The 72,089-nt window shown below is 29.0% G+C and overlaps 6 protein-coding genes and 1 long non-coding RNA gene across 12 annotated transcripts in view; 4 read left to right on the top strand and 3 right to left on the bottom strand.

Annotated features, from left to right (window-relative positions):
- The window catches only part of LOC127262831 (NF-X1-type zinc finger protein NFXL1), a 4,746-nt gene extending 4,671 nt beyond the window's left edge, over positions 1 to 75 (bottom strand). Inside the window, exon 1 of the mRNA XM_051291663.1 lies at positions 1 to 75. This exon is cut by the window's left edge and continues 157 nt beyond it. The gene's annotated coding sequence lies outside the window, so the exon portion shown is untranslated.
- A 1,382-nt stretch (positions 76 to 1,457) lies between these two features.
- LOC127263060 (uncharacterized) lies at positions 1,458 to 2,649 on the top strand. The gene is made up of 3 exons (XR_007841364.1): positions 1,458 to 1,594; positions 1,703 to 1,769; positions 2,459 to 2,649. It is a non-coding gene; the product is annotated as an uncharacterized LOC127263060 (long non-coding RNA).
- A 3,466-nt stretch (positions 2,650 to 6,115) lies between these two features.
- On the top strand, positions 6,116 to 8,675 carry LOC127263157 (two-component response regulator ARR11-like). 4 transcript variants are annotated; one of them, XR_007841381.1, is made up of 6 exons: positions 6,116 to 6,306; positions 6,744 to 6,861; positions 7,153 to 7,311; positions 7,461 to 7,810; positions 7,901 to 7,962; positions 8,178 to 8,675. XR_007841381.1 is itself a non-coding variant. In XM_051292145.1 (6 exons), exons 2-4 carry the CDS (start codon positions 6,774 to 6,776, stop codon positions 7,634 to 7,636), a joined length of 423 nt encoding a protein of 140 aa, XP_051148102.1. In that variant the 5' UTR covers positions 6,116 to 6,306; positions 6,744 to 6,773; the 3' UTR covers positions 7,637 to 7,640; positions 7,785 to 7,810; positions 7,901 to 8,164. The 4 variants fall into 4 exon arrangements, 1 of the variants encoding a protein (XP_051148102.1); XR_007841380.1 differs by having other exon boundaries at positions 7,901 to 8,034; positions 8,178 to 8,674; XM_051292145.1 differs by lacking the exon at positions 8,178 to 8,675 and having other exon boundaries at positions 7,461 to 7,640; positions 7,785 to 7,810; positions 7,901 to 8,164.
- Positions 8,676 to 14,335: 5,660 nt separating this feature from the next.
- On the bottom strand, positions 14,336 to 27,560 carry LOC127263010 (protein transport protein Sec24-like CEF). Of its 3 annotated transcripts, none has more exons than XM_051291920.1 (26): positions 27,400 to 27,560; positions 27,227 to 27,292; positions 26,220 to 27,146; positions 24,921 to 25,118; positions 24,655 to 24,729; positions 24,427 to 24,525; positions 22,914 to 23,025; positions 22,498 to 22,625; positions 21,636 to 21,755; positions 21,053 to 21,133; positions 20,706 to 20,783; positions 20,383 to 20,475; positions 19,356 to 19,410; positions 18,708 to 18,784; positions 18,462 to 18,533; positions 18,272 to 18,355; positions 17,972 to 18,091; positions 17,806 to 17,874; positions 17,621 to 17,698; positions 17,321 to 17,459; positions 17,064 to 17,231; positions 16,580 to 16,725; positions 16,304 to 16,483; positions 15,488 to 15,576; positions 15,373 to 15,404; positions 14,336 to 14,555 (listed from the first exon to the last, which is right to left on the bottom strand). In XM_051291920.1, exons 3-26 carry the CDS (start codon positions 27,054 to 27,056, stop codon positions 14,449 to 14,451), a joined length of 3,237 nt encoding a protein of 1,078 aa, XP_051147877.1. In that variant the 5' UTR covers positions 27,057 to 27,146; positions 27,227 to 27,292; positions 27,400 to 27,560; the 3' UTR covers positions 14,336 to 14,448. The 3 variants fall into 3 exon arrangements, with proteins under 3 accessions (XP_051147877.1, XP_051147878.1, XP_051147879.1); XM_051291921.1 differs by having other exon boundaries at positions 26,220 to 27,094; XM_051291922.1 differs by having other exon boundaries at positions 26,220 to 27,088.
- Positions 27,561 to 29,368: 1,808 nt separating this feature from the next.
- LOC127263047 (mitochondrial phosphate carrier protein 3, mitochondrial-like) lies at positions 29,369 to 34,044 on the top strand. Its single transcript, XM_051291977.1, has 6 exons — positions 29,369 to 29,981; positions 31,607 to 31,968; positions 32,069 to 32,112; positions 32,343 to 32,557; positions 32,628 to 32,752; positions 33,801 to 34,044. The coding sequence occupies exons 1-6, from the start codon at positions 29,655 to 29,657 to the stop codon at positions 33,841 to 33,843; spliced, it is 1,116 nt and encodes a 371-aa protein (XP_051147934.1). The 5' UTR covers positions 29,369 to 29,654; the 3' UTR covers positions 33,844 to 34,044.
- Positions 34,045 to 35,005: 961 nt separating this feature from the next.
- LOC127263101 (uncharacterized) lies at positions 35,006 to 40,953 on the bottom strand. Its single transcript, XM_051292054.1, has 14 exons — positions 40,787 to 40,953; positions 40,640 to 40,697; positions 40,387 to 40,524; positions 39,764 to 39,861; positions 39,373 to 39,456; positions 38,930 to 39,063; positions 38,675 to 38,747; positions 38,532 to 38,577; positions 38,247 to 38,356; positions 38,047 to 38,154; positions 37,082 to 37,141; positions 36,703 to 36,764; positions 36,296 to 36,608; positions 35,006 to 35,399 (listed from the first exon to the last, which is right to left on the bottom strand). The coding sequence occupies exons 1-14, from the start codon at positions 40,871 to 40,873 to the stop codon at positions 35,184 to 35,186; spliced, it is 1,587 nt and encodes a 528-aa protein (XP_051148011.1). The 5' UTR covers positions 40,874 to 40,953; the 3' UTR covers positions 35,006 to 35,183.
- A 19,006-nt stretch (positions 40,954 to 59,959) lies between these two features.
- LOC127262739 (transcription factor bHLH75-like) lies at positions 59,960 to 65,409 on the top strand. Its single transcript, XM_051291542.1, has 7 exons — positions 59,960 to 60,413; positions 60,991 to 61,155; positions 64,128 to 64,193; positions 64,351 to 64,419; positions 64,529 to 64,615; positions 64,722 to 64,862; positions 65,118 to 65,409. The coding sequence occupies exons 1-7, from the start codon at positions 60,108 to 60,110 to the stop codon at positions 65,208 to 65,210; spliced, it is 927 nt and encodes a 308-aa protein (XP_051147499.1). The 5' UTR covers positions 59,960 to 60,107; the 3' UTR covers positions 65,211 to 65,409.
- The last annotated feature ends 6,680 nt before the right edge of the window (positions 65,410 to 72,089 follow it).

Below are 72,089 nucleotides of genomic sequence, written 5' to 3'. Positions count from 1 at the left end.
CTTTTGTCCCTATACGGAGAGACGAAATTAGGGATGGGGAGGAGTTGCAAATGGGGAAGAACAGCGGTATTTATACTGCAAATGAATGCGTGGTGCCCAAACCACTGCGTGAATTTCTATTCTCCATTCTTGAATTTACGTCAAAAATATCTTCTTCACTATTGGCGGTGTGGATAATTTGGGCTTTTAATATGGGCCGGGCCCGATAAAGAAACAGCTTATGGATAAAAGGGGCATAGGCCTATTTGATTTTTTAAAATCGATTTTAAAGAATAAATTGTTTTTAAGTCTGTAAATGCACATGTGGCAACATTTGTAATTTTATTTTTGTTTTACCTAATATTGGCCAATTTTCAAAATAAATGGTGCGTTTCTTTAGGCTGAATTGGAAAATTTTGGGTTTGGATTTGATTTTTAATTGAATCATGTGGCAATACTTGTAATATTTGTTTTCGTATATGTTTTTTAATTTATAATTATTATAAATATTAAATAAATTATTACTTACACAACCAAAAGCCTGCATGATGAAGATGTTGTTCGCTGGAAAGACGGTGGCGGATAAACGACTGCGTACAGTAAATGCACAGTAAAATTTCTCAAATCATCCACACCCAAAATGACATATATATCGTATATGATTTTTAACCAATAATTATTATCAATATTAAATAAATTATTACTTAAATATTTTAAATTAAAGAAAAATAAGGAAAAAATACAAACAAACACAATTAAAAACCTGCATGATGCAGATGTTGTCAGCTGGGGAGACGGTGGCGAGTAAACGACTGTGGACAGTAAATACATAGTAAAATTTGTTAAACCGTCGACACCCAAAATGACATATATATCTTATATGTTTTTTAACCTATAATTATTAGAAATAAATAAATTATTATTTAAATATTTTACACACAATTGTCACTATTTTTTACACTAATACAATCACAAGGGCAAAAAAGTCTTTTATCCGTACTTTTTACCCGCTTCCAATGTAATCTCAATATTTCTTAAATCTCGTATAAAAAATAACCTAGACTATAATTTTGAGACGAAAGAAGTATTTTTTATTTTAAATTATTTTGTGATACCCGAGTTTCTCACTATTCATTGGCCAATATATATTTTATATTTTAGATGTTGGTATATTACTTATATGTTAAATTGTTTATAATTTGGTATATGCGTTACCTATTTATTAATAATAAAATATTACCATAATTTATATGAGATTCTAATAGGATACAAATAGATTGAGTAAATTATTTGATATTAGTGGTGTAAGTTAAATATAAATCACTTTGAAAATTAATTAGAATAATTAAATAAAAATAAAATAAATATAATAATAATAATAATAATAATAATAATAATAATAATAATAATAAATATGAATAATAATACTAATAATAATAATAATAAATAAATAAATGTAAGGCAGTGGGGGTTGAGGATTATTAGCCCCACCTCATCCATATCAATTCAATTGCATATTCTAAGAGAGGGAAAATGCAGAGGAAAGGAAACGCGAAGAAGAAAAGAAAAAAGGGAAAAAAAAATTTACGCCGAATTCGTTAAAAGCCTAGTTCAGGTATTTTTTGTGTTCACGAATTATAGCTATTTTACTAAATAGAGGAAGTTTTGAGTAGAAATAATTATTTAGTAAATTGAGGTAATATTTGTAATTAATTGTTTTTAGATACGATACTGGAATCGGAAAAAAGGCTTTAAGAGTTAGGATTATTGACGTTTTTGGCGAATTTCAGGTAAGTAGAAACTCATTTGCAACTACAATGCATAAATATATTATTTTGTAAGTTATTTGTGTTCGTTTGATAATATGTGAATATCAGAAAGCTGTGATTAATATTATGTGATTGTGTGGTTTGAGCATGTGAACTCTATATTTGATGTTGAAGGAGTCTGTGAGCTCCAAAATTGATGTGGTTTGAACCAGTGAGTTCAATAATATCTGTATATTGTGAAATATGTTGCATTGCATTTTCATTAAACATGCATATCATGCATTGAAATGAAATAAGATGGATTTACTATGTTCGACCGCTGATTATACACCGAGGGCGGGAGAGGCGACCTGGGAAGAAGCAACTTGGGGAAACCTGGTGTAGGCCACCGTCTATTGTGACTTTGCATACAATGCTTAAACAATGCATTCGGAGGAGGCGACCTGGGAAGAAGCGACCCGGGGAAACCTTACGAGGAAACCCGGTGTAGGCTACCTGGTGTAGGCTACCGTTTGATTTGAATATATGGATATTGAGCTCTTCTGGTGTATAACAGTGTGTCTAGGGGCCCTGGAAAGTATTTCATAAATAAATTGGTGATTTCAAACGAGAACACATTCTGCATAGTGAGAATTTTGAGATAAACTTCACATCATGCATAATTTCTACTTACGGAGATTTATAAATCTCACTCAGTTTATGCATTGTAGGTAATCCTGATGATATATGACTTGTTGGACAGACTGGAGTAGCCATGGCGCTCTTACAGGCATTTTGAGTTACCGTGTACATAGATGACGACCTGCGGGCAGGACCGTGGTTTGTTTTGCTTTCGTTGTGCTATATTACGTCTGTTTTAGAAGTTGTATGGTATTGTTATAAATAGTATGTCGATTGTGTAGTTTTTGATATGGTTTGAGATCCTTTTGGTGAATATTAATAGGTTACTCTTGAGTTATGTTATGTTTTGCTGAAAACAAAAATTTATAACAGGTGAACAGATTGTTATAGATTATAGCATGTTTATCGTTTACAAATAGGTTGAATTGGCATTAGTAGTATAGTGTAAGTGGGGTCGTGTCATATTTTTTATTTCTTATTTGTTCGAAAAAATTATAATGCATCTCACACTCGTATAATATATATTTGATTGTAATATTTATTAAAAAAATTAATATATTTTATTTACTATATTGTATTTTAAATTTTATAAATTTAAAATAATTTCGTTTGATATGTAAATTATTTTATTTATAAAATATATAAATTTATTGAATCAAAATAAAAATACAAATATTAATAATTTACTTTTATATTAAAAATAATAAAATAGAATAAATTTATTATAATTATAAATATAATGAATTAATCAATAATAAATATATATATTATTTTATATTTTACATTATTTTTAATAAACAAATTAATTATAATTTTTATAATAAAATTATAGGTGTGTTTCTCCAGCCCGATCTTTGTATTATTATGCAAACAGTTTGGGAGCAACGTCTATTTTTTTTCTTTTTTTTTTGTTTTTAATAATAAATAAAAAAATTATAAAAAAATATAATTTAATAAAATATATACCATATATTTTATTTTGTAGAGAATATAATTTTTTTTATAATACAAATAAATAAAAATTTAGAAATATATCTGTAGTTATAATATAAATTTATAATAAAATTATAAAAATTAATACACATTCATATTATTATATTTATTATAATCAAATTAGTATACATCAAAACTCTTCAAACTCAACCCAAATCTAAACACAAAAGAAACACTAAATTTAAACTCACATCAAAATTCAAATAAAAACTAAATTCAAATGTAAATTTCTTCAAAACCCCCTAAAGAAACTCACTCTATATTATTTTTTAAAAAAAAATTAAAATCAATAAAAATAATATATTTATAATATTTTCACGGTTTCAATAACTAATAATAATAAATTTAAAAATTCTAAGCATAACAACATAATTGAAAATTTTGAAAATAAAATATAAATGTCTTCAATTGTCAATTGTTATTCTATATATAAATAACTAATATCAAATTGTTTTATTACCAAATATTTTAATACAAACAATTAATTGAATCAACTAATTGAATTAACTAACAACTATCAACTAATTATTTTAGCTAACAACTAACGGCTATCAATTAACTGCCAAATACACCATTTAATTTTTTTTATTTGAATATGTAATATATAAAAATTTACGTTGGCAATATAAAAAATAATATTTTCTGAACGTGAAAAATAAATGCACTTGCTAGTGCTTTTGAAAGTCTTAACATACTTATTTGATAATAATTATTTTAAATATTAAATTAAATATTTATTTATCTAAAAAAATATTATATCAACTACTTAAGGTTTGTTGTCCAATTAAAATTTTATTGATATAATTTTAAATATATATTAATATATATTCCATCATCTCATAAAAATTTCAATATTCAAATTAAAATATTTTTTAATATTATCGACAAAAAAATTTATATTTTACATAAGAAAAAATCAAACTAAAACCTTAACATTGACAATTGTTTTTTTACGAAAAATTTCAACATATTTTTCTAAAATAATTAATATATTGCACATATTTATTATTTGCATATTACATCTACAATTTTCTATAACTCACGTAAAAAAATAATTTTTCAAACAAAAACACAAAACATACACACATTTTTTTTATTATTATTATTTTTAAGTTTTTCCAAAATTTCAAGATTGAAAAAATCTGTATAGGTTTTTATTTGAATTTTGAGATGAGTTTGAAATTTGTGGTTTCTTTTGTGTTTGAATTTGGTTGGATTTTAGAGAGTTTTGATGTTAATTGATTTGATGGATAAGGAATAAAATAATATAAATATGTATTAAATTTAATTGATAAAATTTATACTGTATGATTTAACTATGAATTTATATTATACCCGACATATATAAATTTAAATTTTTATTGTATATATTTTTTTCCCTATAATTATAATAAATATTAAATTATATTTTATTTTTTAAAAAATAAAATAAAAAAGATCAAACCTACAGCTTGTTGGCCGAACGGTAGACAACCTCAAATTTAAAGTTTTTACTGTGCGAATACTCTGGAGAAACACACCCTTAATTGCAAGTATAAAATTATATATATATATATCTTAGTTTTGTTTTGCGAGATTATTAATATATATATATATATGATGTATAAAAAATTATGTAAAAAATATAAAAATAATAAATATGTTGTGTATTAATTTTTATTTTGAAAAACATATTAAAAGAATAATAAAAACAACAAAGCCATTGTTTTTTTTAGTTATTATTATTATTATTATTATTATCAATTTATTGTTTATATAATGTTTATTATTATTATTATTATTATTATTGTTTTTATATTCGCGGTCACTTTTTCAGCTTCAATTTATATTCATCTAAAAAAATTTAAAAAATTTTAATTTAATAAATTATTTTTCTGGAAAATTATATATTCAAAAAATTCAAAACTTTAAAAATTCAAGAATAAAAATAATAAAATTCACAATCTTCTTAAAAATTTAATAAGCTATCATTTTAACATACAATTTTAAAAATATAAAAAATTATATAATTTAAAAAATTCTAAACACTAATATATATATATATACCCCTTTTGTCAGCTTACAAAGTTAATATTTATTTTTTGTATATTAATTTTTAAATATTAATTATTATATTAAAATATAATACAAATAAAACGAAAATGATAAAAATACATCGATTAGTATCTTATAATACAAATATAATGACATTTGGATAAAAAAATCATGTAAATGTAAGAATATTTTTAATGTTAAGTACAATTACGCAGATAAATGTAAATTTTTTAAGTGGACAGAAGAAGTAGTAGATTATATATGATATTCTCTCCGTCCACTTCTAATGGTCACATTTACATTTTGTGTCATTTTATTTAAGATTAAAAATATTTTTATATTTATATAATATTTTCTACATATGTCATTCTATTAGTATTGTAAAAAACTAATAAAAATATATTTGTGATTTTTTTTTAATTTATACTATATTTTAATGTAATAATTAATATTTAAATATCAACATGTAAAAAATAAATAAGATTTCTTTAGGAGGATGAAACTTTAGTATTCTTTTTAAACCCCTATCTCTCTGTATTCCCCCACTCTCAACCCGATCCGCCGACCCGAAACCCGGATTCGGTACCCTGGACCCGACTCATCTAATGTGAGATACGATCTCGGCCGTCGGTGAGGGTTTCATTTTGGACCGTTGGATCCTCAGACCTTACCTGATGAGATGATATACAATACTCCATCCATTGACCGCCTCTGAACCGATTCACACATTCTCACATCGCGACTCTCTCTAAAACCGTAACCACCCCGACGCCGTTCCCGATCGATCTTCCTTGTGATTTTCCCGGCGGTTTAGACCGGCGAAGCTGGAAATTCGACTTGCGCCCACGATTCTTGGCTTGTTCCGAAGCTGGCCTTCGGTTTGCTTTCACGATTCTTGCCTTCTTTGTAGGTAGATCATGGTGTATTTGTTCGTCCGCAATGAAATTAGGCTTAGAAATGTTGATATTTCCATAGATTGTGGTTCGATTCGCGTTGTTTGTGCGCTTCCGTGGATGTCGTTTGTGGTTTGGGTCGTGGTTGAATATATGTGTTGGTTTCGGTTGATATATTGGGTAAACTGAGTTCGGTTTCGAAATATATAAAAGATTCTTTAGTTTTCTTTTAAAATTTGTTCGATTATGCTTAAATCGCAAGCTGTTGATCCTAGTTTTAGCATAGCAGAAACAAATTTCGGTATAAACTCTCTCTATGCATCTAAGTTTTCTATCGGTAAATCTCGTATGTTACAAGTAGAATTTCATAATAAGAGATCTTTCTTAATTGCTCTACATTGGCATACATATATATATATGTGTGTGTGTGTTTATCTTTGTCTTCTGATCACAGGAAAATTAAAGATTGAAATCCGAAACAGCTATGATCGGGGTTCATGTTATTGTTGTGGACATGGATAAGACTGCCTTGTATAAACTGGCTCACATCCTTCTCAACCATAGCTATACAGGTGAGATTACTTGATTATTTATAATGTATTAAGAAATAGTAGTAGTATTTTATTGGTTAATATAGTCGTATGAGATAAATTTTGATATTTTGCCTCTACTTGTAAATATAAAAGATATAGATTTTTTGTTTTGAAATAGTTACCCTCGAGCGAGACAGTCTAAAATAGTTAAAATGGTATATTGAGTTAGGCGGGAGGGAGTATTAATTTTTGGATAAAAAATAAACATATCCCGGATCTTTTTGCGAATAATTGTTGAATTTGATGTTTTATGTATTTGTCGTTGTTCAGTGTCTGTGCGCACTTCGATGCAAGATGTAGAGAAATTGCTTCAGCTTGAACAAGGATTCGAATTATTCGACTTGGTAATATGCAATGCAGACCTTCCTGGTCTCGACATTACGAAGTTTCTTGCCGACGTGGCAGTTGAGAGGGAAATTCCCGTAATAAGTACGTAGACTCGACTTGACCGTCTGACTTCTTCATATATATATATATAGATGTATGTATGTATCTATCCATATGTTATTTCAATTGACATAATCAAGCACTTACTAAATTTCCATCCTAACAATATGTAACTCGATCGATCTACACAGTGATGTCCGTTGATGGTGAAGACAGCAAAGTGATGGAAATGATCGAGGGTAATTGTGCAGCTTACTACCCCAAGCCAATCGAGGAGAAAGACGCGAAATACTTGTGGCAGTATGTGGTTAGAAAACGAAAGGTGACCAAGCAGCATTTAACATCAATGGCGGCAGCAGCAGCATAAAAAAGTAATTCTAATTAGTTGGTTAATATTTTAATACTAATATATATTTTGCTAATTACGGAACTGCTTCGTCTTTTTCACCATAACTCGATTCCCACCCTCCGCCATGGACTACGCTTTCGGATTCTCCCTTCCGCCGCCGTGATAGAAAGAAGAACACTCAGGCAAAAAAAGGTTTGATTTTCTTATCTTGTTTCGTTTTGTGTATTTTTCCCTTGCAGATTAGAATTTTTGAAATGATGCTAACAATTATTTTGGCGGTAGTGGTGCGGAGGAGGCCAAATTTAGAATTTGTTGGACGGCATTGAAGGACAACTCATTGAGATGTATGGTTTAGGGTCTTCTGTTCGATCCCGATCTCTGTTCAACCGTGCAATCAGATACTGCAGTAGTTCACTGTACATCTAGATTGTTCTACTTGACTACCACTTCACATCTGTTTCTTGGGAGATTTTTTGTATACTCAGGAAAATTGATGCGAATTTTGAACTTTTGCTAATTCATTTTGTCTTCTTGCTCTCTGTTTCATTGATGTCTATAGAAAATCGATTTGGATTTCGGGTTACAGAAATCTGGGTTCTGTTGTGAAATTGTACCCGCTCCGGTTCGGCTTCGGGTGACCCGGATCTCCGATTTCTTCCTCCGCTTGCTTGACCTTGAAGAAGAATAAGAAGATGAATCATGCCCTAATCCCCCGTCGCCGTCGCCGCCTCTATTCTTCTTCTTCTTCTTCCGCCGCCTCAGCTTCGTAAAGAACTCCTCCGACCCTATCTGGACCGTTACAAGATACCCATCCTCGAACTTTCCGTCGATCACTCCACACACCGGAAGAGTTGACGATGATGATGATAATGAGGTGTTTGGCGGGAATTGTTTGATGGCGGGAGAGGCAGGGGAGGAGGGAGTCCAGGACTTGGCCTTTAAGAAATAAATCTGCTCATAGTTGTAGAGGAGAGAGATGTACTACTTTTGGAGAGAGTATCTATATATGTATATTCCCTCACTCTTGTTAAGGTATTCATATACCAAAATAAAAAATTGTAGTATAATTAAATATTTTTAATATAAATTTTTTTTGATAAATAGTAGAATTTTAGACAAAATGGATATATTTTAATTATGTTAGAAAAAAAAATTATATCAATTATTCTAAATTCAAAATATAACAAAAAATAAAATAAAATTTTAGACCAAAACAGAAAGGTATACAAGGCGATGTAGAATTATACGGGACCGTGTAATAATATGGGCGTGTATAATTATACACTGAAATATATATGGTCCTGTCACGTCAACTTTGTTACGTCCATGTCAACAATTTCTGTCCATGTTAACAATTTCTGTTAATTTTTTAAGTGAGACCAAAATTGATTGAAATTGTTTATAATTGGATTAAAATTAATGAATTTTTATATTGGGACCAAAATTAATTTTTCCAAATTTTAAATTTTATAATAATAAATTTTTAATCTTAATTAAATTAATTGGTTATTTTAATCATAATTTATAATTATTTATATCATTGTTAAGCACAAAAAATAATAATAATAAATAATGGCAGTGGGATTTTGGACGGGTCTGGATATAAGTTAAATGACCCAGAAGTCGGGTGCAATCGGACAGATGCAAGGATCGGGAAGGAAGAAAGGTCGGGCGGAGTCTGAAAAAGGTGTACCCAAGTCGGGTAAACCGTAGATCGGGTGAAAGACGAAGTCGGGCAGACGCGAAGGTTTGTCAAGAGAAAGGTCGGGCAAGGAAGAGGTACGGACAGATACGGAGGTCTGTCCAGAGGACAGTCTGTCCTTCTAAAGAGATAAGGCAAATAGAGCCGGTCGGTTGGTCCATGGTCGGGACCACATTTGGTTGGTCCATGGTCGGACCAATTAAAGTCGGTCAAAGACGGAGGGCGGCTGATGCGGAGGTCGGCCCAAATGATGTCGGGCGAAGAAGCAGGTCGGGCGAATGGCATTTCTGGGACGGTTTAAGGCGTGAGAGGTTTGGGGAGGTTGAAGGAAGTTGTAACACCTGTCAATTGAGGAGAATTTGATGGTCGGTTGACAGCGGTTGCTGTAACCGACCAAACGGCGGTTCAAACCGTTTTCTTCAAAGGCTATTTAAGGATTCAGATTTATTATGAAAAGGCATCTTCAATCAACTTCAACAAAACAAAGTCAGATTTGGGGATCACCACTTTAAATTTCAGTCTTTTATTTTCCAGTTTATTTTCTGTACCATACAGTGTTTAGAGATTCCTAATCTCAGGCACTAATTAATCAAGTTTAAGGATATTTTCTATATCTTTGAATTTTACTTTATTTTTGTTGAAAAATTACATCAACAAATTGGCGACCACAGTGGGAGCAAGACAAAATTGCTCATTCCAATTCCGGCGATAATTTCATACGTCTAAGATCCGGCCGTATCATCGGAAGGGTCCATATGGCAGGTTCACAACCTCAATCATCTTCGGCACCGGTGGGAGAATCCGTTCCACCACCTATTGTGCCAAATGCCGGGGAAATCCCACAACCACCAACTGATTGGTGGTCTTATGTTCAACAAATGAACAACCAGCACACTTTGGTTATGCAGAACATGTTGCGTGAGCAACAAACGAACATGTTGCGTGAACAACAAAATCTAATGCAAAACATGTTGGATCAGGCATTCTCCAGATTCACCCTGTATCCAAACATGCTTCCAGCCGTGTCACCTTCTCGTTTTCAGGCGACTTTCTCAGGATCAACGTTTGCAGAACCATCATATGTTGATAGTACATTTCCAAGCGTCACAACTTTCAACCGAACAGATATGGGGAAGATTCCTCTAACTTTCCCAGATAATGTTCCTTTGGGACCGAGGGTTGATAATACCCAGCCGAACGAGAGATTAGGAGGACAGACTCATAATCCCATTCCAACCGAACCAGCCTTCTTTAGAGAAGAAAGGTTGGAGGGACAGACTCATAATCCCATCCCAGCCGAACCAGCCTTCTCCAGAGAAGAAAGATTGGGAGGTCAGACTCACGATCACATTCCAGTGTTCGACCATATTCCACCCAGAGTAGATCCGGAGGATATTGCTCAAGTTCTGCGGGTGCATTTCGGAATGAATCCGCAAACGGTGAACAGGCCGGTTTATCAGAGGCCATTTCCAGAAAGGATCATTAACGATCATCCTCTCCCGAGAAATTATAGGCCACCAGACTTCTATTCTTTTTCGGGAGAAGACGGAGCCTCTACCATTGAGCATGTGGGTCGCTTCACGGCTCAATTGGGAGAAGTAGGCAACAATCCGTTTCACAAGTTACAATTGTTTGGGTTGTCGCTCACAAGAACAGCTTTTTCTTGGTATGCCAGTCTGCCGCCTGGACAGTTGCAAACTTGGGAAGATTTAGAGGCAGATTTTCATGCAAGGTTCTTTAATCCTCTGCCGACAGTCTCACTGATAGACCTTCTGGAGATCACGCAGATGCCGGAAGAGACCGGCTACCAATTCATAGAGAGGATGCGATTGATGAAGGGACGATGTCCTACGATGATCAATGAAAGCGAAATGACCAATTTGGTGGTCAGGAACATGCATACCAGACTTCGCGAGGCCCTGACAGCCCACGACTTTCAAGATCTGGCCAGTTTAGCATCCACGGCAAGAAGGTTAGAATCCTTTTTTACAGAAAATAATCATGACTTCCGTCAGGGGGGAGATGCTGAAGAGATGGTAGTGCAAGATCGATCAATGTGCAGACCACCACCAGTCCGCAATAAATGGAGGTCGGGTCCAACGTAGCCTCAGAAGATGGAGGTAGGATCTGAGGCTGATGTAGCCTCAGATGCTGACCTGCAAACTCCTAAAACATCACTGAAAGTGATGTTTAGGAGTCTTGAGGAGGAGGCTTATTGTTAAGCACAAAAAATAATAATAATAAATAATGGCAGTGGGATTCTGGACGGGTCTGGATATAAGTTAAATGACCCAGAAGTCGGGTGCAATCGGACAGATGCAAGGATCGGGAAGGAAGAAAGGTCGGGCGGAGTCTGAAAAAGGTGTACCTAAGTCGGGTAAACCGTAGATCGGGTGAAAGACGAAGTCGGGCAGACGCGAAGGTTTGTCAAGAGAAAGGTCGGGCAAGGAAGAGGTACGGACAGATACGGAGGTCTGTCCAGAGGACAGTCTGTCCTTCTAAAGAGATAAGGCAAATAGAGCCGGTCGGTTGGTCCATGGTCGGGACCACATTTGGTTGGTCCATGGTCGGACCAATTAAAGTCGGTCAAAGACGGAGGGCGGCTGATGCGGAGGTCGGCCCAAATGATGTCGGGCGAAGAAGCAGGTCGGGCGAATGGCATTTCTGGGACGGTTTAAGGCGTGAGAGGTTTGGGGAGGTTGAAGGAAGTTGTAACACGTGTCAATTGAGGAGAATTTGATGGTCGGTTGACAGCGGTTGCTGTAACCGACCAAACGGCGGTTCAAACCGTTTTCTTCAAAGACTATTTAAGGATTCAGATTTATTCTGAAAAGGCATCTTCAATCAACTTCAACAAAACAAAGTCAGATTTGGGGATCACCACTTTAAATTTCAGTCTTTTATTTTCCAGTTTATTTTCTGTACCATACAGTGTTTTGAGATTCCTAATCTCAGGCACTAATTAATCAAGTTTAAGGATATTTTCTATATCTTTGAATTTTACTTTATTTTTGTTGAAAAATTACATCAACAATCATATAGTAATTATTTTGAATACTAGCAATTCATTAATTTTTTTCATTAAAATATTAAATTAAACATCTTTGTTCTTCCAACAATTTTTTTCAACAAGATTCTCGATATATATTTATTTATCTTATCACAAAAATTAATATTCAACATAAAATATTATTTTTTATATTAATGACACAATTTTTTATATTTTACATAAAAAAAAAAAAATTAAATTAAATCAAAACACTAAACAAACAATTTTATAAATAGTAAAATAATGAAATATATAGAATATACCAAAATCTTCGGTCTACATAATATTTTTTTACAACATCGGTACATATTTTCTGTAACATATTAGTTTTTCATGCTTTCTGTACTATGTATACTAGTAATATTCATATTAAATAATTGAATTATTAAATATACATTTAGAATATATATCATATTTAATTATTTATAGCATATATTTCATTTAACAAAATTAATACTTCATTCGTTCCAGCTAAATTGTTTCATTTAGGGGAATTTTAGATATTATGTAATTAATAAATAATTAAGAAGTGTATTATTAAAAATAATTATGATTTAATAAAAATAATTGTAGATTAAGATTAACACGATTAAATACTTTAATTATGAATTTTATAATGTGATTAAAGTGGATAATTATATTTAAAAAAAATAAATTATATGATACATACAAAAATAGAAACATGAGATAATTAAGTGGACCCGAGGGGAGTAGATTATTATAAATATGTATGATTAGAAATTATTTTTCAGTTTATTAAATAATTTGATTATTAAAATTGTTAAGATATATTTAAAATACATATCAGTTTGTTCACATAGCATTTTTCAATAGAATAACTTCCTATAAATATTATTTTAAAAGTACAAATATACACGCATTAATATAATATATATTATGCATTCATAAAAAATCAACAATTCAAATACAAAATATTATTTTTTATATTATCAACACACTTCTCCATACCGCACAAATAACTGTACAATATTATAAATATGTACATATAATTTTCTTTTGTTTTATTAAATAATTTAATTATTAAAATTCTTAAGATAAATTTAGAATATATATTTTTATTTAAGAAATTTGTAGACAAAACTAAAAAATTTTCTTTAACATCTTTCAACATTAGGGTGGGAGAAGCCTCTTCAAAGCACATTCCATCTTTCAACATCAGGGTGGGAGAAATCTCTTCAAAGCACATTCCACCTTCAAACATCTTACTTCAGCATTAAAAATAATATGTAAAAAAGTTATGCAAAATAATAGAAGAAAACAAAATTTTGTAAACAAAGAAAAGAGAAAATATAACAATAAAAGTTATCAAAATTTTGGGCAAAACATGTAAAAGATATAACGACATGAGTTTTAAAGCAAATGAGTATATACCCACTAATAAATAAAATTTACCTCACTAATAGATAAAATTTACCCCATTAACATATAAAGTAATGAAAAAAACTGTAAAAAAAAAAAACTATAATAGTAAATTATAATATTATCTATTATATAATTAATAATATTGATAGTTTTAAAATAAATTTAATATATATAATTAAAATAATTAGAATATATATTTAAATATTTTTAAAATTATATAGTAATAAAAAAATATACGAAATAAAGTAAATAAAAAAATATATATATTTATTTATAATTAATATAAATTAATTTTATAAAATATATGAAATTTTAAATATCAATTTTACCTAAAATAATAATATTAATTGTTACCAGATAAAAAAAAATATCGACCAAGAAAGTACTATTTTTTTTTTCAATAAAAGATTGCATTAAATCATTATTTAAATGAAATATCAAATTACGGATTAATTAAGTAAATAAACAAGTTAGATTGAAGTTCAAGTATACCTAACTCTACTGATAATTCACCAACAAGTATGCAAATCTTGGAATTATTACGAACATTTAGCAATCCACTTTTGTCAAAATTTCATAGCAATAAAATACTAAAGATAAAGGATGATTTCTCCAAATTAATATGCTGAATAACATTTTTGGGACAATACAAAACTTTCTAATTTGGGATTGTTTTGTGTTGGTGTCTTGTCTTATTCAATCCATTCTACTCTGAATCTGCTTGTGTATGTGTATGAGGTACTCGACGTATGAGAGCCCGCCCGGCGTCTTGTCTTCCACCATGTGGGAGAAGAACATTGTCCCTACAACACCAAAAAAGACGATCTAAGTCAGGACAACCACAAGAAAAAAGAAGATAATTTGCCAATAAAATGAATCTGAGTGTAAATATGATCGGAGAACAAAATATCATTAGATTTTATTTTCATTATGTTAGTTACACTTCCCGCAATTGCGCAAATAATTACAAGGGAATTTTCGAAATTCCAATAGAGATACTATTGGCTTATGTATCCACATTTGATTTTTCACTATGCAACTTATGGTAAAAATTTTTTCTTTCCTAAAAACAAAGACAGTCAGTGTCTATTTCTTTGTCAAAAACCTATTTTCAATTCAAAATATTGCGTACAGTTTATTTTCCATTCAAAATATCAATTCAAAACTTATTTAATTATATTTTCAAGTTTTCTTGACATTATTCATCAATAATTTCATTATCATTATATATATATATATATATCAATCAATTAAGTATTTTTCCTTAAAAAAAATAATTCTCAATTCCAAACATCATATCCTAATACCTATTTATATTACATTAAATACTTATCATCTCTTCAAGATTTTATTATTCTCAAACCAACATAAAATTACAAAATACTTCCAAAACAAACATATCTAAACACACCCTTAATGACTTTAGAATGAAGTGACTTGATCAATTATCACCACAGCCAATTATGGTTTCACATAATTCATTTATTTCTTCGAACCTATGTTAGTTTTTCTTCTAGGTGTTCTCAAATGTCGGTGAATGATGAAGAGGCTTATGGGGATGGTGTTGTAGAATCAAGAAAATTAAGGCGTATATAGGAAAATAGTTTCTCGTAGACTAACCTGATACATCTCCCTTCTTGCAAAGTTTCATTCTGCAAATGAGAAAATATTTCATGGATCAGAATAGCTCAACTGAATCTTTTGAACAAAAATAGGCAACGGCCATTGATGTTACCGCAGGTAGGATGAGCGCTGTCGCCTTATTTCATTGAGAATGGCATTTAGCTTCTTCGACAATGGATTGTCATATTGCTGAACAATAAACTGAGAAACAGGCAAAAAAATATTTTGATTAGGTTTGTATAGACGTAGAAGGCCAATTGCAGCAAATGAAGAATTTACAAAAGAAAAATAGGATTCATTAGCAAGGTATATTGTCATACTGCATTGCAACATTTGGATCAAATTTTGGGATATTTAAAGGGGGCTCTAGGGCACAATACTACATAAAAATCGTGGACATGATCATGTTAATTATTTTTTTCAAATGCAAAATGAGGATTTTCAAGGAAACATGAAACGAAGTATAGTTTTTTGATTAAGAGCAGAGTTTGATAACAAGACTACTATACTATACATATAGCTAACATATTATGAACCAATGGAGCATATCAAGATGGATTGCCATTTAATTCAAGAAAAATACAAGAAGCAGTGATAGTTGAAGATAAACTAGGAAACAGTCAAAGGCAGTGCATGGAAATCACATACACTATCTATGTAAGAAGCTTGACACGATCAACATCATATATGCACCTGCTTGACAGATTGTGAAATATATATATATACATACACATACATACATATATATATATAGTGATTTGGATAGAATTTTAGAGTAGATTCATGTATATATGGAAGGTTATCTCCTACTACAAAATGAATTTACTATTGGCTGTATATAAATGTGTGTATATGAATGGGAAAAAAATGACCAAAAGTCACAGATCTTAACTGAGCATCTAATCAAGAACATGTGGAAGAAGAATACCTGGATAGGGATTTCTTCAATGGCCGAAACGCCAAACAACTGCTGCAAGACATTTTTATCAACAGAGCTACCGGCATAAATCAAACAGTCATCTCCATTCTCAAGGAGATATATTCCCTCATCAGAAACATGCTCACTGGACAGTGGAATAGGGCTTGGAATAATAGGATCATCTGACACCTGATATTTCATGAAAAAAAATAAAAATAAAAAGGAGGCTTGTAAATTATATACAGCACTGATTCTATATGTAACATGTTGGGACACAATAAGTACCTTTTCATTGAGGTCATGAATCGATATCATCCTAGGGTACACCAATGGGATTATGAAAGGAATAGGTAGAGGGCTAACATAATTTATCCAAAATGCCCGGTCATCAATTCGTCCATCCAGACGCAATCCATTGCATTTGAGTAAAGCTGAAAGTAGTAGAGTAGAAAAATATAAAATAAACAGTCACGAAACATAAATGAGCACGATTAAAATTCAGAAACAAGAATGTGCATTAATGCCCCTGTTTACACATTCCATGAAGATGCATAGGAAACTAACTAATCAGCAGAAGCATTAAGGATTTTGTTCTTTACAAAATCATCACCAATATAAATAATTTCTAAAATGGAGGATATCGTTTCAGGTGGCATTCACAAAAAGGAAAATGTAACGCTGCAACATATGTTAAATGGAAGAAGATGCAGTGATTCCACAACAAATAAATTTTTTTGACACAAATGGTTTTAGGTGAGATGACTGGTACCGAGGGTGTATAGAGGCAACAGTTTCAGTGCTTCTGGCAGAATAAGTTGCCCGGAAGAGGTAGCAGCCGTTGCGCAGAACTTGCGGTAGGAATATAAGATGCTAATGCAAACATTTGTGGCTTGTTCCCTGACTTGAGCGAGGGGTGCCAAAGGAATTTCAATGGCCGCTGTGACATGTGAAAAATGCAGTAATTAGCTTAAATCGAACTGGAAAACAGACAAAGAGCAGGGAAAAGAAAGTGGGTAGAAGTGTCACTTTGCTTCAGGATACAAGCAAATTGTGTGTCTAAATCAGCAGATCGGAACAGATTGCTTAGCATGTTGGTGCTGGGCAGAGATAATGTTGATACTCGGATTCTTCTTTGGCCATATACAGTGGTGTAAAGAAGGGCACACTAGACAACATAAACATAATAAAGCTGATCAGATGACCAACATATTCTCCTACATAGAGAAAGGATGATCAGAAAGAATATTGCTCTCCCGAGTAATTTATAGACATGTTTTCTATGAATCAAGGCCAAATTTTTATGAAATGTAAGATATACGCTCATACCTGAAAAGAGCATTCTGACCCTTCTCGCAATTTATCATCATGCTTCAGGGACACCATCAATGTTTTGTCACAGTCAATCTTGAAAACAAACAAACCATTTAGGTGAAAAGCTCGTGCCAGAAATATATTTTTTATAATTAGATGCTAATAGGAAAATTGTGTAATAGCTTCAGATTGAAACATACTGCGGGCAGATCCACATCAGTTGGGATGCGCCTACAGAAGTTTCCATAATATTCCTGGACTTGAATGCCCTAATCAGAAAATACAAACTATTTTAATTTCTCATAAAAGACTACTTCTGACTTGTAAACAATAACAGTATACGTATCCAATCTATTATAAACTCACCTGGCTACATCTAACTCGCATAACTGCTTCAAAGCCTTGTGGCCTTGTGACATTCCACCGCAGGTCATTGTAAAGTTTGGCAGGATCGGAAAGTGCTGAAAAAGGGTAGTAATAGTACACCTGTAGAGAGGAAAACCATTAATATTTGCAGCTCATGATTAGGCATCTGACTGAGGGAAACAACATAAATGAATTGGAAGTACCAAATTCATATTAGGTTGCATAAGATGTGATAACCAAATATCGAATAACCAGTCATGAAAATCATATGTATGAGAATTCAAATACTTATTAATGTACCTGGCCTCCAGTCATTCTTGGAACAACAGAAAGAGAAGCCACATCTACATATGTTTGAGTTGTCAGAAACAAATCAACACAGACCTGAAAAGGTGCAGAAATCAATGACACGCGACCACAGATATCAAAAATAAAAACAGAGATTTAGATTCTGCAAAACTCATGGATTGTTGAATGAAATGAATGTCACCTGATACTCAGCAAATTCAATGGCCATGGCTTTGAGTGTCTTATCCACTGGTTGGAGTAATTTGTGAGCTTCCTGAAGTCCAAGGATGGAATTAGAACAAGTAATAATATCTTGGATATTGAAGTAATGGAAGTTCAATGCGTTGTCACATTCACATAAGGGAAATTTCGCATGACTTAAAAAAGGGAAAATCAGTATAACACAAGAGATACAAACATAATAAAATGAAATAAGAAGGATTTGTACCTTTTCCCCAGCTGATATGCTACTTCTGCCCTCAGCATCTCTAGCAGAAAGGGATCCAATACCAATAGATGGCAACACTGTTGCATTAGATTCCAAAATTCGTCAACACATGAAGTGAAAGATTGTACGGCATGTTCCTTCCAAAAGAGATTTATTTTGTAGGTTGATAAAAGGGAAAGTTACAGAAAACAAAAAATATTTTGAAATATATCCGAAAGCAACACCAATGTTGAATGATAATGTTCAACTAAATATCTTTAGCATCCTGCTATGCTGCTTCCTTCCTAATCAATTCCTTTCCAATACCCACGAACATCCACTGATCACCACCAAACAAAAAGCACCCCTGATCCTAGTGTTTCTAGATTCAGCTATTTCAACCATCTATAATGTATCAGTTCTCCTTCAACCTCAAATATAAGGCCAACATTAGATTTCAAAAGCTTTCCATCTATATCAGGCGTTGAATGAATCGAAGGTACCAATTAAAGAAAAATTCCAATATTACATATACATATCTATACAACTTTTAGCTTTAAACAGAAGATGTATAATGCAAGCAATAGAACAAGTGAAGTATGGCGCTTGTGAGAATACACGTATACAATTTTTTTATAACAACAACAACAAAAAGACTTGTTTGTTTACCTGATTGAAAAACAAGAAGTTTGCCACCAGTACTTTTCATTGCTAGGAAAGAAGCCTAAGGTAAGAAGGAAGAAAGAAGTACAGACAGAAATTATGGGAAACTTTGAATTGGTTCATAACATAAGTAAGATTATAAAAAGATGTTGAACACATTAATTGCCATTGGCTCTCTGACAACTACTGGCTCAAAAATCATCATGAACGATTTTTATGAGAAATGTGTGATTTTGAAGTTCAATCATTTGCCTAGACCTATACATAATTGTCGATGCAATGGCAGAACAACCTACCATGAGCTGAAGTGCATGGTATAATGTGCACCATATAAATCTCAGCACAACATAAACTATTTATATTATTGAATGAATTTTTTGAAAATATAATTAGCACAAATTATACTTAGTATAAATCATAATCCATTAACAGAAACTACCACACATGGACATAAAAATAGAGATTAAAGATGAAGAAAATTTATACTAGAAAAGAAAAGAAAATAGAAGTTAAACAAGATAACACAGGTTAATGATACTCAAAAATTGGTAGTAAGAATGAGATTATAGGGTAGACTAGTGTCATCCGCCGTGGAGGACTATGGATCTGCTTTCCAAAAACAATTCCTGAGGTCAATTCCTTTGGGGGTAAAGATATTGCTTTGAATATTTTTTGGTGTCAGATAATGACATTTCACTAATTGCACATCTCAATGGGATTTCAATGTAATCTGCAATAGTTTAGTTGCACTTTGTGAAAAAGGCCGGAAATTTGGGTTTAAAGTTGACTATATTTTCTTGGCATATAACGATAATTTAATGGAATCAATTAATAATATATAAAAATATTATATGTAAAGAATTAATTTGTGTGCTTTTGGAGGTAAAAAAATTCCTCTTAAAATATATCAAATCATGGTTATGATTACGGATAAATACCATATGCTTCTTCTATGATGTGCTGAATCTCAGTAATTGAATTGTTAGACATGTTGCAAAAATATGAATAGGCACAGAAGCTCATGATCTCTTACCTTTATAGCAGCACCAAAAGCTGAATCACCAATTCTATTATTCTGAAACATTGTAGGAATGTTTTCCAGCAGCATCTCTAAATGCTCACGGCACTGCAGGTTTACAAGGTAACCTCCTATTAAATGTAGAACTTTTAGCACAAGTATTAATATACTCACACAGGTTACTTAATCTTCCATGAAAAAAACGAGTTGTGATAGTTTAAAAGAAGATAACAACGAATGAAAAAGAAATACTTGGTGATACGGAATCCACTACTAAATCAAATTGGAAAAATGTAAAAAGACAACTGCAAAAAAAACAAAAGGTTTAATGTCCCAACCTCAGCAAGTTGAACAATAACATCACTTTCAAGTGGAGTATAGACATCTTGTACATCAGGAACTATAAGCATCAATGGCTGCCAGGAGAGAAAAGAATAGTAGAGTTAGCCAAAACTTACTATTACTAGAGACAGAAGCCATACGAGGATTGCAGTTATTATCGAAATTAGAATTCAGGGCCCTTTCATACCAGAATGCGTCAAAAAAAATAAAAAATAAAAAATCACACATGAATAAAAAGGGTGATCATTATTCAACAATGGACATAACAAAAGGAAATACATTTCCTAAGGACAAGATAATAAGTTTCAGTCAGTGTTAAGATGGCTAACAACTCTATGCCAACCTGTTGCAAAGCCCGTTTTAAGTTGTAGAAGTGGATGGTAGAGTCAAATGTAGCTATTCCAACCATTGTTCGAGGACCCCCCTGCAGGAAAAAGAAAAGAAAAACCATATTTTTCATATTAAACTCTATTTTCCGGAAAAAACCTTAAACCCCTATTCTTTCCTCTCTTCTTTGAATGAAAATAGTGCTTCTCTTGCAGAAAAGCTTCTTAAGTAGTTGACAAAATCAAAAGGTATGATCTCTAGAAAATAACCAATTGTTCACAGCAGCAAATGTAAAACAAACTTGAAATTTGATAACAATAGGTGATAAAAAATATTGCAAACCATGTAATTGATTTGAAGAGACACTACTAAAGAATTGCCCAAAAATAAATAAATAAAGAACAACATCAGGAACACTTCCACAAGGATTACCATGATGCTCTAAGTCCAGATATACAACTATAGATTTCAAAAGTTCAAGTAATATCTGATGTTTGGGTCAACTTAAAGGAATAAGTAAAGCAAGAATTAAACGAACCAAGTGTTGGGTGAATTCACATATAAATGTTACTGCATGGAGCTGCAAGGAATAAACTTACAGGAAGATCAGATATAACTTGGCTAATTGCACTGCATGCTGCTGCAGTAGCACCAGTTTGTATGGCATGCATTGAGACATCAACAAGGAAGAAATACACAGCAGGCATTGGATCTCGCACCTGAAAAAGTATAGGACAAGATTGCAAAAATTATATAATCAAGAATAATAAAATATTGAATCTCTTTCTATTTTCTATTTTTTTTCCTCTAAATTTAAAATGTAGTATTAGAGAAAATGTTTTGTGAAAAACCATATGAAAACCAGGTGACAGAAGATTCATGAATAAAGAGCTGTATATAATTGATATCTATACTGAAACTAAAAGTTGCAGAAGATATCAACAACTGTCAAGTACAAGAAATGCACAAGGAGAGTTATTCTAACAACTTTCTATTACCAACTTCAACCGAAAATTAAATACTTCATATATAGTATATCTGATTTTGGGGGCTCAGAACCAAATTTAGGAGGAACTTCTAGCATATCTATTTAAGAGGTGAAATTGTCATATCTACACATATGTGTGTTAGTGATTAAGTAGCATTACTCATCACAAAACTTTACATATCTTTCTCTATTCACCCATCCTAATTACACCTATACTGAAGCTAGAAGTAGATATTATCATGAATGATCTAGAACTAATTTTCAGCACTTAATACAAGGATAAGAAACTCAATATCATCTACTCTGAACTAGTATGATAACTCCTCCTTCCCTCATTATCAAGGATCATATAAAAGGTGTCCTTGTAGATACTTACTGATTACAGTATTTTAAAGCATTTCCTAGTAAACATGAACTATCTTCCATATCAAATGTTGAACCAAATGAAAATCTAGGTATTACTTGATACAAACCATATATTCCTTTGTAGCAATGAATTCAACAGTTCCCCTGCATAGTTCAGGCCTCTCTTCAGCATCTCTACGGCGACCATCTGGACCTAAGTTGCACCTATAGTCTTGTGGAGTTTCATCAATAAATCCTGAAAATAGAGAGTACAATTTGGAGTAAGACAACTAAAAATAGAGTATGCATTCCTGAAGGCATGAGAAATTACAATCACCGCAGCAAATGCAATCAAATTAAATAAATGGATCATACAGAATCGATTATTGCAGCTTGAGACTCTGTCTGAAATGACAGTGCTATGTAACCTTAACGAACATATAGTCCATCAATTGGATAGTAATTGCAATATAGATCCCTTTCTTATTACATGGACAATATAATAACCTAATTCACAAACAGACAAAGAAAGTGTTGCTCTTACCACATAAGTTACAAATGAAGCGTCTCCCTTGATCAATAAACTTCATGAAAGGATTAATGTAGCCTTTGCAACGAGAACATCGAACTGGACCATGTTCCCCAAAATCAACAACCTAACAAGCATATTAGCGATCAATTTCACATTAAAATTTCAATGTTTTATGATATGGGGCTAAACAGAAGTCAAATGTTCATGGCATATGCATACACGAATGATCTCACCAACTGAAATCATATAACAAATGCTAAATCCACTATATTAGATGAATGAAAATTCTCAAACAAATCAACTCCAAATTTCCCATCCTCTAGACTGAATGCTCCTACATTTCTTTACTTTTTTCATCATTATTAATATTATTTGAATGAAGACAATCAAGAACAATATTCCAGTTATAAAGTGATATTTTTTTAATAATACTCATCCCCGAACAAGTTTATGTCGCTTGGGTACTCTGATTATTAACTGCTACTTTTGACCATAGCATTGCCAATGATAATTTTAACTTTGTATGTTGTCCTTCGGTACAAACCATTGTTAAATCAGAATATGTATATATATATATATATATGAAAATGAGTAGAGGGAGTTTGCTATCCAGTGGTTGTTATATTAAAGTCAAAAGGGCCACATGGACAACTTGTTAAATTCAACCCTCAAGCTAGATAAGAATGATCAATATAGATTGTGTGGATTAAATGAAAACTTAATATAAGTATAGAAGCACCAATTTGATATGATCCATCCATTTTGCAGCATGCATGCTTCTTTCAGAAATATTTCTAATTTCATTACAAAACATTTGCATCAACAATTTTACAAATTAATTAAGGCAATTCATTTTACCAAGCTATAGAGCTGAGATGAGATTTTTTTTTTTCAAAAAAATGTACTCTGCACTTAAGCCATCACCACCCCCATCAAATTAGATTTTTGTTAATGCAAAAAGAAAAGGACAGCTTGTAGTTCAGAAGATGAGTAAAATTGATTTAAGAACCGCCCACAAATTCCAAAGTCATCACTTAAAATTCAAACTAAAAGTTGCAATATATGAATCTGTGAACCATAATATGGCAACAGTAAAACCGCTAAACATAACAGCCAGTGACGAAATTAGCATATAAATCTTAGGGGGGCAAAATGTTATAATTTATTTAATATTTAGCTAATAAATTTAAATAAATAATAATGACAGAATTATATATGAATTTAGATAGTTTTGAGGGGCAAATTGTATATAAATACATAAAAATTAATATTTTTAATACTAAAAAAATCATAAAAAAATTGGATTGGGGGTCAATTGACCCACCAAGCTTTAGTGTAGTTCCATCCCTGATAACAGCCATATATTACCAGTCTTCTTACTGTGTGTTTTGACTTTATCAAAGAACAAATCTTAAGTGAATGAAAATGTTCAACTGATAATATATAAACTTTTCACTGATATCATAATAAAATATAAATATTGTCACGTTATATCCTAGAAAATAGAAAGAATCCTTTAGTTTACTTGGATAGGTTCCTCGGATGGATGGGGAAGAGCTAAAGGCTGGACCAGCAGAGCCAACTGCATTGCAGATGTTGAAAGAAGATCTACAGTGCACGGAATCTAAAAAAGAAGGAAGCATGCTATTGTTAGTGGTAATATGAACACATTGATAAAGTTTTGAGCGTTACAACTCAATTACTAAATAAAAAATAAAAAAATTAAAGAACACACACTTATTTGGAACCTAACCTGGTTTATGGTACACCTCATGTATCGTGGACTACAATTCCCAGCATCTTTAACTATATAATCACTTGTTGCAGGCTAGACAAAGAAGTAAATAAAATAAACAGTGTAAAAATTGGTAGCATAACATGTTGACATGTCAATGGTGAACATATCATTCAGCTAACATTCAAACCAGTTAAAGTAGACTCAGCTAAAAAAAATGGAACCAACATAGAACATCAATAAATAAAAATATGAACTTTGAATCAAGTAATATCACTGCATACCGGGGGAGGGTTAGCCTGATTGTCTTGTCGTGTCTCATGAAAAATAACAGTAGAATTTGGGGTCAGGCGGGGTATCTGGTTGGGATCAATTTTTGACTGCCCTGTTTGACCCAAAGCCATGGATTGGTTTGGAAGCGGCGGTCCACCTGATGGCATGCCATATGGCTGCTGCTGACCAGGGAAAGGTGGTGGAGCACCCTACACCAAACAATTTATTTTAAACAGAAACCTAGCCAAGTAGTTGCACTTTCACAGTAAAATTTATGAAATAGAATGATTTCATCGATTATCAATTAACAAAACAGAAAAGATAAGCAGATGCAGCACTAAACATAATTGTTTCACATGATCCCAATTACTGCTACCTTTTCAGAATAAGTATTTGAGTGACCAGTTGCTTGCCAATAAATTATCAAGCTTTTAAATAAATTCACACCAATAAATTACTAGATTTCTAACAAACAATGGTTCTTGTGGTATTCCAAGGAAAGAAGAAACACAGTACTTTTCAAGATTGTATTAAGTTAAAATGAAATATAAGAAACAAGCAATGACTGTGTTTGTTTCCTTCTAGGGATGTTTTTCAGCATTCAAGAAAACACATTAACAAAATAATAACTTTTCTTAATATATCAAATACAGACACATATTCAAAAGCATGTCAGTACCAATACTAAAAAGAATAGATTACACATATAAACTTGTATGTGTTACACAATTATTTATTATAATATTATCACCATGCGTTTGTTTACTTTGGCTTTGTATTTGAGTGTTCGGTTTAAATAATAGTTTGATGTAATGTTTTGTAAAAAGAAATATTATATTTAAATAGGGGATTTCAAGGGTTGCATAATAAAGAAATTGAAAGGCAAAAAAAAAAGATAGAGCCCATACATCAATACAGCTCTATTCGTTTGTGGATTTCCAACCCGGATTTTACTATTCATTAATTTTTTTTCCAAAAATATCAAATCAAATATATATCTTTTATTTTTCAATAATATTAAAAATCAATTTTATATTCAAAATTTACATCAATACCTATTTATATCACATCAAATAACTATTTCAATTCAAAATTTTGCTATTCAAAGCCCCAAACCCGCAAACAAACACACCCTACATTATTCAAATCTAAATATAATTTTATATATACAAAAATATATGAAACTAAATAACCACATTTATATCTTTTATACATGCAACAAACTTTTCAAACCAAAATTATACACTAATTTAGCCCAAAAACATGATATCTAATTTCACATGAAGAGAACATTTAATTAAAAACTTCACCTGTTGAGGCCGCTGTCGCCATCCCTGCATCCCAAAAGGAGAACTAGATGGCTGAGGCATGCCTGGAACTGGACGTGAAAAGGGAGATGAGCCTGGAGGCAGCGGCATGGTTTGTGATTGGGCTGAAAATGGAGTGTGTGCCGGAGCTGAAAATGGTGGAGCTGGTTGTCCCATCGACGACGATGCACCAAAGGAGGAACTACCAAAACCAGGACGCTGATGTAGAGGCTGTGAAGACGGCCCAGGAGGCACAACTGGAGACTGTGGATGTCCAACTGAAGGCTTGGGCATATTACTACCAACAGGAGGGAACTGAGGCCCACCTTGTGTTGCCCCTAGGGCAAATGCAGGTGGTCCATTGCTAACCATATTTCCAGTTTGAGGCGGAGTTGAAAGCTGTGATGTAAGAGGGGTTGACGAAACAGACATTGGACGAGGACCAGTCCCGGAAGGTGGGGCAGCAGCAGCAGCAGCAGCAGAAGGCCTTGCAAGTGAAGAAGGAAATGCCCCGGGTGGGGCAGGTCTCGATACAAAAGGAGGAGGCTGTGCAACCAATGGAGAGCTGGTGGGTCTAGCAGGCCCCATAGTTTGAGAAGGTGGACCAGAAGGTAAATGACTCCTGGGGAAGGCACTGGGTGGGGGTGGACCTGGTCTGCCACCAGTAAAAGGCGGCGGCTGGCGGCTGAATGGTGGAGGATTAGAAGGTCTAGGGGCACTACCACCAAGGTTACTCAATTGCTGTTGATTAATCTCAAGATTTTGCATACTATTAGCAATTGCATTAGGGTTTGTACCAGGGCGTACATTCCCTGGCCTTTGCCCTCCAGGAGTTTCCATTCAGCTAGTTAGAATCAAGTTTTATTGAAATCCTGAATCTTTAACGAAGAAAATCACTATTTCTGCTTATTCAACCCCAATCTAATCAATCTACAAATCAAAAGCAATAACATAATAGATTTAAAGACCGAACAAGAGGCAGATCAAATTAAAGCGCGGAATATCAAAACCTGTGATGGCAGCCGAAATTCCGGCGAGCTCGAACGGAAACCGCCACTTTCCGGCCAGATATCGATCTGAGAAAAACACAAAACCGCAATTGAATATAAAAAAATCCAGCAAACATGATCAGATAAGCGTAATTTCTAAAATTAACCAGGCGAGGCCTGGAAATTGGCAGTACCTGAATTCTACAGTGCAATGGCTGTATTGTAGCCTCTGAAGCGAAGGTTTTTCGATCGATTAACATTCATCGATCGAATCAAAGCAGTGCAGATAAAAACTCCAACACAAGACAGTGATGAAATGGCGAATGATCTCAAAGTCACAGACGTATTTGTGAAATCAGTTAAGAAATCTCCTTGCCTGTTTGTGTAATTCTTATTACATGGAGTGATGACGTGTCGTCATCTGATTGGTTCAAAAATAAGAGTTACACCTTATATAGCACCAATGTCTTTTAACAAATAAATAAATAATTAGTTAATCCTTCCCCTTATAATTTTTAGAAACAAATTGTTATTTGAATTAAAATATTTTTCCTTTTTCTTTATAAAACTTTTGTGTAATTTAAATTTTTATTTAGAATCAAATTTGGACAAGAAGGATATTTCGTGCAAGAAGTTTCGCGCAATAAATAAACTACAATGTATATTTTACATTTTTACTAAAATACAAATATAAATGTGTGTTATATAATTTACTCAATTAAATAGGTACTATTAATGTTTTGATTATGAAGATATTTGTACATAATTAACTTGTCCTAAATTATATCAAAATTGTTTGGGGAAGGATCACACAATTTCGACGCAATCCTCATAAATATTACAAAATATATATTGTTTTTTATAGTATTTATTTTTAATAAAAAAGTAAATATTATTAGAACTGTAAAATAAATTATTAATAAAGTTATTTTCATTTGCTTTGTTTGAATTTGTTAAATGATTGGATGAACATACTATAAATTTTTATAGAAGATTATAAATTATATTGTAAAAAAAATTAAACTAAAATTATCATGAATGCCATGAAAACATCAACACTTCCGATGTCTCCAAGTTTATTTTTTAGACATGGTGGCATAGTGTGACTTATTTTATCGGACCTAGTTAGCAGAATATTAAGTTCGATTGAGCGTTTACCCAGAGCGCACCCGAAAGGTCCTATAAAAATAGTTTGGTGGTGTGGAGATGGATTTGTGACCGTGAGGTCATAGATTCAAATCTCGATGTCTGCCACACATAATTCGTCTAATGTGACTTGTCTTGTCGAACCTAGTTTGCAGAAACTATTAACTTCGGTCGAGGGTTTATCTATAGTGGAGGAGAAGGGAAAATCAAAATGAATACTTCTTTAATTCCAAATTAATTCAATTATTATTATTATTATCATTTTTTTATATTTTAATTTGTCTTAAACTATGTGAGTGTGTTTCGTGTATCTATGCGTGGGAGGTGACTTGAGACGTTGGAGATTTGAACCCACGAGGTCATAAGTCCAACCTCACAACACCAGACAGTCAGTTCTATTTTGAAAGGAGAGAGGACTGTGAAATATTTTTCAAACTACAAGTAGTTTTATACTCCTTCCGTTCCTCGAAAGATGGAGTCTTTTTGTTAGATAAACAGTATTTTAGGTAATGTAGGCTATTAAGTTATTAATAATAAGTTAAAATAATATTTTATTATTTTTTATCTGTGTAGTATTATTGGTATTTTAAATATTTTTAGAATTATATCTCAATAAAATATATGCAATATGTATATCATTTTGTAGACAATAAAATTTTATAAAATACAAATGAATAAAAAAATATAGTATATATTTATCATTACAGTAAAAATTAAATTGATTTATATTTATTAAATATGTTTAAAATTGATAAACTTATTTTTTATAGTGATAAATTTGTTTTATATATTTACATAAAGTAAATGGATTAACATAAAAAATACTACTTAGGCACACCCCCGGGACTCACTCGGGATCGAACTCAAGACTCAACCTTCAAATTTAAGGATATCTCAGCGCTCGATGTACAAGGGTTTAACTATTAAATTATATAAATTTATTATTTTTACCATCAAGTTTCCATGCATTTGACTGTGGTCCCTGATATCTACAATATTTATACATTGACCCCGCCAATTTTGTGCTATTTGAATACAGAGCCCCACCAAAAAAATAGAAAGGCGAATTGGAATAGCTTCCAATAGAGCGCGCAAAGACAGGGGAGTAACTGTTCCCTTTGGAACCGCCATTTCCGACCTCTCCAATTTCTTCGGTTCCTAATTCCTTTACTCTTTCTTCTCCTCCTCCTCCGAGCTCTACCATAAATCCGGATGGTAAGGTGTTTGTTTCTACTCTCTCAATCTCCACATCCACATTGTGGAATTGTTGAAAAGCGTTTCGAGGAGACGGAAACTTGTGAAAATGGCTATTCCTCGCAAGGATCCATCGCAGCAACCATTGATCCCAAACTTTCTGTACTCGTCGTCGCTGTCGAGTAAGAGTTGGATGGATTTGAAGCAGAATTTTATGGCGAGCGGGAATAACGCGCATGGAACGTCGCATCCATCGGCGGTTACGCTGCCGTCGGCGGGGATCGTTGGGAATTTCATGATTCCGGCGCCTAGTGAGAGTAGGATACCGCTGTTTTCGCCGGCGTATTATATGGCGTGTACCTTTGGAGGAATTTTGAGCTGTGGCCTCACTCACATGGCCGTAACTCCGCTCGATCTCGTCAAGTGTAATATGCAGGTTTATTTTATTTTTTTCTTTTTTCTTATTTATTTTTTATAATTTGGTTATTGATTTCCATTATTCTCATCACAGCTCGGGTATCTATCTGCGTTGAATTTTGAAATCGGATTTGGACTTCTGTTGATGTGACCTTTATCCGAGACGATGAGTTTCAATTGATTAGCTTAGGACATCAATAGGAAAGATTGGATAGATCTGTTGCCGTGTATTGCTTGATAAATCTGTGGAATTAACAATTAATGTTAGGAGGCAGGGTAATTATAATACATTCACATTGGAATCATTTATCTGTTTTAACTTGATGAATGAATTGCATGAACCTTTGTAAATCATCCGAGGAAGATGTTGAGTGATCTTATAAGCTTTGAACATTTTTAGCAAGTGAAATTTCAGTTTGAGCTACAATTTCAATGAAATTTTGGTTTAATTAGTGTGTTAGATGACTTGTGCTATTTTCTTTTGCTTTTTTCTCATTGTTATTTTGTTTTCTGATTGTGAGAGCAAGTCCAAGGGACTCTAAATTTGGAGAAATACTCCAGCAAAAAAGACTCCAACCGACTCCATTTTGATCTCCAATTTTAGAGCAATCTACCTGTTCCTCCATTTTTTTTTTTAGGAACAGGGAGGAACACTGTTGCAATCTACCTGTTGGTCCTTCAACTTGGGAGTTTATATGTGGTATTTTTAATATAATTATTTATTGTTATTATTATTTGGCTTGATATTTGAGTTTTGGCTATGATTATTATTATTTTTTTAGTATATATGTAATTTCACCTTAATTTTTTATTTTATTTTTTTACATAAAGAATTAAATAACATAATTTATTATTATTATTATTATTGTAATGAAATTATCTCAGTAAAATAATTTGAATTTATTGAAATTTTTTTTAGGTTAATATGTAAATAGATAAAAGTTGAATGAAGATTATGTAATCCTTTAAAAATAAAGAATATATGTGGAATATTCATTTTAGAGGAAAAAATAGGGTGAGTTGGAATGGAGTTAAAGTTTAAAAGAAAATTTAGAAAAAATAGAGAATCGGTCAGAGATAAGTCTGATTTTTTTTGTTTCACCATGTGAATTGTACTCTACCTAAATGTATGTCTGAGGAGATGAACACAAAATAAAAAAATAAAAAAGCCCTGAGGTGAATAATAAATATTACTGTTCAAATTAATACTGTATAATTTTAGTTTGGGTTATTTTTAGTTATATCTGAGCTATTTTGTTCTTCTCAAGTTGTTGGTTATCTTATCAAGCTTCATGGTTCTTATTTTCTATGGCACGAAACACTACTAACTTCATGCATCCATAGATATACAATATAAGCAAAATATATAGTTGAATGTAATGAATGCTCAATGATTGGGAATGACTGATGTAACATTTTTAAATTGAATTCTTACACTTACAATTGAGTTCTGTGAGATAATATCAATGCTGAATAACAACTTTTTAGGTAACTTCAATCTCATCAGACGAATTTCCTACAAACTATTGCTGTGACATAAATTTCCATTGATTGGTATTATGAAGGCCATTTGAAGTTTCTTAAAAGAAAAACCATCGGCGTGCTTCTTTTCGCATTTCTACTCACTTCACCATTATCCTTCAGATCAATCCTGCAAAGTACAAGAGCATTTCCTCCGGCTTTGGAGTTCTTATGAAGGAGCAAGGAGCGAAAGGTTTCTTCAGGGGTTGGGTGCCAACTCTGCTTGGGTACAGCGCACAGGGAGCTTGCAAGTTCGGGTTCTACGAATATTTCAAGAAATTCTACTCCGACCTCGCTGGCCCCGAGAATGCAGTCAAATACAAGACCCTCATCTTCCTTGCAGGATCTGCTTCTGCCGAAGTTATCGCTGATATTGCCCTCTGCCCCTTGGAAGCTGTTAAGGTTCGAGTCCAAACTCAGCCCGGCTTTGCTAGAGGTCTGGCTGATGGATTTCCTAAACTTGTCAAAGCTGAAGGCGTCGCAGGGTACACATTTTTCTCATTACTCATTTTTTTTATTGTAGGTTGTGCTTAAGAAAAAAAAAACTTATATTAAGTGATTCTCACAATGAATTGTCTTCGACAGGCTTTACAAAGGGATCGCCCCGCTTTGGGGACGGCAGATTCCATGTAATCCCGCTACTAACTCTTAACCAATTTATGCATTTTTTCGTTATACTTGAATTGATCCGCGCGTTAGGTTTGCATTGTGCCAAATAGCCTCTAATCACTCTGTTCGAAAGTTTTTATTTTTTTTATCCAAAGAGTTGCTGTTTAGTTCTTCCTTTGGATCCAATATTCGTCTCTAGAATTACGGGCTTCGCTCCAATACTTTGATCGTATTACTACATTTTCTGCAGATACAATGATGAAATTTGCGACTTTTGAAAACATTGTCACGGCCATCTACAAGTACGCCATCCCAACTCCTAAAGACCAGTGCAGCAAAAACCTGCAGCTCGGAGTTAGCTTTGCAGGTGGCTACGTTGCCGGGGTGTTCTGCGCTGTCGTCTCTCATCCTGCTGACAACTTAGTGTCTTTCCTCAACAATGCCAAAGGCGCAACTGTTGGCGATGTGAGTATATACCGCCATTTCCCATAATCAAATCACAGGACCAAATGATAAACCCTCTCTCTTAACTCAGGCTATTAAAAAGTTGGGAGTATGGGGTCTGTGCACCCGAGGCCTCCCGCTGCGTATTGTCATGATCGGCACACTCACCGGCGCGCAATGGGGCATCTACGATGCATTCAAAGTTTTTGTTGGCCTGTAAGTCTTCTTCACTCTCTGTTCATTATGTGATGATCACAGCTTGTTGAACTTGATTTGAAACTTGACTTGTTAATCGTATATGAATGAGTCAAGTTTCAACTCAATACAACACTTGATTCATTGGTGATTATATTTAAATTTATTATGCAATGGATTAAAAGGAAGCACATGATAATTGTTTACATAGTTATAATCTACATAGTACATATTGTTTAAGTTTTTTTTACTCAAATACCAGAGAATGTTAATCGCTAAACATAGTATATTTTGTTTTAGTCTTTATTTTTTTTTTTTTTACTCAACATTAGGGAATGTCAACTACTAAATCTCTATAGTACATACTTTCTCTGTCCCACCTACTATGTTCATGTTGCCCGTTTTTGTCCGTCCCGCATTTCATGTCACTTTCTTTTTTGGAAAATGATTAAGCATTTTAATTTTATTTTAAATTTTTTAATTTAATTTTTTTTTAATTTTAATTAAATTAATTAGTTATCTTAATTTTAATCTATAATAATTAGGGAATATCAACCACTAAATCTATATAGTACATATTGTTTAGATTTCTTTTTTAGTTGGACACTAGAGAATGTCACTAAATCTATACAATATATGTTGTTTAGGTTTTGTTTTTTACTCAAGCACTGGCAAATGTCAGTCACTAAATTTACATGGTACATATTGTTTAGGTTTCTATTTTAGTTAGACACTCGGGGAATGTCAACCACTTAGTCTATATTGTTTAGTATTTTTTTTACCTAGACACTAGACAATATCAACCACTAAACTGTTGTGCATATTGTTTAGGTTTTCTTTTTACTTAAACACTAGAGAATGACAACCACTAAACCAACATAATTCTCCGTCCACCGTTCAAATATATTTTCACTTTCTTTTTTTTAGTTGTTAAAAAAAGAAAAAAATTATATTTTTACATATTTTTTTTAAAATTCGTGCCCGATCAAATGAACACACAATTGGATGTCGAAGAGAGTATATATTATTATTATTATTATTATTGTTGTTTGTGTGTGTGTTCCTTCAGGCCTACAACTGGTGGTGGCAGCCCTGCTCCTGCTAAGAAGTGAAGATACAGACCGAAAAAGGAAAACAAAATTACAAAATGACCATTATAGAGTTGGACGCCATTCTTGCTTGAATACTTTATGTTCTTTTGACTCTCAAATAGTGTTTTTTTTTTTTTTTATCTTTCTCTCTCTCTTAGTTGAACATACACATACACAAACTATATAGTAGCACAGCTTATTATACTATATCATCTTTTGCATAATCAGAGACCCACTAATCACCTTATGAGTGATCTCTTGTACAATCAATCAATCAATCAGCAACAAATACTTAACAAATAAAAACTATACGATACCATAGACATTTTACCATTTTTTTTTTTTAATGACGGACTCGCAGTCTTTTTTTTTTTTAATGACGGACTCGCAGTCCAGGCGCTATCCGAAAGTGCACTGAGTAAACCAATGTACAACTTAGGCTTTGTGTTTTGTTTTGATTTCAAATCTTATTTTTTACAATGAAAATATATTATTTTTATTTTACAAAATATTATTTTTAAATATTAATTAAATTAAAACTTAAACCAAAACACAAACACAAAAATCCAAGTTTTGGTCACTTATTTGAATAGATTATGAGTGGTAGAATTTTCACTCTATATCTTAAGAATACAATGAATCACATAGTAAATAATATTTTGTATTAAATGATTGATTTTTTATAAATAGATAAAATATATATATTATATATTATGTTAATATATCTATGTACTGTATTTTTTAATAATATTTGTGAAAAATCATACCACTAAATAAACAATCCGATAATATATATAAACTTTTGTAATAGATAATTTCTAATTGAAAATTTTCCAGAAGAATAAGAGATTAATTTGCTCACATTTTTCAATATATCTTTTATCCATCAACCATCATTACCAAATAACAAAACTCTCCTAGGCGACGGCCTGGTGGTGCGGTCGTGTGGAGAGTGAATTTGTGACCGTGAGGTCATTGGTTTGTCAATGAAACTTGCCTTGTCGAATCTAGTTTGCAGAGTCTTAAATTCAATTACGGATTGCCACATCATCAAATAAAAAAAAAAAAAAAACCCTCCTAGGCCAGTACCGGATCATCAACCCCCTCTTTTCCCTTTTCCTATACACTATGTGCATGTATGTATGATTATTATTTATATATATATATATATAAAACACTCCGCTTTTTAATCCATCATTAAATTTTTATTCCAACCTATCACATAAAACAATAACTTTTACTTCGACTAACCCCCCATTGTTACAACCCCAACTTACAACCAAACACAACTTCGAACATTTTCAATTTGAAAATAATTCAAATCCAGCTAAAAGAACTCCCAACTTAAAACGAAACGCACCTTACTTGTTTGGAAGCGTATAATCGAGAGGGTATATGGTGTCAAAGACGACTCTTGCAAAGACATGCCGGACTTCCTTTACACTTCCCATAGCCAACCACTCGTAATCAATCTTGCTTCCGTGTTTCCCGCCACATCGTTTTATTCTTTCGCCTCCGCCGCCTATGCACTCAAAAATCTTGCATGCTCTCAAGTAGAGTGGCAATGGGAAGAACACCTGCAGATTAATATTATGTGCATTGCAATGCTCAACGGATTTTGTGAAGACAAGAAGCAACTAAAAAATAGACCAGGGACATGTAAATATATATATATATATATATTAGCCTTAGAAAAAATTGCAAAAAATTATCCCACACGTATACAAAACTATCGTTTTTGTCTTGTATTTATCTCGCTGGCAAAAAATATTATATATATTTGCAAATATCGTTATTTCTGTCCTTTTGTCGCGCATGATGTTCACACCACGGAGGCCAAAAGACAGAAAAGTAATAATGATGTATACATGAAATAATTTTTTGCAGTTTTCCCAGCAGCCTTGAAAAAATGTCGGGAAAATTGCAAAAAATTAACCTCAATGTATATTCAATTATCACTTTTATCTTTTATTCTTCGCTAGCAAAATATATCCTATATGTTTACAGATTAATATTATGTCCATTGCAATGCTCAAGGGATTTTTTAAGATAATAAGCAACTAAAATAGACTAGTGACATGTATATATATATATGTATATAGAGCAGCCTCGAAACAATGTCAGAAAAATTACAAAAGATATCCTCCATGTATACTCAATTATTACTTTTATCCATCTTTTTTTTCGCTAGCAAAATATATCATATATATTTGCAAAAGTCTTTATTTTTGTTCTCTAGTCGAGCGTGGAGCAATCGTCATATGAACATATCCCACGGCCGGATGACAGAAATAGTGACTTTTGCAAACGTGTAGGATACTTTGCCAACGGGATAAATAAATGACAAAAGTGAAAATTTGGTATACGTAGATGATATTTTTTGCAATTTTCTCAAACAATGTCGATGATATGCATATTTAAAAGAAAGCTGAAAAGCTGAAAGAGTTGAAAATAATGCAAAAGAAATGCTTACGAGATCTGAGATTGGGGCCTCTGGGTACTTAGCCATTGCCTGGGAGACAAAATGCACGTCTGTCATGTTCATCAGCGCGGTTCGGACAGAGGCTGCTAAATCCAAAACATCTTCCATGAGGGTGTCGGAATCCAAATTTTGAGGCTCTGACAACTCGGGAAAACTTGAATCGTGCTGTTTGTTGATTCGTCTTGCAATATTGCAGGCTTCGGGTAAATCGCCACCGTTGTTTAATGCAAGGCTGAAGGCAGAGATCACTGTGGGATCCCTTGGTTGTTCTGAGAGGGCAGCATTAAATGCTAAAATTGCGAACCTGAAAATCACGTGTCGACAAAATTAATCTAACCAAGCTCGAAACTATAAAATGAGAAAATGATAGCACAAAAAACTAGTTGTGAATATCTGACCATAAGCTATTGTTGCATGGCCTGTCTGGAGCCAGGAGTTTGTCGAGGTTCGCGAATAAAGACTGCGTGCAAAACAAAGCAAAACATTATCATCTCTAAGAACAACCCCGTCTCACCTCCCTATCGTAATATCATTTTTATTTTAAGAACAATATTTATTCTTCATTTATCTACCAAATTTATTTTTCGTTCAAAATATCCATTTATATATCATACCGGGCAACTTTCAATTCGAAATTTAGACTATACTCAAAACACATCATGTAAATGCAACTATAATCTTGAACAGCAGGTAGCATTATAAGAAGTAAAAAGAACATTAAAAAGTAGCCTTATCTAATCGCGGTGAAGAGCGAAAATAAGAAGGCAAACAAATTACCAGTAGCATATTATACCGCTTGTCACGTCTCACAAAACCATTGCGCACAAAATATGCTGCCTGCAAATGATACTATTGTACTCAATCACCCCAACTTTGAACAACAGAAACTCAGGTATGTGTAAGACAGATCAAATTGATACCCAATATTATCCCCGAAGATTTAAAATTGAAACCAAACAACAACATCAAGATACTAAGGTCCTGTTTACATACTGTTAAAATTTACTGTTGTACTATTCATCCACAGTAATATTTTCAAAATAATATTACAATTCACGTAAAATATATATTCTCTCATAAAACATTACATCAGTCATCAGGTACTCAGCCTTTTACTATTTCCCCAAAATTTCTAAAACTCCAAAACTTCTAAAAAATTATATCTAAACAGAGGCGTGCATATTTGGTACTCCCTCCGTCATCCAATTGTGTGCTCATTGGGCAAGAATTTTAATAAAATAGGTAATAATTGTTACTTTTTGTCATTTCATAATAAAAAAAGTACAAAAAGGTAATGTACATTTTTTTGCTAAAAAATGAAATGCCTTCTTTTTTTATGAAACACCAAAACAGTTCAATTATTGAGTTAGTTAAAAATGACAAATACAAGTAAAAATATAAAAATAAAATCTTCTTAGAAACAATTATACGATATTACAACATCTTTTAAGGTAGGCTTAATTCCATACACATTCTGTTACGACGAACAGCAAAGATTAAGACGTGTTAAAATTGGATTAAATATTTGGCATGACTAAAGAATACAAAATAGCTACTGCAAGGGGACATAAGTAAGACACTCCTACTGTAAAATTAATGAGAAAAAGTGTACCAAATGTACCTTATCGAATGAGGATGGACATTTCTCATTTCAATTCTTAAATTATAAAATGTGGATGGAAATTTCCCATTTCAATTCTTAAAGTACCAAGTCAACCATTTCATATACATAGACATATAACCTGAACAGGCAGAAGAATATCCAGAAGGCCAAGCTTCCATAATAATCTCAATGAGGCCTCAGCAGAACCATATGCCATCATGTAATTGACTTCCATGAGGAGCCGTCCCTGACAATGCCAACAATAAAAAAAAAAATGAAGTATTAGATCATCATTATATGGATGTTGAACAAAAAGCATGCCACATGAACGATGAATACCCTATCAAGACGTATAACTGAACCAGAAAGTTTTTTCACTGCAAGAGCTGTCTCTTTTGAGAATCGAAATCCTAAACGAGCAGCAATTCGAATTGCGCGAAGAATACGAGCTGCAAGAGAAAAACATTATAATCTAGTTACAGTGAAGGTGAAAAAAATAGACCAAAATGGCAGCATCATTAATTTAGGAAGAACGGAGGCCCCAACACATTTTGACAGTCAACACTGGTAGCAACACAACTTAATTAAAAGATGATTCATTTTGAAGTAGGAATAAGAAATTACCACAATCTTCAGTCAACGAAAGACTAGCAGGTTTGATTGTCCGAACCTTCATATTAGAAAGCAAAATAAATACATGATGAAGAAAAAAAACTATAAAGGGCTCAAAGAAAGTGAAGTTAAAAAGATTAGAGGTACATGCACACTTTGGCTTTTCGAATGTCATTCACTCCACCCATGTAATCATACACCAGCTTCTTGTAAGGATCAAACAACAATCTGGATCAGAAACAAGAAATTTAGCTTCAGAAACTATGCTTGATACAGTAATTTTGTACTTGAAACCATGTCTAGGCTACCAAGTGAAGTTAATTTTGCAAAAGGGATATCCGGAGAGATATATGAGACAGCAGTTTCCAAATGAAATTTTTCTAAATAACAAGTAGGGACAAACTTAAAACCCATTTATTGTGAAGTCTCGCTGCAGGCAGTTGCTCCAGCGAACATAATCATTCTCGTCACAGCTCAATGGCTTCTCAGGATCCCAACTCAAGTTTCTACCATACCTTTGTGCACGAGTGCTAAAGCTGGAAACCTATTACATTTCAAAGGATCAGTGCACCTTAATTTCCTGAATTTAGTAGTCCAGCTGGATTGAAGAATGTGAAGAAGACCAAATAGGTGGGTGATGAATGATCTTAGGTAAATCCATGGTGGAAATGAGACAGTGTGTCAATTGGGGAAAAATGTAAAACTTGTTTGAATGGCGGTAAAATAAGGATTAACCAAAATTTTCTGTTGTGATGACAATACAAATAGAGAGAGAGAGAGAGATAAGAAATGGCTAAAGTGCAACACAAATTTTAGAATGCTTTATATTTAAATGTAAGACAAGCAGACAAACCTCCACAGTGGTATTACCAATATGAACATGACAGATCGGAAAGCGTCTGCCAATAATCTCACTTCGAGAAAACAGTCTCACCACCTAAATATTAAGATGATAAAAAAGTTAATGTTCACTGGAAAAAGGAAGAAAAATAAAAATTACTTGCACGTGAACTTCCTAACAGATATCACTAATCCATTATGAGAATAAAGCAATCATGTGTGGCACTGACACAATGATGGAATATAATTATCAAACAATTCAGACCAGACAAAAAACATCTTGTAGAAAAATTTAAGTACCACTGTTTCATATGTCGAGCATGCACAAAATTTGCAGGATCTGATACTTTTTACAGATATGATAGTATCTACATATATAAAGAATGGAAGATTATATGGCTGACCTCTCTCAATTCAGCTGAGGTTATAATATCAAAATCTTTAGGAATTCGATTCAAGATAAGATCCCTTACACATCCTCCCACAAGGTATACTTCAAAACCTAAGGAAACAAGACAGGGTGTGAATATGGGGTTCCAGAAGTCTTCAAACCAACGAGAAGAAGAAAAGAAAGAAAACATGTGCAAGTCACTGTCTTGATCAATTTTGCGGAAATGAAGATCATGTAATCTTTCCATTCAGTTCTTTGCATTCATAACCATTCACAACCCCAAAAGCATAAGTAAAAAACTCCATTCAAATAAAAATCAACCATCTGAAAGTTTACAAATTACAAAACAGATGGGTAACCCAGCCTGAGTTTCTACCGAGCATTACGACAATATTTTTCCAATTCAAATCATAAAACAGTTCCAATCTCGCTGCCGATGAAAATAGTTAAATCGCAGTGTACAAAAAAAAACCACAAACACTTTAATTACCATAATGTAATGAGTGGAAATGGATAAAGCTACAATATTACAACTCTGCAATACACTTATGGCAACATCACCTTCCTAAGTAGCAATTTCAATACTGATCTAGCAAGGGAGAGTAACCATCATCTAGCAAATCAATATCGTATTACCGCTGCTTTTAAGACCATTAAGAACAACTCTAGTAGGCCTTGAAATTTTCTTAGTACAAATCCCAAGCTCCTCCGACTTCAACTTCTTCCACTGCGGAGCCTTTCCAGTCGCACCACCGCTGCTCGAACGATCAGTTACTGCACATACAAAGTCGTACACAAACAAAAACGCAAAATGTTCCAACAATCGCCAAAACCGCCATAGAGCAGAAAACAGGCCAAAAAAACGACAAATTAAAAAATCTAAAGTCACCTTTATCCGTCTCTGTGCTGTAAAAAGCATCAACTGCAGCTGCATAGCCCACCCTCACCTGCCGAAAAACGTTCCGAAACATGAATTAACAACATACACACATAAGAACAAACAATTCTAGCAAAGAAGGATTACACAAACATTAACCTGCAGAAAGTAATTGCGGAAAGGAGAACGGAAAGGCAAATGATGGAGGCGATTGAATCCGAAGCCGGCTGAAATGGCCATCGGCATTCACATCTGGACGTAGGGTTTATCACTACCTGAAGAACATCCAACCGGAGAACACACACAGCTTTCGATTACAGGGTTTAACGATATACAAAAATATCTGCACTAAAAGCGTGTTTTGAGATAACGTTGAAATCGCGCTTTCAGTTACAGCGCTTTTAAGGTCACATTGGGCCTTTCTTTTTTTAGAGTTGGGCTGCAGGCCCAAAGTGTACATGAATATTTAGAGTTTAGTAGGCCTCTTGCAATAATTCAAATTTTTTTATCCATTTTCACTAATTAATAAAATATTATTTCTTTCATTTTCAAAAAAGTCGTCTTATTTTTCTATTTTCGTCCCTCTAAAAACAATTATTTTATTTCTTTATCTAGTAAAAGTGGTTCCCACTTTATAACAAAATTATTTCTACTTTTTCAAACTATCCCTAATTATTACTCTAGTCAACTTTTTAAAATCCTTTAAGGATATTTTAGTCTTTTATATTTTACTTTATACTAATTTTTAATTAAATAATATTATTCCAGAGGTATTTTTGGGACGGGGAGTGTTATTTATTAATTTACTATAATTTTAAAATACGAATATATTTTTTTTAAAGTAAATTTGACCGCTATATTTATTTACATCAAATTAAAATATATAAAAAAAAATCTTTCATGAAAAAAATAAATATATGTTGTACTATAAGACAGATTAAAAACAAACATAAAAAAATAATAATAATAATAAATAAAACATCCCAACTTGTACACAAAGAATACATATGTCTAGTGCTCGTGTTTGTGTTTGAAATTATCATTCTCATTACGAATTTATTTCTTTAGCAAAACTTTCTCAAAATTTATTAAAAAATATAATTTTTTCTCTTGTAAAATATTTCATTAAATATTAATTTTATAGTAAATTCAAATTAATATATTTTTTTAACTTATCAAAAGAAAAACACTCTTAAATATTAATTTAACGTGATCTTTTATAAAAATAAAAAATATATATATTTATATAAACATCATATCATTACATACTTAAAAAAAAAAAAAAAAAAAAAAAAGCAATTTAATTGTACCCTCAAATCATATAAAGAAAGTATAAAAACAAATTTATAAACTTTCGGATAGCGGCTGCAAATTATCACGTTATAATAAAAAAAATATAAAAATAAAATTACAGTATTAATCCAATAAAGCCAGAGCCGAAAAATTGACTAAATAAAATGGGGGAAGAACATGAATATTATTATTATTTAAAATTTTATTAATTTGCTTTATTTATTCATAATATTTATTCATTTACCTTTCCAAGTATGTATATACATATAGATATATATATATATATATAATCATGTACTAAATTATAAAACAATATTTCAAACAGTAAATAGAAGTAAAATGGGGTTGAAAATAAAATTAGCAAAATAAATAAATAAATCATTAATCAAAGATAGTAGTTATTTGTTATATTTTAGCTTTTGTATTAATTGATCAATTCCATGAAATTTACATGCAAAATACATAAAAGCAAATATAATAATAATAATAATAATAATAATAATAATAATAATTGACTATATGCTTTTAATTATAACTGTTATTTTATAATTTGGTATTATTATATTTTAGACTTTATTTGTTATCACACACTTCTTATTTCAATTCATCTTAAGTAGACATAGGTTTTTTTTTTTTTAGTTTAATTGTAATTTAAATAATTTTTTGATATAATATATTTTTATTAAAAATCATACCGATTATACTTATAGTACTTTCAATATGAAATCAAAATCAAATACACTCGTAATCATTAATTTGTCAAACTACATCAATCGATCAACTATTATGAATTAATAAATTTGATTTACGTGTTGCCTATTACAATTTACAGAAAAATCTAAAAATAAATAAAGAGCAAATTCACGACAAAACGAGGGTTTCTATCTATCAATCAATCGACTTCAACTCCGCATGCATATATATCAATTTCGATCCGTGATTTAATTTGTTGCCAGCTATATTATGAGAATGTCTTTAGCAAAACGACACCAATCGATCCAAGCTGTAATAAACTTACTCCGTACATTATTACAAGAAAGTGAAACTCGAACACGACTTGTTTTCTTCCTATGTTTGTTATGGACATACATCGTATTTTCTTGTGAATTTCTCGCAAATTTTTTATTATTTGTTTAACTTTTTTGTTTTTTTTTTTCAAAAGTATCAAATCGAATAATTAATTTTTTATTTTTATAGTATTCTAAAAGTTGAATTTATATTCAAAATATCGCATAAATATCTATTTATATTACATTAAACAACTGTTCAAATTCAACTTGCTATTCAAATCAACAACGAAACACGTCTGTATTATGTATTTATCACTTATTGACAAATCCATTAAATTTGATTGACTGCGGCGACGATGAGGAAGAAGACGATATATATATATATATATATATTTATTTATATATATGTATTTGTATGAGATAATGACATTTTTGTCAAATATGATATTCCCTAAATCTCATTTAAATTAAATTAATTTGATAAGATGAGTTTATTGTATGTATATATATTTCCGCGTATTGTGATAAGTTGCAAAACCCCACATTTTTTGTCTCATATATTTTAATTATATATAAATTATTAAGTACTGAAAGTGAACTTTCATGACAAAGATATGGTGGAATTATGTATTTAAAATAAATAATATTTCATCAAGGCATATAAATTATGTATTTAAACTAGTTGGACATGAATTTTAATAAATAAATAAATTATATTCTCTCTGTCTCACCTATCATGTCCATATTGCCGTTTGTGTCCGTCTCACATCTCATGTCACTTTCCTTTTTTTGGTAAATGATTATACACTTTAATCTCATTTTAAACTTTTTAATTTTAATTAAACTAATTAGTTATCTTAACCTTAATCTATAATTATTTATATTATAGTATAATTATTTTCACTAATACATTCTTAATTATCTACTAATTATATTTATTCTAAATTTTCGTGTCTACAATGACCAAAAGATTCAGAGACGAATGTAGTATTTCATTAGTCATATAGATAAAAATAAAAAGATGGACACAATATAAGAAAGAAAGTACTATTTTTTCTAACAAAATATCACAACAAAATACTCCATCCGTCTCAAACATCCTGCAACATTTCCTTTTTGCACGGGTTTTTAGGTGAGTAGTATTAAGTAGGATAATTTAGAAATTATGTGATGTGATGGAGAGAGAAATATATATTTTATTTTTTTATTTGGATGATGTAAGAGGATAAAGTGTGGGGTAGAGATTAAATATAATTAATTATTTCCTATTTTAGAAATATTGCAGAGTGTTTGGGACATACCAAAAAAGAAATGTTGCAGGATGCTTGGGACGGAGGGAGTACTATTTAAACAAAAATTTTAATTAACACATCATTTCAAATCACAACCAAATAAGATGTAATATTTTATAAAAAGATACACTAAAACAAAACATTAAAATTTCTATAAAATTAGCTATGAAAATATTCGAAAATATACGTAGCTAATGAATTTGTTACAAAATTAGTCATAAAAATATATTTAGTGGCTATAAACAGTATAGCTAATTTTGCTATAAAAACTGTCATGATAATTTGCAACATATATTTAGTGGTTATAAACAGTATAACTAATTTTGACATATAATTATTTCATAGCAAATATTTGTAACTATACAAATGTTTTCTTATAGAATATACTCTCTCTCTCTCGCTAGAAAGTATACATATTTTTATTTTGGGACGTCCAGTAAACATTTCATTAAATACATCATTTTTTTTTCCACAAATACCCTTACTTTACATCACATCATTACCTATACACCAAACAGTAATGGTAAAAATGTCATTACACTACTTTTAACTACCTACTATAATTAAAATACTATTATTTTTTAAACACCACGCTAAAAATAAACGTATATTTTGTATGTGGACGGAGGGAGTACTATATTTTATGTCCCTCACACAAAGTGATATATATATATTATATGCATGTATATGTAATACTATATAAATACATATACTTTTTCGTCTTATATAAAAAATTTCTTTTTTTTTTTCTTTGTTAGTTTCATATAATTTATTATTTTTTGAAAAGCAAGTATACATTTTAATCCTATTTTATTTTTTGCTATAATTTTAATTAAATTATTTAATTTTTTTTTAATTTTATTTTATTATTATTTTTTCTTTACAATGATCATTTTTAATAATATTTATTTTTAACTATTTACTAATTATACTTGTTCTAAATTTATGTATTTACAATAATGTGGATAATTTAGTGGGATGGAGGGAGTATATAATATTCATATGTACATATATATATATATACACATTATATGTTTGTGTGTAGACTTGAGAAGTTTTTTACTATTTTTATTATTATTATTTTAAAAATATCATATCAAATTTTTTTTTTATATTATGTCATAAATTAATATATAGATTATAAAAATTACATTAAAATTTATTTATATCATACTATCTCCGTTCAGTCAGCAAGTGAACACATGTTTAACATTAATATTAACAATATTTTTATATTTGTATAATTTACTCTACAAATATTACTGTATTTGAATTATAATAAACTAATATATATATTTTTTTCATTTTCTCTTTATTTTGTATTATATTTTGATATAATTTATAGGAGTATTTAAATATCAACACACAAAAACTACTATGTACTTTGTGGTTGGACGGAAATAAAATATTAAATAACTATTCAGTTCTAAAATCTTACTATTCCAAATCATATTAAATACTCCCTCCGTCTCAATCCTGTTTACTATTTTTGCCCGTCCCAAAACAACAGTCTTATTTCCACAAATAACCATGTCACCATAAAACTACTCCTATTTTTTCATTTTTATTACACAATTGTCACTATTTTTTACACTAATATATTCACAAGGGTAAAAAAGTCTTTTATCCATGCTTTTTACCAATTACCCATATAATATCAATATTCCTTAAATCTAGTGTTCAACCCAATTAAAATTATAGTTCTGGGACGGAGGGAGTATTATTTAAATATAAAATCCAAATTAAATCTTTTTGATCAAAATTAAAAGAAACACGCCTATTTTTTAAATAAATAATACAAATATATAATTCAAAACACGAGTAAATCGACTTCAAATGAATATCCATATGAATAAGATGTATCAGGGATATGCTATTAAAGTTTTCAATGATATGGTCAGATCAATGCTGCCTTCAATTACATAATTTATTGCACTATATATATATATATATATATATATATTTAAGATTTAATTTATTGTATTGACTATTGATCGATTTGTGTCGGCTTAAATAATTTAAATAGGTAAAATCACTTAATTTTAGTACGATCTGTTAATTATTGTATGGTATTGACTCATGTACATAACTAGGTTGAGATTCTTGAGACAAAATTCAATAATTGTGTATCGGGTTCGTATAATTGTTGTGTCAGGTTAATTTTTTGTCAGTTTAGTTCAATGTGTATAGTAAATTTGGTTGAATTATTTAAAATTGAACTTCCTTTAAATTATATGTGGGTTAATGATTAAATTAAAACTGTTTTACATATATAATTATTTAAATAATACTAATATATATTGTAATCGGATTGCTGTTAGAGCTAGCAAAAATTGATCCGACACGACAACTCGACATGAATGCGACACGAAATAATTGGGTTTGGGTCAAAGATTTTAACCCGATTATATATACGGATTGACACGAACCTGATACGATAATAAATGGGTCGGGTTAGGGTTGAGGCTCTCAATTCGAACCCGACCCGACAACCCGATTATAATATATTAATAGTGATTAATATATTTATTATATTATGTAAAATAATTACTATAATTTAATAATTTACTTATAAATTAATTTCAACTAAGTTCAATTTTAAATAATTTAACATAATTCATTGTACATATTACGCTCAAACCAATAAAAACTAACACAAAACAACAACACGACAAAATATAATTTAATTTGAATAAAAAATTTCGAGTTAATTCTGTATACGGGTCAACACAAGTTAACCCGAACAATAATAAACGGGTCAATACGAACCCGACACGATAATAAATGGGTCGCGTTAGGGTTGAGTAATTTGACTCGTTTAAAGTATTCAACCAGACACGAATCGACCCATTGCCAACTTTAGTTGATGTGTCGGGTCCGAATTGAAGATATCGTTCATAACCTAACTTGTTTATTATCATGTTAATTTCCTGTTAATTTGCATATATAATTAAGTCAATTTTTTTTTTAACTAAACTCAATTATCTCGTGTTGGAATTGTCGTAATTGATCAGTCATTTTTTGTCTGTTCTAAATATATATATATATTCATAAATCAATTTTCATACTATTTGTTTATAGTACTATTTTAAATATATATTATATTAAATATTTATTTTTTTTTATAAAATATTAAGGATTTGTCCACTTTGTGTTTTTTATGAATGTATTTTTTACGTTAGGTATAAGAAATCATATCCGTAATATAAAAAATAATATTTTATATTGAATTATTAACTTTTGTAAGTGAATAATATATATTATATAAATATATATGGTAATTTTTGTAATATTTGAAGAGAATCGTAAAATATATATATGTATATATTTATTGAATAAGCAAAGCAAACACTATATTGAATACTTTTTTTTTTTTTTCTAGAATTTCAAAACTTTTAAAAAGCGTCTAAATAAATTCTAAATATTTCATCACAATCCAAATAGATTTTGTGTTGATCGTATAAAATAAACAAATGATGCATGTGGATTGAATTATTATGTCAGGTTCAAATTAAAATAAATTATTGATATAAAATAAACTAAAAATACATATATATATATATGTATATAAAGTATAAAAATGGTAACAAGATACATATATAAGAATGGTAAAAAGATATATAATTTTTTATAGATTTCTTGTGTGATAGTTTTTATTGCTCTGTCCCAATACAATAGTCTTGTATATCATTTTTGTCCATCTCGAAATAATAGTCTCATTTTTATAAATAATCATATTACCATAAAATTATCCCTATTTTTTCATTATTATTATTATACAATTGTCACTACTTTTTACACTAATATACTCACAATGGCAAAAAAGTTATTTATCCATATTTTTTTACCAACCATCGATATAATATCAATATTTTATAAATTTCATGTCCAACACAATAAGACTATACTTTTTGGACGGAGGGAGTAGATTTATATATATATATTAAGAATAATTATAGATTTTTTTTTATAGATTACTTACTAAAATATAGATTTTTTATAGGATAGTTTTTATTAGTTACTGTTTTTTATAATATAAATTAAAATTAAGATAAATAAATAATTAATTAAAATAAATATAAATTATAAATTTTAAAATATGATTAAAGTGTATAATTATATGTAAAAAAATGATACAAAGGATAAAAAAAAAAGGAATTGAACAAATTAATTTCATACAATTTTAGCCCAAAGTATACTATAATATTAAATTTCATTATAATATAAAAAATAAAAATATATGAAAAAAGCAATTGATGAATAGTAAAAATATTAATAAAAACATAGCATATTATAATATTAATTTTAACACAATATTAATATATTAAAATATATATAGCACAAGGCACTTTAATTTGTGTTTTTTCATAATTTTGGACTTTTTTTAATTTTTTAAGTAATAACTTTGGATAATTAGTTAAAATTTGTTAGGATAACAACTAATTTAATAAAATCCAGATTTATCGAGATAATAAATAACAAAATATGTATAAAATTAGGGTTTTGTATATCTATATATTTAAGCCAAAATCGCCATAACAAATATTATTATGAGATTTTCGTCCAACACTGCGCAAGTTCGGAAAAACGGCGACCCAGAAGTGTTCGTAATTTGTTGCTTTTTCAAATGTTGGGATTATTGGTTGGATACATATAGTTCGACCGGAATGACAAAGTTTTTAGGTTTGTTTTTTTTTATCTTTATTTTTCTTAAATATGTAGTTCTTGTTGGTTGATTTAACGATGATTGAACATGTTTATATGTATTCTTAAAAACTCTTATATTTTATTTCATTATTGTCAATTTTCTACTTTTGGTTTGGACACGCGTGATTTTTTATTTTTTTTATTTCTTTGATCTTTTTTAAGGGTTTTCACGTGATTATTTTACGCATATAGGAATGATTTTCCACGTTAAAAAATATCATTATGTCTTTTATATAAGAGAAAGACAAAAATAATGAGAAGAAAAAAAATAATAAGAAGAAAAAAAAATAGTAGAGAAAGAAGAAAAGTAGGAAAAAAAAAATCAGGTATAATATTTTTTATCTTTTTATTTATTTATTTTATTATGTATAATAATTTTATTAAATTAATTTTAATTTTCTACTGATAGATTCTTTTTATTCTTATTATATATTTATTTTCAAATTTATTTAGTTTCAAGCTTATAATATTCTAATACTTCATTATTATTGTATATGTATTTTTTAAAATTATCTATTGTGTTATCTTATTTTCTACCAATTATTTTTTTTTATCTCTATTATGTTTGAGTTTAAATTGTAATATATATTTATAAAATTTTGATTAGCATACTTAATATTTTTTATTTGATTTAGTTACAGTATTTTTTATTTATAGTTTATTTTTTATATAAAATAATTTTTGGCTATTTTCATACAAATTTTATTATCAAAATAAAAATTATTATTTAAAATATAAAAATTAAATTAATATTATAAATTCTATAATTACCTATAATAATATTGATTGACCATATCAACAGACTACTGTAGAGTGTGCTTCTTTACGAGATTTTGGGGAAATTTAGGTTTGAGTTTGGTTTTTATTTAAATTTTGAGATAAGTTTGAATTAATACTATAATTCTTTTGGGTTTGGTTGGAGTTTGAAATAATATAAATGTATAATAATTTTTATAATTTAATTATAAATTTATATTATATTTATCAACTATATTTTTTTAAATTTTTATTTATTTGTATTATAAAATTTTTATTTTTTACAAAATAACATATATATTGTATATATTTTATTAATTATAATTATTATATTTTTTTTATATTTATAATTTAAAAAAAAAAAAAGAAAAAGGATAGACTCACAAAGTCTTCTCCCAAACCCCCTCCAATCCAGTTTTAAACGGGATAAACAGACCCTAAAATTCTAATAAAAAATTCAAATTCAATTTTAAATGCAAACAACAAATCTATAATTAATTACTCCCTCCGTTCCCAGAGACTACACTGTAGATATTTTAGGAGGGGTGTAATTAGTAGATTATTAAGAATGTATTAGTGAAAATCATTATCAAAAATTTAAAATGAAATTAAAGTGTGTAATCATTTTTCAAAAAGAAAAAGTGACATGATATGTAGGACGGAAAAAAATATGATATGTAGGACGGAAAAAAACGGCAATATAAACATGATATGTGGGACTGAGGAAGTATTACGATTTGGGGTTGAAATGACAATGCGTTTTCATTAAATAGTGATGAACAGAAAACACATGAGCTAATAATTGTTCTTTGGAATTAATTTTTACTTTCCTTCGCATCTGATTTGATCAAACCTTATCTACCAGTTCAACCATAAGTCAGATCTACAAATCTTTTATTTTTATTTTTAATTTTTACTTTCTATTTTTTTCACAATAATAATAATAATAATAATAATAATAATAATATATTCTTTCGCTTATTGAAATTTATGCGGATTTGACTGGACATATATATTAAAATTATGGGTAAAAGTAATTTTTTTTTCTTTATAGTAAATAAAATTTAATAAAAAATAAAAATATTTTTTTATGATAATAATAAAAAATTTAAATATAGATGACGGAGAAAATTATAAATGAATGAATTTAAATATTATGTGATATTACTATATATGGGGCCCCTTACATTAAGAATTGGATTTAATTCACCTTTTAAGTTTATTTTAATTTATCTACTCACAAGAAGAATTGGACTTAATACACCTTTTATTTTATTTTATTTTAATTTATTTAAAAATTAAGAATTACAAATAATGTATGCAAATAATACATTTTTATTGATTTTTTTTAATAAAACTAAAATTAAAATATAATAAAAATAAAAAAACTTAATTCTGACCATTATTGATTTTTATTCTATTATATATTGTGTTTGTGTATGCAAATAATACATTTTTAAACGTATTTATAAAAAATTATATCATATAACAAAAATATTAAATAAACAAACTGTAGATATATATATATTTTTTATTTTCTTATTTCCTTATAATAAACACACCTAAAAATAAAAAATAAAAATAAATAAAAAAATAGAGTTTGTCTTTTTGGTGGGGATCGAACAGTAATTTTCCTCCAGGTTGTTCTATTCTATGCATTATATATATACTCCCTCCATCCCAAATATCATGTCCACTTTGCCGTTTCTGCCCGTTCTATATACCATATTATTTTCTTTTATTTTGAAAATGATTACACACTTTAATCTCATTTTATTTTTTTTTATTTTAATTAAACTAATTAGTTATCTTAATTTTAATTTATAATTATTTATATTATAGAATAATTATTTTTACTAATACATTATTAATTATCTACTAATTACACCCCTCCTAAAATATCGTGTCTACAGTATATCAGACACGGTATCGACACGGAGTGAGTAATATTTATATTAACTAAATCCAATGCATATATAATATGTAATCGTTGATTTGACAAATGCATGCATAATTTTTACTCCTTTCCGCCACCTATAATGTATATATATATATATATTTTTCCCATGTTGGATATCTGGATCACTGTATATACGAAAATTTAGGATAAATATAATTAATAGACAATTAAAAATATATTAGTGAAAATAATTATCTTATAATATAAATAATTATATATTAATGTTAAAATAACTAATTAGTTTAATTAAAACTAAAAAAAGTTAGAAAAATTTAAAATAAGATTAAAATGTATAATCATTTTTCAAAAAAGAAAAGTAACATTAAATGTGGGACGGACATAAACGGCAATGTATACATGATAGGTGGGACGGAGAAAGTATTTTTTTTTTAATAATTGTGAAGTCTATTTTTAATTACAACTACCACTATTTTCATATTAATTTACAATCTTATCATCATATTATTATTACTATATCCGTCTCATATTTTGAGTAACTAATATGGTAAAAGCAAAAATTTAAAAATAATTTAATTAGTAAATAATTAAAAGTATATTAATAAAAGTAAACTACAAGAAAATACAAATATTTATAAATTATAATTAAAATAAATAATTAGTCTAATAAAAATTTAAAAATTATAAATTTAAAAATTAAAAATATAATTAAATTTTGTAATTATTTTTAGAAAAAAAATGACATAAAATATAAGACAGATTAAAATACCATTGTAGACACAAAAATATAGGACAAAAAATGTACTCCCTCCATCTCAATGCAATAGTTTGTTTATCATTTTTGTCCGTCCCAAAACAATAGTTTCATTTCCATAAATAATCATATCACTATAAAACTACCCTTATTTTTTCATTATTATTATTATTACACAATTGCTTCTACTTTTTACACTAATACAGACCGAAAAAGTTTTTTACTCATACATTTTACTAATCTCATGTCAAACACAATGTAGACTATAGTTTTGAAACGTAAAAAGTATAATTTTTTTATAAGACATATATATTTTAATATAAATAAATACTAGCAATTAGTACGATTTAAATACTAATATTTTTAATTTCGGTAGAAAAAAATTAACTTATGTATTAAAAGGGGATGAATTCGGGTGTGTTTGTTTGGAGGTTTGGATTTTGAGATGGAATTTGAATAGTAAAATTTTTGAATTTGAATAGTTTACGATGTGATATAAATAGGTGTTGATGTGATATTTTGAATGTAAAATTGATTTTTAGTATAATATAAAAAATGAAAAATAGGTGTTTGATTTGATATTTTTGGGGGAAAAAAATTGGATGAATAGTAAAATTTTGCACAAATCTTACAAACGAACACACCCCCGAAGAGTATTAAATATGATATATATATTTAAAAAATAAATAAATAAAAATGCCTATTCAAATCTGAGTCATTTAATGAAAGAAGATACGAAAACTGTAGACTGACCGTTGGAGACTGTTCATATAATTGTCATTGCTTGCATGTGTTTTTTATATAGGGTATGTTTCCAAGGTGGTTTGGATTTTTCCTTTTTTTTTTTTTTTTTTTTTAATTTAAAATTTTATTTAAAATTTATTATAATTAAATAAAAAAATATACTCCTTCCGTCCTATATAATTTATCCCAATTTTCTATTTTCTTCCGTCCCACATAACTTGTCATTTCTATTTTTGGAAATATAATTATGCACTTTAATCGCATTTTAAATTTTAAATTTTATAATTTTCTTAATTTTAATTTTTATTAATTTACTTATTTTAATCTTAATCTATAATTATTTTTACTAATGCGCTTCTTAATTACTTATTAATTATATTTTACCTAAATTCCCGTATTTACCGTAATACACCCATATTATATGGGACGGAGGGAGTATATACAATATATATATGTCATTTTGTAGAAAATAAATTTTTTTATAATACAAATAAATAAAAATTTAAATATATATATGTTTGGTATAATATAAATTCATAATAAAATCATACAATATAAATTTTATCAATTAAATTTAATACACATTTATATTTCTTTTGTATTTGGGTTTGGTTTAGGTTTGAGGAGTTTTGACGTGTAATTTAACAATAATTTTCATTTGTTAATAATTAATCATGTGATGCTGTAAAATTAATATACAGGTAGAGTTTTTATTTATTTATGATATTTTTAGTTTTTTATGTAATTTTTTTAAGATTATAAAAATGAAATATATTCAATACACTGTTTTAACAAATAATCAAAACCAAAAATAAAAAATAAAAATCAAGTAACAAATTCCGAGATTTTTGGATGACTTGCTTTTTCTAAATTATTATTTTTTTAATACATATAATTTACAATAAATATATATTTCTGCCCTAAAAAAAAAAACATATACCCAATTCTTTATTTGTTCCTCATCAAAGAAATAGACATTATTTTTTAGCAACTTTTTCTACTTTTTTATTATAAAAAGTAAAAAAATACACACTATTAATATTCGTCTTTCAAACTAAATGAATTTATTTTAACATTACGGATGAAATATTATTTTGCTTATAAAATATTTTTAAAAATTACAAAACACAAATATTTTAATAATACTTCTATAGTTCTTAATAATTAACAACAAAAACTAAAAAAATTACTCTCTTCATCATCCAATTGTATGTTCATTTTAAAAAAAATAGATAAAAATAAAACTTTTTACTTTTTTGGTACATTGTTATTATTTTATGTAGGCATTTTATGTACATTGTTATGTACATAAAATATAAAAATATTAATACTTTCTAGGCATTTTATGGAATAGATAAAAATATAAGGATCGATAAAAATATAAAAATATTAATACTTTCTAGGCATTTTATGTACATTGTTATTATTTTTTGTTAAGAATTTGTTTCCCCAAGGATCGATGATTCAGGTTATTTTCACTAAGAATAATAGTAGGTTAGTACCAATTAATAAAAATAATAACTAAAAAACAATAAAGAAAAGCAGTACTATAATTTAAACAATATATGGAATAATTCGATAGGCTCATATCATAACCAACTTCGCGTCAACTCCAAACCTTCCAACGAGGCAACACTACAAAGGGGAGAATCGAGGGTTTTGACACCAAAGAACCATTAATCCCGCAAAGAACAAAGAAGCGTACAAAGTCAAAGAAGAAAAGGAGATTCGGCAGAAACTCTGGCGAATACTAAGTAAGGAAAAATTCAAAGGATCAACACCAAGCGATTAATCTCTCCCTCTCGGCTCTTACCCACTCCCAAGAAAAATAACTGATAAACCCCCGGAAATCAAGAACAAACTTACCTTATCAGAGGAGAACGAGGAAGCCGGAACAAATCTAAAAGACTCATAAAGAGAACAGCCTAGAGCTTTATCGCGAAGAAGAAGCAGTTTGTGAAATTAAGGATTATAAATCATACCTCATCAGGTTGGGTTTGGATTTGGATCGGGTCCTTAGTTGAGGTGGAAAGAAATAAAATCCAACGATCTTCCCCTTATTTTTAGTCGATCATCACAGTTGCTTTGGAGGGCATAATAGGAGTGAAGAACATGCTAACATCATTGTCTTTATAGTGCAACTTACCATTTATTGCATACAAAGCATATAAAAAACACAGCAAATATATATACAATCACAATAAGGAACACCAAGTTGTAGTACATCAATTTATTTCAAAGTTTAATATATAACCAAATAATTAAACTTTAGATTAACATAATATGTATCAACAAAAGCATAATATGTATCAACAAAAGCATGCGGCATAGAGTTACAAATTGAAAATAAATTTCTCGAGGGTAACATTAGGTAACTATTCAATTTCCCACACTGGATCAATAATAGAAACATTATATCTTACCAAAGTACGTTACCTACGAACTCATCCTCTATAGTCACATCCGCTTCATCACGTTGTTTGTTTCTAAAGTTTTCTTTAGGATGTGGACATTGATTTATAAAATAATTTTTATTCCGACGATTTTAGCACTTTCTATTCTTCCCTTTCCACTTGCCCTTATTATTTTGATTGCCAACTTTTTCTAAATTATGTGACTTACTCCTAGCTAACAAGACCTCGTCAACTCCTTGTTTTTCTTTTCCATTAACCAAATCTAGGGTAAATTAATATTCTGATTTCTAAATGCGTCAAACTCGTGTCTTATTCCAACCAAGCTCTGATACCATTGTTAGAAATTTGTTCCTCCTAGGATCGATGACTTGGGTTGTTCTTGCAATCAAATAATTTTCACTAAAAATATTAGTAGGTTAGTACCAATTAATCATAATAATAACTAAAAAAAAAATAAAGTGAAGCAGTGTGATAATTTAAACAATATCTGAAATAATTTTGTAAGCTCACGTCACAACCCAACATTAATCAGCTTATATTGTATTACAACCCAAAATTCACTTTCTAAATCTTCTTGGGCTGATTTCAGATCAACATTAGACATTGAATAATTTAAATTTGATAATTCCTTGAAATTAATCTTTTTATTTTATAATATTATTTTATCTTCAAAATTTCTAATAACATCTAGAGAGTGATGCTTTGCAACGTAAAAACACTTTTTTTTTTTTTTGTAGAACTTTGAACAGATTCTAGATTTTTATCAATATGATTATCTGATCTAGTCTTCAGATAATGTCCCGATGAAGTAGGAGCATAATTAGAATTACGCAATAGTCTGTTTTGGATATCAACATTTTCTTCTTTTTAAGTATAACAAACTCACTTATTGTATTGTCATCATTTGCATCAATCAAGGTATCATCAATATCATAAAAATTAACTTCCATTGATTTTATTACCTTATTGGTTTGATGATTATAAACTTTGTATGCACAACTATTAGATAAATAATCGGAGAAAAAATTCATTCATTTGTTCTTGAATCGAATTTGTATAACTGTGATTTATCATTTAGAACGTAGCACTTTGTTCAAAAAAAATAAAAAATGAAAATATTATATGTTAGGCTTTTTAGTTCTTCATATATTATAGTAAGTCATTTTTGTTTTGAATCGCTAGTAGACCCGATTAATCGTATAACACGCAATACTCACAACTCGTGTCCATAAGTATTTATTGACTTCCTTGACTTAGATAACTGATCTAATCATTTCTTAAATTGATCAATTTTTTCTTTCGATAATATCATTTTATTGAGGTGTCATAGAAGTTGAATGCTCATGATGTATGCCAATTATTTTTGCAAAAATCATCAGAACTTTGATTCTCAAACTTTTTACTATGATCACTTCAAATTCGAATTATTTTTAAATTATTTTTATTTATAATTTTTTGGTATAGTTTCTGAAATACTTTGGATGTTTCACTTTTTTCTCGCATTAAATCAACCCAAATATAACATAAGTAATCATTAACACAAACAAAAATATTTTTTTGTCAGATAAACTTTCAATTTCAATAGAACACATAAAATTCATATGAAGAAATTCTAAGCATCTTATGGTAGCAAATTTAACATCATATGAATTGTTTGTTTATACTTTTTCTTTTACATAATCACCACAAATTATTTTTTATGCATTTTTTAGATTCGGTAAACCACGCACAACACTCAATTTGCTTAGCTTTATTAGGTTTTAATAATGTGTTATCAAGTCTCTATGTCATTTAAAGTCAAAGACTATACATATAAAGTTCTATGGAATTAATGTAGTTTTATATCATTAAAAGTGTTTCCTATTTTCGGATATAAAATATAAAACCGAAATAAATAAATTGAATTCTTTTGAGTCTTAAGCTGACAAATTGTTGTTTTAGGTTGTAAGCTGGCGAAATGTTGTTTTGGGCTCTTCTTAATTAGAATTATATACCAATGCAATTGTGGATGCATTTAAAATTAGTTGATTGTGTTTTATATGTTTTCTATGGGTTGTTACAAATATGTTTTTTTTTTTTAAATATTAACCTACTGAGCTTTGCTCACAATTATATTTTCATCTAAATGTATTTAGAGGACGCCACATGAGTTAGGGCGATTCACAAGGACGAGTGGTAAGGGCTTAGAAGAATATCAAAAAATTATCAACTATTGTAATAAAAGAATAAGAGAGATTTTTCATGAAATTATAATTGTTATTAAACCTCCAACGTTTAATTGAATAGAATTTAGCTACATTACTATATTATCATTTCACTCCTCTGTGGGACATGACAAACATTTTTCTTATTTTCTGAAGATTTACTTATGTATTTTGAATATTTCTTCCCAATTTTGTTTGATGGTTTGGAGGATGTTGAGATAACATCATAATTTCTTTTATATAATTTCTTTTTCAATAGTTTTGTTTTTTACTTGTTTTTCTTGAAACATTTTAAAATTCTCTGAGGAAGATATGAAACGTCATCATCATCACTATCTTATTTACTTTTAGTTTTAAGGGCAAAATTTGTTGAAATATCATATTCTAAGTGATTCATTTTATAAGTTTGCAAAATTTTCATCAAACCTTCAAGACTCATCGTATTTAATTTTTCCATTTCTTCTTTAAGCTAATTTTTTGCAAATCACCTTTTACATTTTCTTGACTAACTAGATTGCTCAAAAGTAAGTCTTAGCATATGAGTTTGATTAATCATATCCATAAAAATATTACAATAATGAGAATTTTTATTTTTATATATTGTCAAAACTATCAAGCATGCTTTCAATATGTTGTAATATGACAGCACATACCTCATCATAATCTTCAAAAGTTGCTTTATAATTTCATCATTTCTTTGTAACTTTACAAGTTGAGATAATCCTGATTTATTTTTCAGCAATAACACTGAGAAATGCATTCAATGTTTCAAATTTGCTTTTGTCAAATGTATCTCTTCTTGAGTCCATTGAGAATTCTGTTTCAAAACTCTTTTTGTTGGCTATGATGTTGATGATTTTGTGTCACCAGTAATGATCATTGTAGTGGGTTCCTATCCAGTTATAACCGATTGTCAAACATCTTCTCCAATTTAGATGATGAATGCTCTCATTCATGTTTTTCGTATTGATAATTGGTTCCATAAAAATGAGAAATTTTCATCATAGATCCACCATCTACGCTTATTTTCAACACATAATCGTACATTAAAAGTCGAGTGCGCTTCTCTTTATTTTCATGCGCCATGTGTACGTGGTTATCACTTCAAAGTAAAACTCAAACACAAACTCAAGATGTGTTTGATTGGTGATTTTTTTTTTTTTTATTGTTTTTTATGGTTCAAAATCAAATAACTAATAGTATTTTTTATTTTTTTTCTATTATACTAAAAATTAGTTTTACATTCAAAATATTACATCAACATCTATTTATTTCGCATAAAAAACTTGTTTAGATTCAAAATTTTACTATTTAAAATTCCAAATTCATAAATCAAATCCATAAACATTCTTACGTATACGGTAATCATATAAACTAAATAATATTCTCCCCATCCCATATATGTTGTACTATGTATATATTGTAGACATAAAATTTCAAAAATGGTATAACTAGTGAGTAATTAACGTAAAATTAATTATAGTATAATATAAATAATTATATATAAAAATTAAAATAATTAATCAATTTAAAATATAATTAAAATATATAATTATTTTAAAAAAAATAAGATATGAGATGCGTGATTAGACTAAAAAACAGCAACAATTTTAAAAATAATTGCTAAAAATAATATATTCAAATTATTTATAAACTATGGAGAGTTTATTTATTTATAGTTAGTGTCCTTATTCGACTCTTCCCTCTAGGGCGTTCTTGAGTTTCAAGGAGTCCGGTAAAAGAAATATATAAACTTCTCTTTACTTAATTTTTTTTTTAATAAATAATTAGAAAAAATATTTTTATATTTTATTTATTGATTTAAGAATATTTAATTATTAATATTAATATATTTTTTTTAACTACTATAGTCTATATAAGTAATATTAATACTATATATATATATCTATTCATGAAAAAGGCTTCTGAGCGGCCTTAAAATTTTTGGGCTCTAATGGGATTTTTCTTTCAGTCTTATATAATTTATTTTTATTTTTCATTTCGATTTATTTTATATAATTTGATTGTCTATTAGTATCTTGAAATATAAACTTTATTTTAATTTTTTTTAAATTTATAATTTATAATTTGAATTAGAATAATTAATTATATTAATAATTATTTTTATATTTTTTAATTATTTACTAATTATATTCTTATTTATATTTTCATATTTACAAAAAATCGGACATGGGGCGTGAGGGTATTTTATACTAGTATCTATATATATATACACTTCCACACCAGCTCAGACACAAACCCCAATTCTCGAAAATTCTTTCTTTATATATATCTTTCTTCTTACAGTGTCGTATCAGAATTCAGATCAGTCTTCAACGATTCCTTCAAACTTAATTCGATCATCATTGTCATCGTTTTCTGTCTAACATGGCAGCCTTCACCTCATTCCCACTTCACTCATCGCCGGCGGCGCCCACCACCACCACCGCCGCCGCCATTAACAACAGCGGTTATTCCCAATTATTCCCCCACCTGACGCTGCCTGAAAACCCTAACCCTGAATTCAACACCGCGGCGGCGCCGGCGCCGGCAATGGATTCCTCTTCCGTCGTGACGGACAAGTACGGCGGCGGCGGTGGAGGAGGTGGTCCGAAGGCCGCCGCCGCCGCCGGAAGGAAGAGAAAATGCAGGGTGGTGCAGGGGTCGTCTTCTGCAAATTCCGCACAGTCGAAGGTCCAAACTGTAAATTAAAAAAATATATATATAATATTCAGATAATCAATTAATTAGGTGTGTGTTTCTTTTAGGTTGAGTATTAGAAAAATTAGTTCGAGTTTGGGACTTTCGTCCCATATAATTTGTTGTTTTTTTTTTTTTTCGTCCGTTCCACATAGTTTATCATTTTATTTTGAAAAATTGATTACACACTTTAATTATATTTTAAAATTTATTTTTTTAAATTTTAATTAAACTATTTAATTAATTATCTTAATCTTAATTTATAATTATTTTTATTAAATAATAATTATTTTTACTTATACATTTTTTTTAATTAATTACTAATTATACTATATCTAAATTCTCATATCTACGGTAATATACTCATCTAAAACGGAGAAAATAGAAAATACTAAAATAATATTTAATTTTTTATGTTTTATTTTAAAAAATACAGAGTTCAAATAATAAAATTTTAAAAAATTCGATTAAAAAACATACAACTAAATGCTGAAAGGAATTGAATAGAGTTAATAATAATTAATTGAAATAAAATAAAATTAGGGTTTGTGGTTTTGTAATTAATTTGCAGGAGAAGGCTACTAAGAGAAAGAAAAAGAAAGAAGAAGACGAAGACGAAGACGAAGAAAAAAATAGAAAGAAGAGGAAATTAGAAGAAGGTCGGAATCGGACAGAATACATTCATGTCAGGGCGAGGAGGGGCCAAGCTACTGATAGCCACAGCCTTGCTGAAAGGGTACCTACCTATAACTATACATATACCTATACCTCTACTACATATACTTCTTCCCGTCCAGCTAAAAAGTATATATTTTTCTATTTTGGGACGTCTAATTACAAAGTAAACATTTTATTAAATATCTCATTTTTTCCACAAATACTTTTACTTTACATCACATCATTACTTTTACACCAAAAAGCAAAGACAAAAATGTCATTACATTACTTTTAACTACCCATTATAATTAAAATATTATTATTTCTTAAACACCGCGTCAAAAGTAAATGTATACTTTGTGTGTGGACAGAGGGAGTATTATACTCCCTTCTCATAAATATAATTTTAATTGGATTGCTCACAATATTTAATGAATATTAATATTATATTGATAGTGAAAAAAAGTATGAATAAAAATTTTTTTGTCTCTGTGAGTATATTAGTGTAAAAAGTAGTGTAAAATGTATAATAAAAATGAAAAAATAGGTGATATGAATATTTATAAAAATAAAACTATTGTTTTGAGACGGATAAAAATAATAAACAAGACTGTTGTATTAGAACGGAGGGAGTACACTTTTTTGTAAGTCAAATTTATATTCATTTTTTTTGTCCATCAGCTGAATTTACCTTATTACTAATTTTAGTAAAATCAATAAATAAATATTTAATTATTACACTTTATTCAACATTATTTACAATAAATATCACTAATTTTATTACATTTTCTCGTCATTTACTTTAATTTCAAACCAAATTTCTAAAAATGCCCCAAACTAACTCTTTATTTTATCATTTTTTAATAAAAATATATATATTTTTTAATTCTTTTGTGTCGTTCCATAATGTACTAGTTCCATAATGTACTAATTTTCATGAACGAACGGAATATATATATATAGTATATATTTTTTATATTCAAATTTATATTTATTTTATGTATTATTCTGTCATTCAAATTTATTTTGTTCTCTTTGTCATTTACGAGAATATAGTTAAATAACTATGATAGTATTTATAGTACAAGATCTTATTATAATAATAATAATAATAATAATAAATTGTTTCTTTTTTAAAATAAAAAAAGTTTTTTTTATATTTTTTATTATAAAACTGTAACAAATATTATCTACTTTTATTAAAACATGTATTTAATTTTTTAAACACAAATTTATACTACGGATAAAGTATAATATATATTATTTATTTTGTCTATTCGAAATAGGAGTATATCATTTTTGTGTGTCAAATACAGTGTATATGTATATATACATATTTGTTTATTATGGACTCATTATAGTACGATTTATTCTTGAATCTATATTTATACAATAATATTACTCTCTCCGTTCAGCTAGAAAATATATATATTTATATTTTGGGACGTCCAATTACAAAGTAAACATTTCATTAAATTACTCACTTTTTTTTTCACAAATACTCTTACTTTACATCATATTATTACTTTTACATAAAAAAAATAAGGACAAAAATGTCATTTTACTATTTTTAACTACCTTAAACACCGCGTCAAAAATAAATGTTTACTTTGTGTGTGGACGAAGAGAGTATTATATTAAATTAAAATATAAAAGTAAAAATGTTTTTATATATAAAATAAAGACTTAGTAATGTTTAAAGACAATATTTTTTTTATATATCTTTCATTTATGTACTAATTTTATAAATTGTGCGAGAAGAATAAAAGATGAAATGCATGTGTTAATAAACAAATTTTGAAAAAAGAAAAATCGATATCTCAAAAAAGAAAAAAAAATAAAAAATAAAAAATATTAATTTTTTTTATAGTATCATATCGAATTATTATTTCATTGTAGAAATAATAAAGTTAAAAGATATAAAAAGTGAAAAAACAAAAAGACTTTATTTTTCTAAAATAACGTTCATAATAAAGTCATACAGTAGTATTTATTTTTATAAAAAAAACAAATATCAACAAATATTTTATTTTAAAAATAAAAATAAAAATCGAAACATACAAAAAGAGCATACAGTTGTTTATTTTCTTACCTAACTTCAAAATTCAAAGTTCAGTATATATAGTTTTAAAAAAATTTATACTATTAATTAATAATATTAAAAAAAAAATTGTATTAAATAATAATTATTTTTTTTATATAAAATATTACATTAAATGCCAACAATTTTACTGTTTTCAAAATATATGTTTGATTATTAGTTTTATCTTGTAATTTTATACTTAATCTTAAGGTTTGTTTCCATTGTATTTTTACCTAGCACAGTTTTTTATAAATATTATAAAAAAAAATACTCTCCTCGACTCATTAAAGGTTACTTTTTTCCATTTTCGTCCGTCTCAAAACAAGGTTATCATTTCCTAATTTAGTAATTGTACTACCTACTTAACATAATAAATACCCTTTCAACTTACAATATATTAAACAAATGTCATTACTTTTATATTACACCATACTAATAAGGGTATTTTTGTCTTTTTTACTACAATCCAATATAATACTAATATTAAAAAATCTACGAGCAAAAAACAAACGTCACCCTTCCAACGGGACAGAGAGAGTATAAATTTTATGCACATATTAATACAATATACAACATAATCATACATTTTATTTATTCAATTTCAACAGTTTAATACAAAATATTATTTTTTATATTATCATCACAAATTTTTATGCATAATATAAAAAATAAATTCATCTAAAAACACCAAGCCATCAACCACTTATAAATTTACTTCTTTCTTTTTTATATATATTATAGAATACTAATAAGGGTAATTTAGTCTTTTTACTAATATAATACACTTCCTTTATTTCTATTACATTTTAATGTAATACTAATATTTTTAAAACTCGATGCAAAAAGTAAATGGATAGATAGATACGAGACAAAGAGAGTATACGGTAAAAAAAATAAATAAATAAAAAAGGATATTTTTTATATGAAATTACTAAAATTAATTATAAAATAATTGTCATAATTTTCAGGTGAGGAGGGAGAGAATAAGTGAGAGAATGAGGCTGCTGCAGGCACTTGTTCCTGGATGTGACAAGGTCATTTATTTTAATTTAATTTAATTTAATTTAATTTTTCATCTATATCTAATTTTAAATTTCCTCAAATTAATTTTATTAACCTACATATATTTAAATAGGTATTTATTTTTTTATAATATTCTGACAACATTTCATGTGGGATGAGTGTAAACAGGTAACTGGAAAGGCCCTCATGTTGGATGAAATTATCAATTATGTTCAGTCCCTCCAAAATCAAGTGGAGGTCATTATTTATTTAATTAATATTTATTTATTTTTTTTATTTAAATTATTTTTTTACTTAATTTAACTTAATTTAATCTATTATTATATATATATATATATATTTTCAGTTTCTATCAATGAAGCTTGCTTCACTGAATCCTATGTTCTATGACTTTGGCATGGACTTAGAGTCATTCATGGTCAGGCCTGATCAGGTACATCAAAAAATTAATATTTTATTTAATTATTTTCTTGATATATCTATATTGAAAAAATTAAATTAAATTATTAAATTATTTTTTATTATTTTTTTAATGGCAGGATTTAATTAATTTGCCAACCATACAAGAATGCAGTCAGCTCCCACCAGCCAACAACAACAATAATAATAATAATAATAATAATAATAATAATAATAATTTGTATCTGCTGGAAAATTCTGCCAATTCCATTCTTTCCCAGGTATATTTAGAATAATTTATATTTTAATTTGCATATATAAAAATATATATATATATACTGTGTTTTCAGTTTATTTTTTATATTTTACTGTGTACAAAATCCTGACATTAAAATTTTTATTTAGTATATTTATATTAAAAATAAATATATTCATGTATATTACTTAATAATACTGAATTGTATTATTTGATTTATATAATTTTTTATATTTTCCAGTGTTTAACTTTTTTTTTTTATATAATATAAATATTTCAGGGAAGTAGACAGCCCTTGTGGGAAATGGATGATCAAAGACAAAAGATTATTAATTTGCAGAGTGGACTCAACAGCTTGTTATCATTCCATTAATATTATTATTATTATTATTATTATTATAATAATAACAATTAGAAAGAATATTTTGGTAAACACTCATTAGTTATTCCCATTAGTACTTTTATTTAGTTATTTAATTATTTATGTGATAATTATTTTTTTGCACATTCAGTTAATTTTGTTTCCTAACCATATCAATAATAATAGTTTATATGCTGGTTATGTTCTTTTAGTAATTTTTTTTTTCTGTTATTTTTGTCCTCTCTAAATATATATATATATATATATTTAATTATTCTCTCCAATAAGATATCAAATCAAAATAATACTCACTCCATCTGAAAACTATAGTCTGGGTTGTGTTTGACACGAGATTTAAAAAATATTGATATTATATTGGTAGCGGGTAAAAAGTACAGATAAAAGACATTTTTGCCCTTGTGAGTGTATTAGTGTAAAAAATAGTGACAATTGTGTAATAATAATGAAAAAATAAGGGTAATTTTACAGTAATATGATTATTTATAGAAATTGAACTATTGTTTTGGGACGGACAAAAATGATAAACAAGACTATTGTATTGGAACGGAGGGAGTACATAGATACTCAAGTTGGTTATGAAACACCACTTGAGTTTGAAGGGATGTTTGAGATATTTTAGTTATTTAGTTTTATATTAGATTTAATTTTATCCATTGAAGGGAGTCAAATGTCGCGTCTATTCCTCCTCTTTAATATAAATACAATACAATTTATGAATCGTTTATAAAATTTGTTCTCACAACTAATATTTTAAATTTTATATGCAAAATATAAATTGATACATTGAGGAGAAGTATAATATGTTAAATCACGGAGCTACGTCTTAGTAAAATTTGGAGATGAAAATCTTCTTTATTTTCTCGATGGTGAATTGTGATATTGAATATAATTTATTAAATTAATTAATTAAATGAGAAATTTTAATATTTTATGTCCTACTTTGCTTCTCTCCCATGTTGTCTTTACATGTCAACATTTCTCTCAAATACACACATATTGCATGAAATTAAAAAATAATGTAATTAACACCCTAAGTAATTAAAGAGTGTTATTTTGGATTTTTGTTGAATTTTTTAGTTATACCATCGTCCAATTGTCTATAAAAATCCTTTCCCCTTCCCACCCTCCCCCGCCAAAACAAAACTAATGAAAAATCAATAATAAAAAAAGTAAAATTGCTTATAATTCACCAGTAGTTTAGAAAATCGGCACCATAATCCCTCGTGATTTAGAAATTTCATAAGACTCCTTCGTATTTTAGAAAATCGGCACCATAATCCCTCGTGATTTAGAAATTTCATAAGACTCCCTCGTATTTTAGAAAATATTGCACATAATCCCTTAAAAATTAAATGAGGCTCTCTTCACTACAAAACATTGAAATTAATCATGGAATTTTTCAGTATAAAAAAAAAAAAAAAAAAATGCATAAGGTTTCCTCGTGTTTTAGATAATATTGTACAAAATCTCCTAAAAACTAAGATTACTCATGGAATCACATTCTATGAATAATTCACTGCTAATTTCCGTGATTAAAAAATAGGTTTTTTTTTTTTTTTTTTTTTTTTTTGTGTGTGTGTGTGTGTAGTGCTTGTAATTTTGAAACTATTGCATGAAATGTTCTAGGAAAATGAATGTTGTGCAATATTTTAAAAATACAAGAGAGTCTCACTCAATTTTTAAATAATAATAAAAAGAAAATTAGATATTTTAAACCGTAATTGAATCATAAGTAATTTTATTATTAAAAAAATAAATAAATACACTACACCATGAGTCATAAGTAATTTTGCCATTAAAAAAAAAAGTTGATTAAACCCCAAAAGAATACTCTTATGGCGTGTTCTTGTGTACATGTAAATAACATACCGATTTGTTGACCAAGTTTGAACTCTTAAATCTTACTCTAAGGATACCGATTTGTGTACTTGATCGACTATTTCACTCAAGAACTCTCTAAATGATTATCTCTCTAAATAAAGTGTTTTTGAATTATTTTCTTAGTCGATGTAAATTACTATAATAAGTTGATTTCTCTTTTAAGATTGATTCTTCACTTTTGTCTACCATTTAGAGCTAATATCTATTTAAAGATTCGGCTAAGTTAATATTCTAACTAACAATTAATTGATAAGAATTTGGAAATTTTTCTATTCTAACATACTAATTTTGTCACCAAATATTGTTCTTTTGATGTTAAATATCCTTCAAATATTGAACAAATATTAATGAAAAATATTCTTGAAAAACAGTAGTAAAAAAAAAAAAAAAAATTGTTTTCCAACAAATACATGTATACAAGTATTTGAGTTTATATATAACATGGCAGAATAAAATATAATCTTAAAAGGAACACATGCAATTTTGTTATTTGAAGAAATATTATATCAAAATTTTATTATTATTATTTATTTATTTTTCATAATTTCTCATATTTTAAAATTTATTGTACAAAATTCATTCAAAAATTGCATGAAACTCGATCATATTTTCAAAAAGTATTGTAGAAAAATCCTTAAAAAAATATTTTATGCAATATTTTAAAAATATAAGATAATCTCATACAATTTTTTAATTATGAAAAAAAAAAATTGTACAAATTTTTTGAATCACAAGTAAATTATAATTACTTTAACACAAACAAAATTTATATTAACCCTCTTGTGGGGTTGTAGTGGCTAAGACAATAATTTTTAATTAAATTATTATTTACTTATTTGTATTCGTAGCTACAAAAAGTATAGGTAGTACTTTGCCCTATAAAATAAAATAGCATGTACTATATTTATAATGTGAGTTTTTTGTATTCTTAATCAATTTTTTTAAAATTTTTAAATCGATATTATTTAGAAAAATCATCACAATGTCATGTGTTTTATAAAAATATATCATGTGCTCTATATGAATATGTTATATAATTGTTGTTTTTGTGTTATATTTGTATTATATTAATATAAATTATATGCTATCTGAACTCTTTAGTTATGTTTTGTGCATTCTAGACTTATGCTATTTAGAAAAATCAGTACAATATACTAATTATTTATGTATAAAGGTTGTTTTTTTTGTACAATCTATTAAGTAGAAATTTTGAGTGTGTTTGCTTTGCATTTGATTTGTGTTTTGAGTTTAAATTTTGATTTACATTATAATTAAAAATAATTTTTTTATGAGGAAATATTAATAATTTTATAAAAACAAAAAATTGTATATATTAATATATATGGCACAAGACACTTTAATTTGTGTTTTCTCATAATTTTGGAATTTTTTTAAATTTTTTAAATAATAAGTTTGGATAATTAGTTAAAATTTGTTAGGATAACAACTAATTTAACAAAATTCAAATTTATCGAGATAATAAATAACAAAATATGTATAAAATTAGGGTTTTGTATATCTATATATGCCTAAGAGATTAAGCCAAAATCGTCATAACAAAAATTATTATGACATTTTCATCCAACATTGTGCAGGTTTGGAAAATTGACAATCCAGACCAATCAAGAAATTTCAAGAAGTGTTCGTAATTTGTTGCTTTTTCAAATGTTGGGATTATTGGTTGGATATATGTAGTTCGACCGGAATGACAGTTTTGACAAAATTTTTAGGTTTGTTTTTTTATTTTTATTTTTCTTAAATATGTGATTTTTATTGGTTGATCTAATAATGATTGAGCATGTTTATATATATTCTTAAAAACTCTTATATTTTATTTCATTATTGTGAATCTTCTACTTTTGGTTTTGGTTTGAAAAACTCGTGATTTTTTATTTCTTTTATCTTTTTAAAGGGTTTTCACATGATCTCTTTTATATAAGAGAAAGAAAAAAAAGAATGAGAAGAACAAAAAATCACGTATAGTAATTTTTTGTCTTTTTATTTTTTTATTTTATTTTATTATGTATACTAATTTTATTAAATTAATTTTAATTTTTTACTAATAGATTCTTTTTATTCTTATGATATATTTATATACTAATTTATTTAGTTTCGAGTATAATGTTTTAATACTTCATTATTGTATATGTATTTTTAAAATTATATATTGTATTATCTTATTTTCTACTAGTTTTTTTCTTTTTTTATCTCTATTATGTTTGAATTTAAATTGTAATATATATTTATGAAATTTTGATTCGCTTACTTAATATTTTTATTTGATTTAGTTACTGTATTTTTTATTTATAGTTTATTTTTCCATATAAATTAATTTTTAGCTATTTTCATACAAAATTTTATTATCAAAATAAAATTTATTATTTAAAATATAAAAATTAAATTAATATCATAAATTCTATAATTACCCGTGCATAGCACGGGAAATAGGCTAGTACAATAATATTAAAACAAAAAACTAAAAAGAAATACCAAAATATTATAAAATATAATCTAAATTAAAATAATAAAAAAAAACTATTGAAATGGTATTCATCCCTAAATCAATATCGAATTTGTTCACCCAACTTATTTTTTAATAACAAGAAAAATTATAAAAATATATATAATATGTATTAATACAATATTTATAATATATATTATATTCACCTACAAGAATTAAGCAATTTGACGTAAAATATTATTTTTTATATTACTGATACATCTTATACCTAACATAAAAAACACATTATTCTAAAAACACAAAGTCGTACATTTACTGTATGTAAGCTAAACATCATCTTTCTCTTTGCAAGGGTTTCTTTAATTTGCATTTCAAAACAATTTTTTATAATTTAATCATATAATTTAAATTAAAATATAGTATTTTTTTTATAAAATATTATATCAAAATACTATTTAAATTAAAAAGAAAAAAACTTAAAAGCTCAAACACAGATCAAACAAACCTAACCAAACAATGAACTTGATGTTGGGATCTTCAACATGATTTTGAGTTGTAAGTTGTAACCACCTCATCAATTGGTTCACTCTTGGTCCCATTTAATTTTATTTCATTAATTATTCAAATAATGATATATTAACTAATATCTACCTTTTAATTATTACTATTTTATTGTTTGTATATTCCTATTTAATTTAATAATATAATATTAAATATTTTAACAATAAATATATATATATGTGATATCCCCGGAGTTTGATCGTTGCTTGGCTAACTTCTATGTGTGGATGAGTTGCTATTAGGTCATCCGAAGTTGATAAGAGGTTAAATGAATTGAATAAACTACTCATATCAATAATGTTCATATTTTTTTTTGGAATCCTATTGAAAGAACACTAGAGTTCAGCGTTGTTTACCCTGGAGTAATTTGAGAATGGGTGACCCCTTAGGAAATCTCTCAAGGTGCACGTGAGTGACGACAGAAGCGCGCTTGAATGATTCGTATTGACCAATGGGGCCAGTCTACAATTTCGATACGTCTGGCATTGCGTGGGTTGCGGGCTGGGGTGTCACAGTTTGTATCAGAACCGACATGCGGCAGCCCGCAGTCATTGACCAGAGTGTTGATAGATCCTTATGGTGCAACGTGGACGTTGCTTTCTCAAGTGAGGGTGGATGTAATACCCCTGGAGTTGGGCCGGTGTTAGGCCAACTCCCGTGGATGAGCCGGTGTCAAACCATCCGAAATTAAATAGACTACTCATGTTAACAATATGCACATTCCTTAGCAACGGAGTCGTTGGCCGGACTGTTGATGGGCCTAGCTGTTGATGGATCCTTGAGGTGCAACGTGGGCGTTGTATTCTTAAGTGGATGAGGATGTAATGCCCCTAAAGTTGGACAGGTGCTAGGCTAACTCCCGTGGATGAGACGGTGCTAGACGATCCTAGATTGAATAGACTTCTTGACCTCAACATCAGCCACACTTTGATCATTTTGAGCTTGACCGCTCTGGCTCGTGTTGGAAATATCCAACTTAAACATTTTCAGATTTTTTCTGCCATCGTCACTCAACTTGTCATTATACACGACATATTCATCAAAGATAACATCTCGAGCACGTATGATCTTACATTTAGTTTCATCCCAAAGTCGATATCCGAACTCATCACCATCATAATCGATAAACATGCACCTCACCAAATTCGCCAACTAATTTTGTTTCAGCATCAACTTTGACATATGCAGTGCAATAAAAAAATATGCAATAATGAGAGGTTTATCAGTTTATCCGTCAACGCTTCCTTCAGAATTTTATTATTCAATGGTGTCGAGAGACCTCTATTAATTAGGAATGTTTATGTGTGTTAATTGCATCAACTAAACGTCTTTGACAAACAACACTCCAATCGTTTGTATTTAGTCCTCTCATTCAACGTTTGGTTGATTATTTCAGCTACATCATTCTGCTGGGGTGTTCCTGGTATTATTTTTTTCATTTGGATATCACTCTTTGCAGTACTTTGTGAACTCGCAGACTCGTTGCATTATCCACAAGTGCTTTTTATTTTCTGAAAGTGTCAAAAGCATTAGATTTATGCTTAAGGAAATATATCAATATATTTTTTTATAATATCATCGGTAAACGTCATGTAGTACTGTGGACCAACTCCAACTTTTCCTTTCTCAAGTCTCCCTTACCCTTCGAAGATACAGTCCTCGCATACTCCAATATCGATGGACTTAAGACCAGACAATCTCCCATTTGAAACAAGTTCATTCACCCATTTCTCGTTCATGTGTCCGAGACGAGAATATCATAAATTTACATCATTCTTTATGTTCACAGAACTGAGTCCGTACCGTATGTTATTCATTATGTAGAGAATGTCATCTTTCATCCCTCGAACCGCCACCATGACTCCCTTAGTTACATTCCATGTCCCCCTTTTCTACAATTTTCGTATCGGATCTACTGCTATTCAGCATCTAGAGCCAACTCAAGAATAGTATAATATTATTCATTT

The sequence above is a fragment of the Andrographis paniculata genome, unplaced genomic scaffold (genome assembly GCF_009805555.1).
Source record: "Andrographis paniculata isolate CXL003 unplaced genomic scaffold, ASM980555v1 Contig66END, whole genome shotgun sequence".
Lineage (NCBI taxonomy): Eukaryota > Viridiplantae > Streptophyta > Magnoliopsida > Lamiales > Acanthaceae > Andrographis > Andrographis paniculata.
This window is presented reverse-complemented; position numbering and strand designations above follow the sequence as displayed.

Bases quoted from the DNA above. Each gene is read 5' to 3' on its own strand.
- LOC127263157 (XM_051292145.1), top strand. From the start codon at position 6,774: ATGATCGGGGTTCATGTTATTGTTGTGGACATGGATAAGACTGCCTTG. The intron at 6,862-7,152 runs GTGAGATTACTT...GTCGTTGTTCAG, and splicing joins TCTCAACCATAGCTATACAG to TGTCTGTGCGCACTTCGATG. The intron at 7,312-7,460 runs GTACGTAGACTC...CGATCTACACAG, and splicing joins GAGGGAAATTCCCGTAATAA to TGATGTCCGTTGATGGTGAA.
- LOC127263010 (XM_051291920.1), bottom strand. From the start codon at position 27,056: ATGGAAACTCCTGGAGGGCAAAGGCCAGGGAATGTACGCCCTGGTACA. The intron at 20,476-20,705 runs GTTGGGACATTA...GTAAACCTGCAG, and splicing joins TTATTGTTCAACTTGCTGAG to TGCCGTGAGCATTTAGAGAT. The intron at 15,577-16,303 runs GTATTCTTCTTC...CCTGTTTCTCAG, and splicing joins TTGAAGAAATCCCTATCCAG to TTTATTGTTCAGCAATATGA.
- LOC127263047 (XM_051291977.1), top strand. From the start codon at position 29,655: ATGGCTATTCCTCGCAAGGATCCATCGCAGCAACCATTGATCCCAAAC. The intron at 29,982-31,606 runs GTTTATTTTATT...ATTATCCTTCAG, and splicing joins TCGTCAAGTGTAATATGCAG to ATCAATCCTGCAAAGTACAA. The intron at 32,558-32,627 runs GTGAGTATATAC...CTCTTAACTCAG, and splicing joins AAGGCGCAACTGTTGGCGAT to GCTATTAAAAAGTTGGGAGT.
- LOC127263101 (XM_051292054.1), bottom strand. From the start codon at position 40,873: ATGCCGATGGCCATTTCAGCCGGCTTCGGATTCAATCGCCTCCATCAT. The intron at 39,064-39,372 runs GTTTGTCTGCTT...GAAATGTAATAG, and splicing joins TTGGTAATACCACTGTGGAG to GTTTCCAGCTTTAGCACTCG. The intron at 38,155-38,246 runs GTATTCATCGTT...TGGCATTGTCAG, and splicing joins CAGTTATACGTCTTGATAGG to GGACGGCTCCTCATGGAAGT.
- LOC127262739 (XM_051291542.1), top strand. From the start codon at position 60,108: ATGGCAGCCTTCACCTCATTCCCACTTCACTCATCGCCGGCGGCGCCC. The intron at 60,414-60,990 runs GTCCAAACTGTA...ATTAATTTGCAG, and splicing joins CAAATTCCGCACAGTCGAAG to GAGAAGGCTACTAAGAGAAA. The intron at 64,420-64,528 runs GTCATTATTTAT...ATATATTTTCAG, and splicing joins CCCTCCAAAATCAAGTGGAG to TTTCTATCAATGAAGCTTGC.